Raw genomic sequence first — 72,089 nt, 5'->3', positions numbered from 1 at the left:
GTTGATTCTGGCTTTGCCTCTCATTTGACTTTGGCTTGGGTTTGGGTTGTATATTTATATGTACTGCAGATATCGAAGTTTTATTTCCTGTAAATAGTTCCAGATTTATCATTCAGTTTGACCTTCAACTTTTGTGATAGGGAAAGCATTGCCCTATTAGAATTAAATAGAGGTGGAAGACTAGACAAAATTTGGACAAAGGAAGTCATGAAAACAGCCAATAAGAAATTTGGGCTCAGTTCCTTACTTTCTTTTGCAAGGAATCTCAGAAGAGGAGGTAAACCAGAGAAAATACCAAATCCAGTCAAAGTACAGCACCTTCAGTGTAATAACCAGGAAGAAATTCTGGGAGAGTTGTGCAGTGTTGTTACAGAGCATCAGAGAAAGTAAGCTTTATGAAAATTTAATTCACTAAGTGCATAGAAAAATTATAAAAATGTACACCCTTCACATTATTGCTGCCAAACACATTTAGCAAACATTAAACAAAAGTTAGGGAGAAACAGGCAACACTATAATACTAATAAGAAACTTTAAGTATTTCATTTAGAGTTGCAGACAGATCAACCAGCCAGAAAATCAATAAGGGAACTGGATTTGAACAGTACTATGAACAACTAGAACTAACAAAAATTGACAGAATGCTCAAACAAATAGTAGAATACACCTTATTCTCAAGTGCATCTATAACATACTTTAGGATAAGAAAAATATCACAAAACAAATCTGAGACTTCTGAAATCATCCCAGACATTTTCCCAAGCACAATTTAGTGAAATTAGATATTAATAATAGGAGAAACCTAATTATCATGAACAGCCTTAAATTGCATATTCATAAATAAAAGGTAGGCAGAAGAAGAAAATCACAAAGAAACTGAAAAACACCTTGGGTAGCATGGCTAGTGTTGTAGTACAGCTAGAGAAACCACTGCCTGCATTGCCAGCATCCCAAACAGGTACTGGCTCCAGCCCTACAGGCACCAGTTGCATTCCAGTTTCCTGCTAATGGTTAGGCAAAAACAACAGAAGGTAGCCCAAGTACATGAGACCGTGCCAGCCATGAGAGATTCTAAAGATGGCTACTGACTTTGGATTTGCCCAGCTGCTTCTACTGTGGCCATCTAGGGAGTGAATTAGCCTGTAAAAGACCATCCTCACTTTCCACATAACTCAAAAAAACAAACAAACAAAAAAAGCTTTGAGACAAATGAAAGCAAAGACATCAAATACTGAGTTATAAAAGGTAACAAAAACAAAGGAAAGGGCCTGACGCCATGGTCTAGTGGCTAAAGTATTTACCTTGAACACTCCGGGATCCCATATGGGCGCCGGTTCTAATCCCGGCAGCCCCGCTTCCCTTCCAGCTCCCTGCCTGTGCCCGGGAAAGCAGTCCAGGACGGCCCAAAGCTTTGGGACCCTGCTCCCGCGTGGAAGACCTGGAGGAGGTTCCTGGCTTCGGATCGGCTTCCAATCAGCACAGCACCGGCCATTGTGCTCACTTGGGGAGTGAACCATCGACAGAAGATCTCCCTTTCTGTCTCTCCTCCTCTCTATAAATCTGGCTTTGTAATAAAAATAATAAAATAAATCATTTTAAAAAATCAAAGGAAAAAATAAATTTACATGTAGACATTATATGAATTAAGATCTTAAATCAACAACCTAAAATTACACCTCAAGGATTAAAATGAACAGACTAAATCATATCTCTAATTTAGTGAAGAAATACATTAATCATTATTGCAGACATTGAAAATAATCAAAATCAGAAGCAAAAGAGGATTTTTAATGCTACAAAAAAGGAAAACTTATATCAGACTACCAAGAACATGGCATGCCACAAAGTTGTATAACCTAGAAGAACAGCTAAATGAAGCATAGATCTAAAAGACTTCATTGTGAAAACTGAACAATCAGAGCCAATTTATAACCAATGATAAGCTTACAAAAACCAAGTTACAAAAACCTTGGGACAAAGAAAGCCTGAGATAAAATGAGCTCATTGGGTAGTTCCATAAAACTTTTAAAGAAAAAAAAAATCAAGAGAATTTTCTCAAAATTCTTCCAACAAACTAAACAGGAGGGGACACTAAAAATTTGCTTTATGATAATGGCATTCCCCTGATACAAAAGCCAGACAACAATGCTACAAAAAAACTGCAGACGAAGGTAGCTCATGATAGTTGTAAACATCCTGAGTCAGGTGTGGGCACTCTAGGACAGCAGGTTTTCATGTTGAAACTTGTGATGCCCACATTTCATATCAAGAGTGCCAGTCAAATTCTAACTTCAGACCCAAGTTCCTCCCAATGGTCCTGGAAGGCAGAAGAGGGTGGGCCAACTGTTTGGGTCCCTGCCATTCATTTGAGGAACCAAGTGTCTTGAGTCTTTGACTTGGCCTGGTAGTAACGAATACCTTGAATTTTTGCTTGCCTTGAAAAATTTTACTATCTCCTTTGGCGGACAGAGTATTCTTAACTGAGAGTTCATTTCCATTTATGCCCAGGAATGTATCCTGGCCTTTAAGGTTTCTGATGAAAAATTTGCTACTTAAATTTATGAGGGTTTACTTAAAAGCAACCTGTGTTTTTCTGTGGCAAATTTGAGAACCCTCTCACTGTGTGCTGTATCTCTGAGAGACTGACTGCAGTTCTTTGAGGCCAGGATCTGTTCTAACTGTGTGTGTTCAGGACCCTTGGGCCCTTCTATGCTTGAATGCCCATTATCTTGCTGTGAATTGCTGAGGTTTTCAGCTATTACGTCATCGAATACATGTTCTTTGCATTTTCACTTCTTCTGTCCTTTCTGCTACAGATTTCACGTGGGCATTTGTGACACATTTCTCTAAACACTTTAAATAATCCTGGGGAAAACTCGGCGGGACTCATGCTTCCATGCTTGACGTTGATCAGCACACCAACTCATAGATCACCCTGGAACACCCCACCTGACCTACGTGCCAGCACTCCTCCGGCAGGGCAGGGCTGTTCTTACTCTACCTATTGACTCAGAAGGCACCCCATGACTGACTCATGCATCATTGGACAGCCTCAGCATCTAGGCATTAAAAGAAACAGAAAATGTAGCCTTAAGATGCCAGGCATCACACAGCAGAAGATGGAAGAGTCACCAGAATTAAAATTCAGAGTTAATGAGGCAAAGGTACAGATTTCTGGAATCTATGTGGATACAAATCTAAATTAGGAGCCGATATTTAATTGATTCAGTCATGACTTAGGTAGAAAAGGTAACTCATCAGCTTATATAAATGAAGTATCTAGAAGTATGTTCATCACAGTCCACTAGCTCAAATACATTCACCATATTCACCCTTTCTTCTTCACTCTTTCTTCTCCCTTTCACTCCGCCTCCTCCTTCTTAGATCTATTTATATTTACCTATTTAGGTTTCTGTGTATTTATCTATCTATTTATTCTGCTAAGAGCAATGGCAAGATGGATATCTTCAAAGAAAACACATAAATCAAAAGCAACATTTCACTATTATTACATTTGAATAATAATTCAAAAACAGAGACAGATTCTCAAGTGTCTACATTCAGGGAAGGGAATCTGCCAGCCCAAATTGAGCATTGTATGTAAGTAGATCAACTGTATAATCAGCACCATGGGCTGAACTAAATTCCTTCCTTCCCACCTTCCTTCCTTCCTTCCTTCTTTCCTTCCTTCCTTCCTTCCTTCCTTCCTTCTCTTTTCCTCTTTCTTTCTTTCTCTCTCTCTCCCTTCCTTCTTTTCTTTCTTTCTTTCTCTCTCTGTAAAACTCAACTTGACCAAAGGAGAGGCAAACAAACATACAGAGATGAAAGAAAAAGGGAGAGAAGTCAGTCTTGTATCCACCGGTTCATGTCCCCAAACTGCCGTAAAAAAGCCAGGAGTCAAGAATTCATTCCTATCTCCACTTGCGTAGCAAAGGTCCAAGTACTTGAATTGTATTCTGTTGCGTTCCTAGGCACATTAGCAGGACAATGGATCAGAAGTCAAACATCCAGTTCTTGAACTGGCACACTGATATGGAACGGTGGTGTTGCTTAACCCTCTGCAGCACAGACTTGGTCCCTGAACTCTACAACTATGACTGGATGGGAAAAAAAAGAAATTACGTATATATACATATATATACATGCTTATGTGTGTATTCGTACATACGTAAATACAAATATGTATATGTGTACACACATGTATGTGTATGCATATATAAACTTCTGGCCACTATTGTCTTCAGTATGGGAATCCAGTCAATTTCCCTCATTACAGGAATGTCATTTATTGTCATTTATACATTCGTGACATATTCAATGCATGAAGAAGCACACACATACACAGAGAGTTGCTTTGTCACAAGCACGAGGGTAGGCTATACTCTGGAAAAGCTAACGTAAGAGTGCAGCGAACTTGTAGTATGTGCAGACTTGGCAACATTGTTCAAACGACTACACAAAACCAGGAAACTCAGACCTTTCTCATCTCCCTGCCCAACCAACAGCCTTGACAACTTCCATTTCACTTTCTATTGGATCGTCTACACTGTATTTTGTGAAGATCGCCGTGTCAACATTTAGGCAAGCAAAATGCCAATGCTACTGCAAATCGGTGAATAAATGTGTGATTTGGACATTTTTGTAATAATCACATTAGACAAAAAAATGCATTCCGGAGAGTTTTTAATGGATCTAATTGAGGCCCAGGGACTCAGGGGAGCAGAAGGCTATAGGCCAAAGAATTTCAACCACCAGAGAAGAAAACTAATGGCCCATTAAAGCATGCCCTGGAGTGCTTTATTGTTGTCATTGGAGTTAGAATATATGTCTTTGTTTTAAAATAAAATACTGATCTGATGACATTCTAACATGTAGCCTGCGTTTTCTCCACTGGGGATCAGTACCTTGAAAGTTCAAACAAAAATTAGGCTACAGGAGAAGCAAATTAAACCTTTGGTTTCACAAAGAATCTAAACACATGATGACAATTATTTTACAGGGCAATGAAGCTATTCTCTAATCTAATTATTTTACAAAGTAATTTTTGTTCAGTAGGCATTTGAATGCTAGGAGAAAATGGAAAGTTTAAGCAATCTGAACAAAATTGGTGGTTGGAATAACTTGTTATTGATTGACCTCAGATTCTCAATATATGTTCAAATTTCTCTTAAGTCCTTTCATTTCATGAAGATTTTAACATATAAATGGATTCATAAAACTTGTGTGTGAGAACATGTAGAAAATCATAAAGCTAGCAACTATTTTTTAAGGGAAATCGTGTTCATGAAAAATCAGTTGCTATCCTATCTATATAACCTTTGAAAAACAATTGTACCTCCCTCAGAATTTGGTAACTTTGAGATCCTCCTAAATTAAATCAGTTTCAGTAACATGTCTGCATATTAGCAGAGACAATTTTTTTCACGATAACACAATCAGATTTCATCATCAAACTCTGTGTAATATGTATTGATGGAAGACCCAGAAAGATCTAAGGACAGTGAAATGAATCCTGAAAAAGATAATTTAAAAACTGAGCTAATTGTAAAGTAACACTGAAACCTAATAATCTTTCTTTTTAAATATATATATTTTTAAATTTTATTGGAAAGGATGATTTACTGACACGTAAAGAGAAACATCTTTCATCAACTGGCTCACTCCCCAATTGGCCATGATGGCCAGAGCTGAATGGACCAGAAACCAGGAGACAGGAGACAGGAGGCTCCTCTGTGTGTGTCCAATGTGGGTGCAGGCCCCAAAGGCTTTGGGCCATCCTCCATGCCTTGCCCAACCGTAAGTAGGGAGCTAGATTGGATGTGGAACACCTGGGACTCAAGTTGGCACCAGTATGGGATCCCAGCATGTAAAGGGGGAGGCTAAGCCAATCAAACTATTTGTTCAGGACCAAGACTTAATAATCTTAAAGAGCGAGTTTATGTGTTATATGGTTTTATAATTGACTCTATGAAGAGATTGTTACACAGTCTACGGCCATTACATAAATACATTATCCAACAGAGATTTTCAATGCTCAGCAGCAAATAATAAATATAACTAAGATTTTAACCATAATAATATGTATATTTGTAAAAGATTGGTTTTATTTATTTTATAAGCAGAGCTACAGAGAAAGAAAAAAGCAGAGACAGAGAGGTCTTTCATGTGGTGACTCACTCTCCAAATGACCTTGGCACTGGACCGCACTGAAGCCAGGCCTTCTTCGGATCTCTCATGTAGGTACAATGCCACACATACGTGGGTTATCTGCCCCTCATTTCTAGGCATATCAGCAGGAAGCAGGATTAGAAGCAGAGCAGTCAGGATACCAACCAGTGCCAACGGGATGCCAAGGTCACAGGTAGCAGCTCAACCCAGTACCTCAAAACCCAGCCCTTTATATTACAAGTGTTAATTTGCCAAACAATAGGAAATATTGTGTGTTGGGAAGTAAATATAACACAGAGTAATTTTCATATTTAAGCCTCAGTGTGCTAACATGCATTTTTTTACTGACATATAAAGATGTGTATATGTGTGTTAAAATAAATAGGAGGCTCACCTCATCAATCATGAGTCAAATGCACATAAATATCCATGGATCCAAGCTTGAATGGTAGCTATGATTAGTTTATTTTAGCTGTGGCACATACTACTAAGCACAGGATCCATGGGAGCTAAATAGAGCTGCTGAGCTCTATTTAAGTATCCGTGTATATAGGTAACACAGCCTTGGTCAAGTGCATTTTCTAGTATGACACCCACTAAATATAAATGCTTAGTCACAAAAATTCAAAAAAAGAAAAACAAAAGGAAGTAACTCTATCACTTGGTTGAGCCAGTTGAATTTCTTCCCGGTATATACTTTTGAAAGCAACATCTTTCTTGGTTGCACTCCTCAGCTATATATTTTTGAGGGATTGTTTTGCTGAACTAAATGATTAATTCATTCATATGGCACTTTGGGTGAGCGAATACATTTATTTTGAACTTTTGGTCTCAGTTATGCATAGAGTATCTTAGGAAGCTATCTAAAGCTAAAATTGACAAAATAGGAAATTAACAAAGTACTACAACTATAGTAAAACTGGAAAAATCAATGGTTGATAACTGCAAATAACCATCTCTGATCTTTAGATAGCTCCAAATACTGTGATATTCCTTGGGCAAATGCTGTATATCTCAGAACAATGGTACTTTTACATTTGTATGCAATGTAGATTTAAATTATTCATATAATATGATCTAGTAATCACATAAAGGTAAACTGGCATTAAAAATATAATTTTGAGCAGCAGTGAATTAGAATATTTCAAAACACAAATTAATCAGATTCCATTTTATATTTAGACATTAGCAACTTTAGCAGCAGCCAAGTTTGTCCAAAATTATTTAATCTTACATCACCTCAACTTAGCAGGACAGATTGAGAATAAAGCCTTTTTTCAGAATTTTTTCAGTTACTTGTCACTCTGAATGTATTTTTCTTAGAAAACAGTCTGAAATTTATGCAAACAAGTAGTGAGCAAGGGAGAATTTAGGAAGCCTATAATAAAGATATATTAGTAAAATATATACAGTTCATGTAGCTTTCAACTGATAATTTATCTTTTAGTAGTTAAAAGTATTGGGATTTATTCAGTAAAAAAGTGGTGACTAAACTCATTTTTGTTTATTTCTAGTGACATACAAGAATGTAATTAAATGTAGATTCTCAAAAGCAATTCCTTGTAATTGGAGATTTGACATTATTAACTGTCCTTAGATGCAAAAGCAAGAGATTGCTTCTTCTTAAATGTCAATATCCTAAACTCTCTGCCAGGGCACAGCAAGTCCTGCTCTCTCTCGGCACAATTTTCAGAGTGACTACCATAAAGCAAATTTTCCTGAAACAGGTGAATTTGTGTAACCCCTGAAATTTTCTTTCAAATATGCCAAATCTATAGCTCCTGAAAAATCTCAAATTCACCAATTTCTAAAAAAAACAAACAAAAAAAATTCACAATTAATTATCTCTCAAGTCATAGATCTTTACACTACTTTGCTTTTGTTCATATGTCATATTTCAGTGTGATATTTATAATCTCAGCTCTTTTGGAATTTTTTTTTTTTGAAAACTGCTTATCCTCACTAACATGAACTTTGTGTCTGTTGATCAAAACTTGCCACCTTCATTCCACACGCCACCCTCTGTCCCTGTGAGTTCAACTTGTTCAGGTGGATGCAAAAGTGAGATGCCAGTTTGTCTTTCCATGCCTGGATTATGTAACTTTTTATAGTATCCTCTAAGTATGTGCACATTATTTCAAATAACACTAATTCCTTCTGTAAGCACATATATCGTGTGTGTGTGTGTGTTTCTATGTGTGAGTATGAGAAAAAGAGAGAAAGCATTTTAAGGTATGCATTTTTCAACCAAAACACTGTAACTCAGCTATTGTGTATCTGCTTCGGGAAACACAGACACACGTCTCTTCCAGGTAGTGATTTTATTCTTTAGAAATATAGCTGGGTTGTGTAAAACTTCTTCCTTCTCGTTTTGGACACTTCCATAATATTTTCATCCCACAACAAGAGTATAAAATATTATAAAATACCTACCTTTCCTGTACAGTTTTGCAAACATTTATATATTAGTGACTTAAATAGACATAAAAGGATAGCACAGGATGATTTTGATTAGTAGTTTCAAGATACTCCTTAGACATTTGCAGGTGTTTTTTTTGAAAAATGTTAATGCAGGATAAACATTTGGTTCAGCTCATCACGTTCCTCAGATCCTAACTTAGAGTGCTCGGTTTCAGCCTTGGCACCTTCATTCAAACCATCTTCCTGTTAACACAGATGATTCATCATAGGGCTGCCTGTCTCCTATGTGGGAAACCCAGAGTGATCGCCAAGTGAACCAGGAGCAGGTGGGAGATTCATTCCCACTGCTTTGTCTTTAAAATAAAATTAGTTTTTTTTTATTTAAATGTGTATTCTTTGCCCTTCAATTACAGTATTTGTTCTTATAAGGGGTTATTTGGGTTCTTAAATGTTTTGTGTATTCCTATTTTATCATCTAAGTAGTTTTACAAATATTTTCTATTATTTACTTTGTCTCTTCAATCTGAGCCAAAAAAAAAAAATCCCAGTTTCTATTTCACTCTTGTGTCTGTGTCTTTGAGGTTATTTTGAAAAATATTGTTGCCAGAACCAACCTTAAAGCCCTTAAAGCCCTTTTTTTATGTTTCCCCACAACATGTTTTATAGTGTGAGGTTTCATATTAATACCTTTAATCAATTTCTGAACTAACCTTTTATTATGGTGTATGATAATAGTTTAATGTAATTGTCCTGCACATTAAAATCCTATCTTCCAAACACCATTTTTTGAAGGAACTTTCCTTTATCATCTTTCCTGATAACTTTATCAAAGATCTTACACCTGGGAAATCAGTTCTGCCCCATTGGTCTACAGCTGCACTAGTTTTTTTTAACTGGCAGTAGCATGCAGTCTTGATTCCTTTAGTGTGTACTGATTCCTTCATTCCTTTAGAGCTGTATTTTTAAATAAGATAATGTGATATTCCCATCTTTGTCCCTTAGACTCAAGATTGAATTACTTCTTGAAGGGATCCTTTTGCGACTTCCTATAAAGTTTAAGATCTTTTAAAATTGATTTCTTCTAACCGAATCATTTGACTTTGGTTATGGATTACAATGTATTTGTAGATTTTGTTTTTGATAGTACAACAGTGTAGCTCTATGGAGTTTCCCAAGACATGGAATCTTTCCATTTATTTGTGTGTCTAATTTCTTTCATCCATATTGTATATTTTGCAATATACAGATATTTCTCCTCTTTGGTTAGACTTACTCACAAATATATAATAGAGCATCACTTTCAGTTAATTTGTTACTGTTTCTTTTCCTCAAAAGCTTGATATAAAAATCAGGAATAGAAGGCTACAATATGATCAGTTAATGAGCAATTCCTTTTGTTAAAAAGATTTATTTATCTTTTATTGGAAAAGCAGATCTACAAAGAGGAGGAGAAGCAGAGAAAGATCTTTGTGCACTGATTCACTTCGCAAGCACTGGAGCTGAACCAGGAGCCAAGAACTTCTTCCAGATCTCTCACATGGGTGCAGAGTCCCAAGCCTTTGGGCCATCCTCAGTTGCTTTCCCAGGCCACAAGCAGGAAGCTGGATGGGAAGCGGGGCTTCTGGGATTAGAACTGGTACTATATGGGATCCTGGTGTGCACAAGGTGAAGACTTTAGCCACAAGGCTGTCATTCTGGGTCCAATGAAGGACTGGCACTTAATAGATGCTAAATTGCCTCAGCTAATATTTCCTGAATCTATTATTTTAATCAGTCTTTATCCCTAGCTCATTATAGTCGATTAACAAATGCTTATGATCCAAATAAATACACCTATCATAAATGTGGTCTATTTACTCATTCCTTCAACAATTATTTGTTGCAAAGCTACTGTAGAAGAAATTTATTGCAGATAATGGAGTTACATTTCTAATAAAAAATGATGATCATCTAGAGCTTATTTTAGGGGACTTTAGCAATAATAATGAAATTAGAAGAATCAGATTCTAGTATTTTAAGTTCTCTGGAGAAGAATCAGGGCGAACAAGGTAAAGTGAACAGCGGTTGCGGAGAGGGATTTGGGAGCAACTGTGATAAATATTTTTAATGAAGGTCTCATTTAAAATGCTCAGGAAAGACTTTAAGGAGGTAACATTGCTACCTCAATCATGTAACTGCTAAAAAAAAATCTTACAGTTGAAGTAGTAATCATGCATTTAATTGTGCTGTATTCTCTAAACAAATCCATTTTGTTTTGGTATAGATTCAGTTGTGTGACATTTTCTTTTGTAAATTTTTCCTGCACAAGATTAGAGCAATCAAGACACATTAAATGGAAAGGGGAAATGTCAAATCATCTGTCAGTTCAGAACAAAAGTAGACTGAGTCACTCCTAGATGCATCACCTCCCGTTCGGTTACAGTGTGGAGGAGAACACTGAACATTGCTCAGTGTTACAGTGTGGAGGGAACATTGAAGCCTTCCGAGTCTGACCGTTAGTTACAATGTGGGAGATCATGCTCAGAGGGCACATCGAAGCACTCCATCTCAGAATGTCACTAGACTGATCAAATGAGCATCCCTCAGTCTGCGCTCATCCTAACACATCTGATACAGCCATAAAGGCCTGACAGGATCATTTGTAAAGTAATTGCTTCATTTCAGAACATCTTGGAATGAAAAGACCACAGATGTAGGCAGTATCAATCTGGTCACTAGGAAGGTTCATGCTGAGTGTCCCCTCAAATTCATTTTCTTCCTATGATTATCCATTGATCTGACATTCATAAACAGAAATCAGACCGATATAGCAAATTTTTGAAAGTTCTTGGCCTGTGCCTATTTCCCTAATGATGTAGACAACCTTCCAATGTTCAATTTAGGCTACTGTTCAGGTGCTTCACATGTTCTACTCAGCAACAAAACACACCACCATGGTTTCTTATTTATCATTTATGTCTCACTCTTTCACATTCCCTGTAGATTCTCTAAGCTTCATAATACTCAATTTAAATATCAATTCTAGAAGGAATTTCATTACTCTAAGTCAATCCAGGTATAACTAAATGTCCTTGTTTTATAATTCAATTTGATATTATCATATAGTTAGGTTTATATGTGAGTATAAAGAAAAAAAAAAAACCTCATTTTCAAATACTACACACCACGTTTTTTTCTGACAAAAATTGTGTGAGGGATTTTCCCACACTGATCAATTCTCTATTTTTTGGTGCTAGCAACTGTGCCTCCTACAGATTCACTCCCATCTGACACTGACAATCTTCAGTTAGTGCTAACCCCACCATTTAGAAGCTCCATACCACACGACCTCCTCCATGCCATTTTATATGACAATCATAAGTCCCAGGTTGTCATTTACACCTCTGTCCAAGCGTCTATGAACTTGCAATTCCCATAACTTCTGTTCAGGTTTGACAATTTCCAATAATGACAGATAGGACTCAGACAGTATTTCCTACAATCTACTGGTATATCGCAAAGGACACTGCAAGTAAAACAGATAGGCACACAGCAGTCAGATGACGAGATACACAACGTGATGTCCAGATCTCCTTGAAAATGAGCTGGCCACCTTCCTAGTAGGTGGAAATTTTCAACATCCTAGAAGCTCTCTGAATTCAATAGTCAAGGAAAACTGATGAAGGCTTTATCATGTAACCATGAAAAATGATGAACCTGGAATACTTCCCTCTGCTCATTGGAGGCTAGAGCTGAAAGATCCATCCTAATCATGGTTTGGTCTTTTAAGGGACCATTGCCATCCTGTAACTGTCTATTGACACACCAAATGTTGTCTCATTTGAACAAAAGAGAATGGTGTTGCTTATGCAATTCCAAGGGATGGAGCTGTTCTGTGTCAGGACCTAGAAATTTTTTTGAATTATTATATCACACTCATCTAGTAGTCCTAAAGTTGCATGATGGAAGCTCACATATCATAATTACTGAGCATATGGTATAATAGAAGTTAACATTGACAAAAGCTATAGATGCTAAATAACAGAATGCACTGTGAGTAGTTCTTCTCCAAGAATGCTATGCCTTCTAATTGCAAGAAGATACTATCCTCCATCCCAAACTTCTCCTAGGGACCTAGATTGTGGCACTAGAGGATAAACTGCCACTGCACATGAGGCTGTTGGTTCAAGCCCCATATACTCTACTTCTGGTACAGTTCCCTGCCAGTGTATGTGGAAATGCAGAAAAGTATATGTGATCCCCTGGCAGCTATATGGCAGACCTGGATGGGGACCAACCCCAGTCTTTGTACTCATGTGGGTAATGAACAAGTTCCTGGAACATCTTTGTCTCTGCCTCTCTGCTCCCAAACTAACTAGCTAACTAACGAAGTAAATAAATAAAATCCTTAGAGTAAACTCCCCTAAGGTAGGAACAGGAGAGCAAGTATTTATGAAGAAAGAAATATGAACATATCTATAAGTGTAAGACTAATTATGACATCGCAAATGTAATCAGACAGGAGAAATGCACAAGTGATAATTATTCCTGAATGAAGGAAAGATGTTCTAAATAGTGTTTTCAGTTGATTATTTCTTCTAATACTGCTTTTGTAAATTCTCCAAATTATTTGTTTGGCAGAGGCCATATGCAAAGAAAATATAATTATGGGTTATTATAAAGATATGAATAACTGACCGTCCCCTTTTTGTTAACCTAAATTTCTTAAAATGAGGAAGGTTACAAATTGTTCCAAGTTATGACATAAAAAAGCAAAATTCTCCACTTCTGATGTAACTTAATGCTAACGTGCCTGGAAAGCAGTGGAAGATGAGCCAACTGCTTCTGTCCCTGCTATTCACAAGGGAGACCAGAATAGAGTTCTGCAGTCCCTGGATTCAAACTGACCCTACCCCAGTGATTGCAGGCAGCTGGCGAGTGAACTGATGAATGGAAAATTTCTCTCACTTACTCTTTCATCTTAACTGTGCCTTTCAAATAAATAAAACTGAAACAAAAACAACAAACAAAAACCTTTCGAGACTTGAGCATGAGGTGCCTCTGACAGGTGCCTCTGACAGGTACCTGGCAGAAGAAGGAAGTGAAAGGGAGGTTTAAGTCATAAGTCACTGGGATTGGGATTGTCACTGGCGAAGTAAAGCAGGACATAAGGAAGGGAGGAACGCTTCAGGAGTGGTTGCTTTTTTTAATCTTAGTGGATTTGAGGATTTAAGGGTGATTTCTAGTTGTATGAAACTTGATCCTGAGCCTTTAGGGCAAAGAACCCATGACATTTAAGGTGTATAACACACAAGATCTGGCTCTCCATTGTTGCTGATTTTGAATAACAAAGGCTTGCTCCCACCTGGGTCCTCTTCTACCTACCCAGGAAAAACAGTCTTGCCAGAGTCAAAAAGGTATTACAAGATGTTACAACACAATTTCGTGAAATTTAGAATATATGGATATATTAGACACAGAGACAAACACACAGACATGCAAATGCCTACATATTCACAGCCAGACATTCTTCTTCCCGCACAAATGGATCTGTACTACAGCTAAGTGCCAAGTTTCTGACATTTGGTACAGATTCATTACCTGTTAGGAGAATTTCTCCTCAAATCCCTGAAAACACAGACTTTCGTAGAGAGCTTCTGAAACGAGGTCGATCAGGACGGCACCTGGTGCAGAAATGTTTAAGTTTAGAGTTTTAATGTGCCAGCTGGGGCAGCAGCTACACGGGAAGTTGCTGATAGACTACCACTCCTAGCTCCCAAAACAAAGACTGCTTTAATTTTTTAAAGTTGTTTAATATCATTTACATGGTTAAGTGGGATGCATATCCATATGGGTCTTCGATTAGGATGAGAAGTTTTAGGTACCAAGGAAGGTAAGTGGGACAAATGTTTATTTGTTTTGTTTTGTTTAGCTTGGTTTTCTCCCTCCTGTGTCCATAGGAAAGGACGGTGAGGAAGCCACTTCTTGCTGTCAAACTACATCCAGCACCCAGGCATGGGGAATGGTCATTTGATCACACTAGAAACCCTGATGTGGGGAAGAGTGGTCCAAAAGTATTACTTCAGTGGTTTTAATAGTTCTGAGAAGTTGTTGGTTTCATTGCTCTAAGGGGAGAAAATGTTTCCAAGCTCTGTTGATTAAGAAAGGCCACCTTTGTGCTTCCACAGACCCAAGGAACATGCTGCAAAGCTTAGCCAGGAGAATTATCCAACCTGTTCTGCTTTCCATCCTTTGTTGAGGCAGTTGGTATCCTCTACTGGCTGGGATGAGGTGGCCATCATGTCCCTCATGCACACTTAGGCCTACTGTCCATAACACAAGCATCAGTAACTGAGGAGGCCAAGTCTTGATGCGTGTACTCCAAGGTCGGACCACACATCTTATGAATTTCCCTGAGGCCAGGGGTTGAGTCAAGTGGTCTAGTTGAGGACTCCCCCAACAAACCTCAGCTGTGGAGATCTCAGATTTGACTCTTATGTGTGCCAGCAAGTTCAGGGTCAGGTGCAGTCTGTCACCTGAACCAGCCAGCACACATACCTGTGGATGGAAGCTGACTGGTCATTTTTGCGCCAGTCCCATATCTCACATGAACCAATGGGCCCTGCAACCCAAGCCAGCCACCCTGGCATGACCCAATCCTCAAGTATATCATCAGGTGCTGTGGCCCTGGAGGGGCAGCCCCTAAAAACCTTTCCCAGGCCAGTCCCCAGCTCCAATTTGTGTGCCTACCAGCCTCTGTTGTGGCCTAGGCTTGGCCAAACCTGTATCCCAACTTCCAGGAGTAACAATTGTAAATTTTAGGATCCTTTAACCACCTGTTAACACAAGACTCCTCTGTGCTGGGCAGCTCTCAGAAACTGAATGGGGCTAGAGTCACTGAGGATATTAAGATGGAATTACTCTTGTCTTCCTGCAGTGGGGTGACCTGAGTTACTTTTCTCTTCATCACATTTTCAGTCAAAGTAACAGATGCAGGTCAGGACAAATGCATGTGGGTTTTTATGGAGTGCAAAAAGAATGGCATTTCTGGTTCTATTTTCTCAACAGATTATGACTTGGTTAGTTGCATCTGGGGATAAGAAAACCAGTGCAGGAGTTTGCAGAAGAGAGGAAGGGGGTGAAGAAGTAATTCAGGAGAGTGGGATGACAAAATAATAGGAATGTCCAGTTGACTTATTGAGAAATACTATGTTCAGCATTTATAATAAAAATGAAATGTTATTCATCACAATCCTCTGTTTTTCTGCAGCGAAGCACACCTGCTACGTGTGATCATGAGGCTCATTCTAGCTGTGGATATTTACCAGATAAACATAATAGAGAAAGAGAGAGGCAAAGGGCTGAGCAACTCTGTAAAGGAGGAAACACGATGGTGACCTTAACGAGCTTCTTGCTTTTCTACTAACACTCCATTTGTTGTAATTTAAACTTGAAATAATCGGGTTGTGTGTGTGTGCATGTGCGCTTGTGTGTGTGTTAAGAATCATGCTCAAAGACTCAGATTACATTTCACCATCTCTTTGATTCACTTCCCATGCTTCGAGAAACCTGTGTTTTCCCTGTTACAACATTTATAGAAATAATTCATGCTAATGATCACATTATGGAGCTTTGTAATTAGTCAGTATCAATTATCATATTATAGAAGCAAAATGTTGACATTACATCCAAGATGTCTTTACTTGATGTTGTTGTTTCATTTTCATTGACTCCTCCCCCTTAACGTTAAAAACAAAACGTAAAGGCTGTCAATATTCAGATAGAATTGTTCGTGTCAACTTTACCAACAGCAACAATAACAACATGACAGGAGGTTATACAGTAAGAATTTTTTTACAATAAGAATTATTATGCATGATTGCATAATAGTAACTAACAGGGAAGACCCTGGCCAAACCATGCTACTAGAGACCACTAGCAACTTACACAAAAGTGCTTCAATGAGGACACCTGCCAGCAACTATCTCTTCAATCTCTGACTAATGTAACCCTGCTCTTTAAGCACTATAGCAAAAGTCGTTAGTTCAAAATATCAGAGGAAATCCCCCTCATTTGTGCCTTTAAAAGCATCCTTTTGTCTCAATCTAGTTTCTCATAACATGCATACTTCTACTGCAGTGCTCTGCTCTTCCCAAATAAATGTCATTATTACTTAGAGAAACTCTCTCCATTATTTAGTTAGACAGAATATAAACTCCACTGGCATCTGTGCGTTTTCTCATTCAGCCAGATGGTGTCTACCTCAGTCATTCGAGCTACTCAGAATATTTAGTAATATAGGGATTTATACGTGGTTATGTGAGGGATATTCTGGAAAGGATGGGTTTCTACCTAATCAGTTGTAGAATCTTTAGGCTGAGTAAGCAGTACATTATTTGGATGACAATAAAATATTGCCTGACCTATTGTAATCAAAGCTTGACATTAGGAATATGCATTAGAAAGGGTGGTGGTTCATTTTCTTGCTTACTCCATTTCCAATCTAGTTCTGCTTTTGTCCTGGAAAGTAGCAGAGATGGCTCAGCTCCCCTGCGCTCACATGGAAGGCCAGAAGAAGCTCCTGGCTCCTGGCTTCAGATCAGCTCAGCTCCAGCAGTTGCAGCCATTTTGGGAGCTAACCAGGGTTGGAAGACCTCTCTATCACTGCTTTTCTCTATATAAAATCTGATTTATAAATAAATAAACAAACAAATAAGTCATTAAACAAAAACAGGATATACCTTAGTTTGCTGCATAAATACTTGCTCAGTGTACCTTTTTTCCGTGTACCAATACTGATTTTTTGCTGCTTTTTATACAATGTACTAGTATACCTCAATTCATGCTATAGACTGCTATTTTTCTTGAAATAACATCATGGAATTGTCATTAATGTTCTATATTCCCAAGTACTATGCTTCCAGTTGTTCAGGAGTCAAGCTTGAAGTCCTACATATTTCCTTCAGGGAGATTTATTCTTGGTTTGCTAAAAACACTCAGGACAATTAGACCATTCCTTTATTTTCATGCTAACATTTTTAGAGTAAATTCTCTTTCACTTTATGTATGATTCAAGCTCTTGTCATTCTAGTCATTATCTTGACCAGTTAAGCATGCTTTATGGGCAGTGTGCAGAGTCAGAACAAAACAATGGAAAATACTGCACAGAGATCGAGAAATTACATACAAACTAAGCTCCTTTTAATAACCAGCCAACTTTCATCACTCTAAAAAGGCTTCGTCTATAAGTCATACTTCTCATTTGGTATATAAACTTCTCCATTAGGATTCCCCCTACTCCTTGGATTGGTGGGTAGCATGAAAGATGTTGCTTCTTACTGAGAAAAACCTGCAGTGGCATGAACCTTCACATTACCTAGAAGTGTCCTCATGGATAATTGTCTTAATTGTGCCGGGAAGTGCATTTCAACTGTTGGCTGTAACCACCTCTGAAGTCAGGTGCCTCTACTTCTAATCTGATAGCACAAATATCTTATAGGCAATGCCGAAAACCTCTATAAGCCTGATGCGAAATCTACGTGATGATGTGTATTTAATGAGGAGGTAAGAACTCTGCAAATGGGATGCTGATGTCTTCAAACCATCAACACTGAGATCAAGGGAGGAAACATTCTCTATGGAGGTGGACATTTTCATTGGAGAGAGATAAGCAATTAATGTGATGAGGATTCTGAGAAGCTTGTGATCCACTGAAGTTTTAAAATTATTTTTGCGGGTCCAAAATGGTAGTGAAGTGGCTAATGTCTTCACCTTGTTTGCACTGAGATCCCATATCAGTGCCAGTTCATGTCCTGGCTGTTCCATTTCCCTTCCAGCTCCCTGCTTGTGTCTTGGGAGAGCATTGAAGGATGGCCCAAAGCATTGGGAGCCTGCACCTTCATGGGAGAGCCGGAAGAGACTCCTGGCTCCTGGCTTCAGATCAGCTCAGCCCTGGCCACTGCAGCCACCTGGGAATCAACCAGCAGATGAAAGATCTTTCTCTGTATCTTCTCTCTGTAAATCCAACTTTACAGTAAAAATAATTAAATATTTTAAAACATTTTTCCCCATGACAATTTAAGGTTCAATTTAAAATGGTTATATATATTATTTGAACGCATATTATTTGTATCCTCATTTATTTCATTTTATCTTTCTCTTTTTCTGCTCTTTTGTTCTCCTCAAGGAGTCCATCGATCCTAATTCAACCAACTGCTTCATCAATTACAAAGTGTGGGAGTTGGAAAGTTATTTAATCTTCAAATTTGGTCTCTTTTTTCTTATGACAAGATTTTCTCAAGTATACACACGCATTCATTGAGAAGTTATCTTTAGCCCAGTTACTGTTAAGAAATTATTTTAAAGATTTGTTTACTTGAAAAAGTTACAGAGTGAAGATGTTCCATCCACTGTCCCTCTCTGTATATGGGCCAAGCTGGAATCAAGAGACCCGAACTCATTGGCCTCCCACCTGTGCTTCAGGGACCTGAGCAGATGCACCATCATATGCAACCTTCCAAGGGCAATAAAAGGAAGCAGGATCAGAAGCAAAGAGCCACACCTGGAACCCCCTTTCTGACAGGCAATGACGGGGCTGCGGGACATGCTTAACTCATTATTTCACAATACCTGCCTGATCATTATTAAATGCACACATGAATCATATATGTAAATTATATCAAATGCAATTAAATATGTTATATTAATATAAAGTCCCAAATAAGGAAATATACTCTGAGTTAGGTTCTTGGTTCATCAGCGGGCATAAAAGGCTGAAGAAGCCATGGTCTTTCTTTTAGTAAAACAAATGGAGCTGTGTAAGGTCAAACATTGCTTGATATGAATTCATCATGAATAAAATAATATTTTCTAGATTTTACAAGCTTTTTAATTTATTCAAGCTTCATTTAGCATATAGAAATAAAACGTATTTAATGGAGAATTCAGGAGAATTAAGCAATCCATTGCCCAAATCAAAACCCCTCCTATGCAGGCTTTGGCTGATGGAGGTTCATCTCAAAAACTGGGACCAGATAGAAATATCCAATATGGCTTCAGGAAACAGTCCCCGGGGGACCCTTATGTCACTCTATAGCATTAAAATAAGAATTACTATGCTCAGCACTCCCAATCCCATCCACATTTAATGCAATCACATTTCCAAAATTTTCCAGAAAGGGCTAAGAAATGAGTGACGCTCGATCATAACCCTTTCTCTACCTCTTTCAAAAATTCAGTGAAATCTCTCTCCAGAAATCAGTGTCTATCCCTCTGATTGTGGTAAAGAATGGCTCTGAATATCGCAGATTCCTGGTCACTGTTTCATGAGCTTGCTTGAATGCATTCCTGAGTGTATACTTTTGCTTTAAATAAATGTTAATTCTCTTTTCATATTTACCAGTATCTCTTCTGTGAACTATTTTTCTTGATGAGGCAGAAAACTGGATCAAACCAAGCCAGGAGCCACCACACAGCAATTGAGACAAAAAGATCCACACACAAAGAAATTGTGTAAAATCCCCAAGAAGGTATTGCAGATTGGAGGCAACCTACAAGGTGGTGATTAACATTCAGGATATTTACCAGGAAGTGATTTGAGTATTGACACTGTAGAAGAGAATGATCAGAAGCATGATCTAGCTGTTGCAACGCAAAGTCCGCAAATGTGTCCCCGAGTAGATAAACCCAGAGGGAACTCGGGCTGGGAGCTTGCTGCAGAATTGTGATGAGTTTGTATCCTTAAATTGATCTGTCATTCACAGCAGGCTGCCTCTTTAAAAAGGCCTATATTTGGGCAAAGAAGCATTTTTTTTTCATTTGATTAAGTCAATCTCTCAATAAGTACTGACAGCTGACAGAGATCTTCACCTAGTACTTATAGAAACTTCGAGAATAATTCTAAATTCCAGAGCCATCCCAGGAATTCTAAATCCCTGACTATCCTAATCAGGACAGAGAGGGAGGTTGCATAAAGCTGTATAGAAGAGGGGATGATTGATTGTAGTCTTAAACATCGACTTGATAAATTCTGAAATTATTGCTAACACACACAGACACAGATTCAACCTCCTCAAAAGTCTACATTTTATGTGGGCAATCTCCTATCACTTAATATGGAAGAAGGGAGAGTTCAGAGAGGAATTGCTGCATGTGAGTACTTTTTCTGTCCTGAAGAGGTAATTTCACCTGATAGAATGATAGCTTTCTATGACATATTTGTATTGCTTCCCTGACATTGTTTAGACTTTGCAAGTGTGAAGTATATTCTAAAGAAAATCACCATGAGTTCATTGACATATCCAGAGGTCACTGATAAATACAGAGTATAGCATTTTTTTTTTGAAAGAGTTGGTATAACAGTATATATTTTTACACAAGGGCAACTACAGAGATGTGCTTTTGTGTTGCCTTAACTGCTGTCTGATATCTTAATTTTTCTTCCAAATTACCTTGTAACAGATGATCTGGAAGTCCTATCAACCTGTGGTTTGCAGATCACCTTCCCTAAGTGCTTTCTTACACACATTCTCATCAAAAACCTCTCGGTGCAAACTATCAGGCCGAGTGAGCACGATGGCCCCTGCTCCGCGTGCAGTCACATTTCATGGAAGGCATCCCTCCAGCCTACCGCCTCAGTGTTATGCTGGACCACTTCACACCCCTTCTGGTTTCCCACAACACACTTATTTTATTAGCACATAGGTGATAAGACAGAACTACTTCATTAACCTGAGGTTAACCAACAGTCCTTTCACCTGGCACTAATGCACAGCAGAAACAGTTTCACTTCATTAGAAAAAAAAAAAAAAAGCTACACTTAACTGCAACTAGACCATAATTGTTTCTTAATGACACTGAAATATCTTGCTTGAGTCACTGGAAATGTTCATTCACCTAGGAGAACTCCGGACACAGACCTGATTAAGCAGAAAAGAAATGTTTAGAAGATTTGCCCTCTAAGAGAAAGACAATAGGATTAAACCGCTGCTTTAATCAACACAGATCAACTTCTATAAAAGTTGGTCTTAAGTTTTCTACACTTCAGTACATGATAACAATTCCTATGCCCACAGATGGGTACTCTGAAGCTGCCTCCAACTTGGGGAATGAAACCACAGAAGGAAGATCTCTCTCTCTCTCTCTGTCTTTTTTTCTCTCTCTGTAACTCTGTGTGTACAATAAAAAAAAATGTAACAATTATTTAGAAAAATAAATGAAGCCAGTTAAACAATGCCTTGCTGGCTTAAGGCCCCTTGGGCCAATCGTATATTTTTTATTCAATTGTCGAATGGTTTAGCAATTCTAGTGCCACTGTTACAGTTGGGAATTTGGAGAAAAGATGACTCCTTCTATAACTATTGATCTTCCAAGTGACGATATGTGTGAGAGCACGTGGGCAAGTGCTGGAGAAAAAGAAAGCAGATTAGATTTTTAAGCATATTTGTTGCCATCTCTTTGAAAGGAAGACTTAGACAGTCACAGGGAGAGACAGAGACAAAAGTTGTTTCCACGGGCTGTTCACTGCCCAAATGCCAGCAACACCTTGGGTCAGGAAGTTAAAGCCTGGAGGTCTTTCTGGGTCTCCCATACAAGAGACAGCGTGAGCCATCTTCTGCTCCCTCCCAGAACACCATTTGCAGAAAAAAGAAAACCTAAGACTTTGAGCCAGCATTCTGGTGTTAGATATATTCATCCTAGGTAGCAGTTCAACTCACTTCCCTATGACATGCACCTGGAAAGTGCTTTTTGAAAAAGGACTAAGTATGGATTCTGAAGTTCAATACATTTGGATTCTCCTCACTGTGAACTTGATATAGTATAGGCATCTAACAGCAACCATCTCTATCATTTGGGGAAAATCATGTCAATTTTACCAGTCTGTTTTTTTAAATACTGAGAAGAAGAAATATACTTAACCTACAGTTACTGTGAAATCAGACAAAAATCAAAACAAAGCATTTAGGAGGATGCCTTTCGTCTGATATTGTCCCATATTGAAGTACTTCTCTTTGATATCTGGCTTTGGGTCCTGACAGCAACACCCTTGGAGGGAGAGGCCATTTCCTCTGGTAAATGAGTCCGTGCTGTACCTATGGGACGCCTACATTAAGATCTCAGCTCTATTATTTAGCCCAGCCAAGTAGCAAATACAACATGCACCAGCAGGTGGGAGCTAGAACCCACCACCACATCCATGTGTGTGCCTCAAACACATATGTAAATAAATATTATTTTAACAATCAATTGCTTAACACTGACCCCTTAAAAATGTTCAATAAATACTTGTTAGGACTGCAAGTAGAACTGTTTCTAAAAGGGCAACAAAGTGGACCCTTTACCGACCACTATCCCTAAATATCCATATTAAGCTTCTGTTATACGTGTTGAACCAAACTTAAGCTTAATGTTTTCTTCCTTCCTGTCAAAATTCAGTACTGGCATTCAAAGCCAGGAAGATAAATTTGCTTAGAGTATCAGAAAACCAGGTGCTAGGGGGACCATTGACCCATCATATTTTCTTTGTGGCACTGCTGTTTATTTTGCAAGACAATGCTGTATTGGAAGCTGTGACATCTCATGAGCAAATGTGGCATTCCATCTTAGGTCAGAAAAGAAACATAATCCTATGGAAATTCCTTTGAGGTTGCTTTTTGGTACTATCTTACTGGAAATATCCCAGGTCTGAGAAATTGACTATCCCAGGTGGGCAGGCAGATAATTTGTTGAGAATCTTCTTTGTGTTGTTATTATGATCTACGGAGGCTGGGGGTGGGGAAGACATGAAAAGTGAATCATTTATAAAGAGCATGGATAAGTGTAGACTTTTGAAGAATTATGAACACAGCTAAAAGATAAGTATGACTGCATTAAGGTAATGAGTTAATTAATACATTAATTGGCAGGTTAGTGGAACGCCAATATGGATTTTATAAGTCTGCATGTAAATAACAGCAGAATAATAGATTTCATTACAAATTTTATCTAGATAATAAATTGGAAAAAAAAAATCATGGTTTGTTTTCTACCACGAAGAATTTCTGATTGAATATTTCCTTCCTTTCAAGCAATATTTTAAAAAGACTTGAATAAGAAAGCATAGAACACATCAAACATATGTGCTGATTCAAAGGTTTTTTTTTCAAGTAAGCTTGTCATTTGAGTTATGACATTGCCTTCTTATTTTTGTCACAAGAAATAAATGAAGATATTACATATGTCTTATTTTATCTTGCTGCATTTTCACCACTCTTTGTAAAGATTAATTTTACTTTTATGGGAAAGGCAGATAGACAAAGAGGAGGAGAGACAGGGAGGAAGATCTTCCATCCATTGATTCACTCCCCAAGCGGGTGCAATGGCCGAAGCCTGCGCCAATCTGAAACCAGGAGCCAGGAGCCTCCTCTGATTCTCCCAAGTGGGTTCAGAGTCCCAAGGCTTTGGGCCAACCTGCTTTCCCAGGCCACAAGCAGGGAGCTAGATGGGAAGTGGGGCCCCCAGGAATAGAACCCGCACCTGTATGGGATCCTGGCACGCACAAGGTGAGGACTTTAGCCACTTGGCTACCATGCTGGGTCCTGCACTACTCTTGATGCTGAAACATCTTCCCCTGAGTACACCACAAGGTTTCTGCAGACACAATAGAATGAATTCTCCATTTTTCAGTTTGTTTTCCAAAGATGGAATCTTTTAGTAAATAAATTTTGGGCCATGTGTTCAGATATTGACATCATGGTGCAAAGATCAGGATGACCACCATAATTCCAGAGCCTAATTTCCAACATTGCCTCCAACTGTAGAAATTAGAGTCCAATGCTTTCTTGAGCATTTCTCCAGCTAAAAATATGTGATTGCAATCTTTTTGGTAGGACTTTGTCCGTCATCACGGCCACTTGAAGTGAAAGATTCCTTTGATGCAAACACTTGATTTATGGGAAGTTGATATATCAATGAATGGGTTGGTTAATAGATTGGCTCAAGAGTTCCTTTTTAATATCACAGGAGTATCTTAGCTAGATACTCACATGATAAACATAGCTGACATATCTGTATGACTGTGTTGCTGATTATTTGCCCAAATTAGTTTGGGGTTATTCTGTATAACCCCAACTGGATCCACACGCCACATGCACAGATAGGTGGTGGAAGGAAGTAGATATATGGTGTTGCAAAGCACAGAGCAAGGAGCTGGGTATGAACTGCTTAATTCCTAGGCTCCTAGAGAAGGCAGGGGTAAAAGTTCTTACACACTGAAACGGGGGCTGAGAGGTGTGTGATCAGCTCACGTCCAAGTTTGTGATTGATCAGTAAAGTTTGTGATCCTTCTTTGACGGGGCAATGATGTGATGGTCTTTAAGGAATTCTCAAAGGTCAGGTGGGTTCCAGCCTATCTGAAGCCCTCTGATGCAATCCTACAGATGACACTGTCCATCAAGATCCCTCTCTAAGAAGGAGCAGGTGACTCTGTGATGAGAGCATCACAGGATTACTTGTGTTCGTCCCTCAATTTAATGGATTCCTTTTGTTGGAGGAAAGACAGGGACCTGGTAACAGGGAAAGGGCATATGGCTGGGCTTTGCTTTCACTCATGGGGGCTTTGTTTCAGTGACTTCCAACCTTGCGTTGGCAAGGAATTGAATGCATGCTTGTGTCTTCAGTGACATGGTAATACTCTAAGAAATGTGTATTCGGTGCATATCCCTAGTCCCTAGTACACAGCTACCAAAATACTTCTAATTTCTCCACTGAAGTACCTATTGTTATAACATCCAGTGTTTGCTGCTGGTTCCTGCCAGAAGAATTTCTAAAATCCTTAAATTTCCTGTGTTACAGAAGTGTTTTTTTTTTTTCTTGTTGATATAAACCTCATTCAACCGTAGTTAGTTTATGCTCTTGGCAAGCCTCTAGATAGCTTCAGGATGGGACTTGGTTGCCAGAGAAACCGACGATATGATTAGAAGGTTGGAACATTTTAGCTCTACTCCTCCCTGTCTCCACCTCTAGGGAGGGTAGAAAGTCTGAAGTTTGAGCTAATCACAACCACCCAATGATTTAATCAAGCATGCCTACATATTTGCACCTCTAAAAACTGCTAAATGAAAGGGTTCAGAAAGAATCTGTTAATGAATGCATCCAGATTCCCTAGAGTTGCTCTATGTTGAATTCATTGATTCAGAGATTTCTTGGCACTGTGTCCTTCATCAGCATCATCAGTAATATAATTTATAAAATATTGATAAATTTAGCCAAAGTATTTTTATGAGTTTTCCCAAATCATTGAACTTGAAGAGGCAATCATGAATTCCTACGACTTATAGCTTGCTAAGAAGCAGTGGCCTCCATGGCAAGATTGTCATGTGCAGTGAGTACTGCATTTTATATCTGAATCCTGAACTTATGGGATGTGGTGTTAATTCCGGGTATATAGTGTCAGGATTGAATTGAATTATAGGACACTAACTGGTAAGATAAAATTGACTGGTGGGAGGAAAAACCCACACTGCATTTGTTGTCAGAAGGTTTTTGTGGTCAGAAACATCACAGTAGTACTACCCCAAAATTCATAAGCGGTTATCACAGCTCTAATGTGACAGTATTTGGAGATGTGACTTGGAGTGATGGCAAAGAACTCATGAATTGAGTAAGCATTTCTAAAAAACATACAGGACAGTTAGCTATGACTTTTTCTGCTGTATTGAAAATAGACAATAAATTGACTTTCTATACCAAAACAAGATCCACTACAAGACATGACAACCTTGTTAGAACCTTGATCTTGGACATGCAAGTTTTCAGAACTGTGAGAAACAGAACACTGGGTCCAGCATGATAGCTTGTAAGTAAAGGGATCCCAAAACTCATATGTTGAATGCCTAAAGTATTTAGAGGTAGAAATTTTGGGATATAGCTCTGCTATGAAGTTGGCACCTTCACTAATGGAAGTAATATTCTTTTAAAAGTAGGCTCATATCGTGCCATGTAACAAGGTATTGATTGTCACCAAACCAGGAATGGAGATCTTACCAGACCCAGGATCTAATGGTTCCTCAATCTTAGATCCCTTAGTCCCCAGATCTGTGACAGACAGATGTTCATCTCTGATATTTTGTTAAAGTGCCTCGCAGTGACTAAGATGTTATCTTATGTTTCTTTTCTTCTAGTTGTTCATTTGTGTCCTACATAATAACATTTTTTAAGTGTAGCACTGTATTAAGTTCTGAGTCAATTTAATGAATGGGTTATTGGAAGTCCTGAATTCATAGCAGGTTGAGCAAGAGAACTACAGAAGAAACTTCTGGAGTCAGATATAACTTGGATCAGGACGTCCTTACCAACTGCATGCATTTTATTTTTATTGTTGATTTCAGTGTAATCAGCGATTTTCCCATGACTGTTTTTATCCTGTAACTCGACAATCAGCTTTTTAATAATATGTTATTTCAAGATTTCTTTGAAAACATCTTGCCATTTTTTATCAGAAGAAGTGAAAGGTACCAAAGTTCAAGAGTACACACCATGAAAATATGAAGAACAAAAGATATTCTTTCAGGATTTTGTACATGATTTTGTACATCCCAGAGATATTGTCACTGGTGCATCATGAGAGAGAACCAGCAGGATGGAAATGCCATTCCTGAATTTAGAAAATCAGCACATCATAGCATGAACATTGAAAGGCACACGACAGATCATGCAGACAGAAAGTGTTCCAGCACTGGTGCTTTCTCTCCCAAGCCCAAATGGAATGCTAAATATTCCCGGTAGGTTTTGTTTCTGTCTCCACTGAATTCCTCTCTAGGCCTTTCTGCCATTTCTCATCTCCTTTCAGGAGAAAGAAAAGATGAACTACTGGTGATGACACCAAAAATATCTTAAGTAAACTGGGCAAAATAAATGTTGTATTACTTTCAAGGTCGTATCTTCTGAGCAGTAAGCCCAGTTTCCTCAGCATCCGGGTCACCCTATGTCTTCTCACCCTGAATAAACTCCTGAAAATGGGAACCAAGAGGTTTGAAAATCTCTCTAGAAGTTATACCCAGGAAAATAAATTGTGAGGCAATCCTGCTAAAATCCTGCTAAAATAAAGAGAAGTGAGGCTAGCGCGCTCTGTGGGAGCTCTGTCACTTTGCTGTGCACTGAGATGCGGAGAGGCTCATGAATACTCACTTCCTTATGATGGGGGCAGCTGCCAGACTCCAAAGAGAGACCTCCCCTCTTAGTGCTCCTAGGTAAAGGCCATACAGGAGAGCTGGCCTTGTGAGCATGCCGGGCTTGTATCTCGAGGTGACCCTCCCAAGCACACATGGTCACTGTCAATGACAGCAAGTTCACTCCCTTCCACTACTGTTTTTAGTACTGATTTTCATTAAGTTGATTTTGATTCCTTCCACCTGATTCTACTGTATATTTATTAGCTGGTTTTACTATAGTTTGGAATGATGTGGGTTATTTCTAATTGCTCATTGAAAATCAGGTGAATTTTAATTATGTAAGTTCTGAAAATGTATTTCTTTGGGCCAACCAGCTCACTTTCCACTCCTCCTCGAGCTTGACCTCAACTGTCACAAATTATTAAGTAGTAACTTTTAGTGCATTCCAAAAAAGAAGTGTGATTTTAGTGAAGACTCATCTACTGAATAAGCAGTGATTCATCACTGGACCTGTTCAGAGAGCGGCTAAGAACACTCATGAGTGTATTGGGGAGTCCTCAGAAATAGAGATGGCTTGGCATCTGCTCTATTCCAATTTTAAGATAGATTCATTCCAAGACAAAACAGTTCAAAGTTTAAGAATTATAGAAAGTAGTCTGGTATGAAGGTGATTTTGACTGCTGCAAAATCTAGGAATCCATGGCTCATGTTTTTATCATCGTAAAACAGTTGATAGTAAGTGGAACTGGGTGCTGTGCAGATAAACAGAAACCTTATATAAGAGGCAGAATGTAGATTTCACTGCCTTCCAAGCATGACAGTTTTTGCTCATTGTCCTAACCGCATATAAGAAAAGTGTTTTCAATTGATGGGATTGCTCAGAAGAGGCAATTATGTGGAAATAAATACATTTAGACATAATGTGATATACTGTGACCCAGAAAATTCAATATTGCCTTCCACTGGCAAACTTACCCTCATACACCAAACATACCTGAAGAGGATCTGACAAACAGAAAAAAAAAAGGACAGGGATAAGATGTGTTGTATGTTCCTATTTTCACGTTTCATCATATCTAAGAAAATCCAGTTGTGCTGCATCTGCAAAGAAATTATCTGGAAAAGGGACTAACATGCTTGCAGTGCTTTGTCTTTCTCTCAAGATCTCACGCTCACTGTTAACCCAGAGCAGCCAGCCGTATGCTCCTTCACTAAGAGACTCTGATGCTCTCCTGCGGTACACACGTATGTATATCATGAAGCCACTGCTCAGCCTCCGTGCACAAAAGCAGTTCACACAAGCAGGTGTTGCTGCAGCCTCCTCCAACCCCCTTCATCCCTACGTAACCCCAGCAATGTTTTTCCTTCTGTACTCGGTTTGGTACTCCTTTGTCTCAGTCTCTCTTGTGAAGAAACCCCTCTGACCCAGAGAATCCTGAATTGTGTGTTGATCAGAACTTGCATCTTACACGTCTGGAGTTTGCCCCTCCAGCAGCAGGAACATCCAACACACTCCTACCTTGATAACTACCCAAACTCATTGTCTAAGCCTACAATAAATTTGAAAGAACAGCAGCACATCAAAAACAAATGTAAACTTCGAGACCTCACTCGACATTCTTTCTTGGAAATCCGATTTTCTATTCAATCCTGTTTTTGTTGAAGCTGCAAAAGCCTTTCTTGCTTTGTATTATAAACTTTATTCATTTATGTTTCAATGTTTTGGTTACCCATTATGCAGTGGGACAGAGGACACCAATATCCAAACATTGATAACCTAAGTTGTCAGCCTTCTTTCCCCTTTGCTGCTCTCAAATCCAAGCAGATTGACGCCATTGATAATCTGCATCAGCTGAGGGCACTTCCAAAATTTCATGGAAAACTGATTTAAGAAATAAGTCTTTTTCTATCAAAACTATTTTACTGAATTTCATGCATAGATTTCAAAACCCATATTGTCTATCAATCTTTTGAAATACTACTTATTTCCTTAATAATACTAAACTATTCTTTGCATTTTAACTTCTTTTGCCACAAAAAAGCAGAACGTTTATTGTACTTTCATATTGTTCCAGCAATCTTCACTGATTTTCAATAATACAAGTTAATCTCTCTGTTACCACACAGACCTGTGCACACTGACAGGAAAGCAGAGGGCATGTTGCAACACTCCTTTATCATAAACACACACACACACACACACACACACACACACACACACACACACACATCTCTGTCCTGACAATACCCACGAGTTGCTACTAATTGTGAAATAAGTTCAAACTTCTCTATAAGTGAAGACTAGAAATCCCCACACTATCCATCTAGCCATACATCTTGAGCATCCTAGAATCAAGTCTTTAAAATTTTGTATCTCTCTACTGAAATCATATATTGTAGGGGCCTGCACGGTAGCACAGCACATTGAACTGCTGCTTGTGGTACCAGCATCCGTGGGGGCACTGGTTCAAGTTTTAGCTGCATTTCTGATCCATCTCCCTGCTAATGTGCCTGGGAAGAGAGTAGAACAAACATGGAGAGACAAGAATAGAGAAAGAGAATGAAGCCGATGGAGCTCTCATTTATCAGTTCACTCCCCAAACGCCCGTGGCACTCCAGAGCTGCTGTTCTGTGTGGGCAGCAGGGTTAGCAGCCATCACCTGCTCCAAGAGGCACATTAGAAAAAAAGTTGGAATCAAGAGCAGAGCTAGGAGTTTGACACCTGCACCCATAGAGGAAATCCACACACTCCAATCCAGTGTCTCAACTATAAATGCTAAATACACACCTCTCCGATATTGAAAACTTTGCAACATTTTAAACTTACATTAAAATTGCCTTAAGTAGTCGTACAAAGAACTTCACTACATCGACTGTAACTTTCTATATCTGCCCTTCTCCAGTCCACACATCCTCACAAACACACTTGCATACACACACATAACCAAGATACACCAGGTACTGAGCAATAGATATCCTGACACTTCAGCTTTAAATCCTTCGGTAATTACATCTCAGAAACAAATGCATTCTTTTTCTTTGCCACCATAACATTACTCTACTTGGCATTCTACTTTGCAGGTCAGTTGCTATGACAATTGGTCATTCTTATTTACACTGAAAGTGTACCATATCACACACTCTGCCCTATTATCTCCCCCCTTTCACAATTGATCTTGCCAAATGCCCTTAGAAATAGAGGTCAGGTAGCAACTGCTGGAAGCTACTCACAGTGAAATATCTCAGCCCTTGTCTTTCACTCAACATTTCTGGTGCATATTCTGGGCAAAGCCCCACAGAACTTGCAAGGCAATTGATTGGCAGGTGTCTGCAGTCAATAGCTGAAAACTGCACCATTGCTTGCAGGGATATGTTTCCTTTCTCATTCTCTCGACTCCGCTTCTCTTCCCAGGAGCACCTGCAATACAAATTTGAATATACCAGTTGTCATCTCAGGATCTCACACTTTTTCCCCAGTCCAGGATCTCATCAAGGATCACCTATTCCCTTTGAGTAAGTTTTCAGCTAAAATAAACTTCTTCTGTATTAGGGTTGACTAAATTTAATCATTGCAATCGATTTTCTTGTTGAGTGTTTCACAATCTCATTGGTCTTGTTTTTCTCCTTGCAATTACTTTTAGGTTAATAAAAACACCTATAGATGCTAATGTTGTAAAATTTTTAATTATGTCAGGGATAATCTTCAAACTTTTATAGATTCAGACATATTTGACCTTTGTAATAGAGGTCACTGGTTCACTCCCCAAATGGGCTTTCCCAGGCCCTAAGCAGCGAGCTTGGATGGCAATGGAGCAGCAAAAACAAAACAAAACAGACTGGTGCCTGTAGGAGATGCCTGGAGGATTAGCTGGATAAACTACCGGTGATGGGGTCCAGATCAGGAAGGTTTCCTGCCACGTATTTTTTTGAAAAAACATACAAACTGCTTGATATGCATATGTAACTTAGCACTCTACCAGATTGGCTTAGGGCAATTTATAATTATGTCATATTCACATTTATAATGCCTCAAACAACTTTCCAGATCTTGCTGGCTTTTAGTTCATGTAGTGAAAATATGAATGGCCCCAATATATGTTTTTAGATGGCTTAACAACTCCCCTCCTCAGTATATTAATTACCGAGATATTCAGGTTTTTCTCCTTCAGATAATAATATAGAATTGCAAATACATAAGCTCACCACAGGTGGGGTCATCTCACCAAAGAAAGCTAAATAAATAAATAAACATAACGTTTGCTATACACTGATGCACAAAAACATATATATATATATTTCTACACATGCATATCCTTAGATAAATTTCTATAAATTTTTGATGCATGTTGAGAGTCAAGTAATCATTTTCAGAATGATGAAAAATGGTCTGTTATTTTAGTAATTGAGTTAAATTTTTGACATTTTTGTCGTTAGAAATATAGCCCATTTGCAATCAGTCATTTTCTTTAAATTTGGAAACTGTTCATTTTGTTGGTTAGTTTCTCCCGTTCAGGGCACACACACAATGCAAGTTATTGCACCGGGGTTTTTCTTTTAACCTATCACACAGAAAATTGAACCTGAAATCCATGTGGTGAAGAAAATAAATTCACCCTCTGTCCTTGCGTTTGCAGTGACAGGTTATCCTATTGATCTCCCACTCTGCTCACCTGCCCGGCCATTATGTCCTAACCAAACATTACCCGAATTCATGGTAGTTCCCCCCCACCAAATCCATAACAGCACCACAAAGCCTGTCGCTCATGATGTCTCTGTAAAAGCTTATCTATTTCAAGTTGTAAAATAGATTGAACGGGGAAACAAAAGGCAAGAGAGGGATTCTTTCATCAGAAATATTACTATTATAATATTTCCCCCATCAAGTATTTCATCCTGTTGCTACATGAGCTTTTTTTTTTAAAAGATTTATTTTTATTATTTTTTTTTTATTGGAAAGGCGGATATACAGAGAGGAGAGACAGAGAGAAAGATCTTCCGTCCGATGATTCACTTCCCAAGTGAGCGCAACATCCGGTGCTATGCCAATCCGAAGCCAGGAACCTCTTCCGGGTCTCCCACGCGGGTGCAGGGTCCCAAAGCTTTGGGCTGTCCTCGACTGCTTTCCCGGGCACAGGCAGGGAGCTGGAAGGGAAGCGGGGCTGCTGTGATAGAACCGGTGCCCATATGGGATCCCAGGCGTGCAAGGTGAGGACTTTAAGCACTTGCGCCACCTCGCCAGGCCCTACATGAGCTTTAAAAGGAATATTGTGGGCCCGGCATGATAGCCTAGTGCCTGAAGTCCTCGCCTTGCTTGTGCCAGGATCCCTTACAGGCGCCGGTTCAGGTCCCGGTTGCTCCACTTCTCTTCAAGCTCCCTGCTCATGGCCTAGGAAAGCAGTAGAGGACGGTTCAAAGCCTTGGGAAGCTGTACTTGCATGGGAGACGCAGAATAACCTCCTGACTTCAGGTTGGCTCAGCTCTGGCCATTGCAGCCACTTGGGGAGTGAACCAGCAAGCAGAAGATCTTTCTCTCTTCTTTCCTTCTCTTTGTAAATCTGATTGTCCAATAAGAATAACTAATTCTTTTATTTAAAAAAAAGAAATATTATTCACTGGTACTCTCCAAACTCCAGTCCTTCATAAATAAATGCAGCTGAACATAGCTTCATTAGGGTTGCTAACCTGTAAGGTCGGGAAGCAATAGCTCACACTCAAATCATGCATGCATTCATTCGTTAATACCTTCCTTATTACGTTAGAAATATGCTTGCTAAGTACTCACTGTATGAGGCTCTCATTTTGCTGAAAATTTAAAGAATATTATTGTATAGTGTTCAGAGTATTTGTATTGTCTTCTACATTCGGTCAAGATATACACGCTTCCCTGCTTTCATTGTTTTCACACTGAACAGTTTACGTCTCTGCTTTGGCCTCTCCCCCCCCCCCCCCCCCCGCTACATTTTGGAGGGTGGAACACCTCAAAATTTTACTTGGTAAACACATCCCTACTCAGACTCAGAAAAAAAAAATGATTCGGAAGGTGATGATGACAATGGAGAGGATAAGGATGAAGAAAAAGAAAACATAAAAACCAGACAACTGGGCTATGCTGAAAAGCTGCTTCTGCAGGAGGTAGCCATGCTCTTGTGTCTGGGATCTGTGTGCAGCATCTCCTGTGACGAAGGGTGGGGCATTTTGGAACCTGAAATGGAGAGATTTTCTAGGATTATCCCTGCAATCCCTACCTGCGGAAATATCCTTGTATCAAAGCAGCAAGGAAAAATGTGATATAGAAGAAGGTTTTGTGAAGACATAGTAGAGAAAGAACTCCAAGGTTGGGCCTGGCGCAGTAGCCTAGTGATTAAAATCCTCGCCTTGCATCTGCCAGGATACCATACGGTCGATGATTCATGTCCTGGATGCTCCACTTCCCATCTTGCTCCATGCTTATACCCTGGGAAAGCAGTAGAGGAAGGCCCAAAGTCTTTGGAACCTACACCCACCTGGGAGACCCAGAAGAAGCTCCTGCTTCCTGACTTTGGATCGGCTCAGCTCTGGCTATTGTGACCACTTGGGGAGTGAATCAGTGGAGAGAGGAAGATATTCCTCTCTCTTTCTTTCCTCCTTTCCTGTATATTTGACTTTCAAATAAAAAAAAAAAAAGCTCAAAGGTTAACCTGGAAAAATGCTGTGAAATAACTACAAACCAGGGAATGCTGAGAACCAGCCCTCCCTGTTTGGAACACATTTTCCCCAACAGCTTCGGGGAACCTGTGGGGTTTGGCTTCTGCCCACACAGTCATTTGTGTCCAGAGATGCCACGTTCAGATTCCTGCCAGCCAGACTTGTCAGAAAATAGCTTTGTGGTATGTAAGTGACAAATTCAAGAAAGTGTATTATAGCAGAATCAGGAATCCTGCGGTTCACTGGCAGAGAGAAAGGAAGGGGTTTGGTTAAGAGGCTTAAAGTGGTTTCCATGGGGAGGAACTAGGGAGGTGGGAAAAGCAGGTTTGGGAGTGGCTATTTTGAATAGTCTCAAAGGACACTGGGGTACAGACATTGTCACTGTGGCCTGGTAGCTGTTTCTGGATAACTACAAATGCAGGATATTCCCTGGGAAGGAAAGGCTGAGAGAGTAGATTGTAAGGAAATGACCAGCAAATAGGACAGCTTGTAGTTGACAAGTGTGGGGCCCCTGGTAAAAGGAGTGCCTGAGGATGGAGACGCAGGTGGATGAGGTAAAGTGAGGCAGGCCCGTTGTCAAGTGCTCCATATTGTTACGCTTTTTGAGCATGTATGTGTAGGGTAAATATTAAAACGCCAAATTCACAGAAGCTACAGATACGCTTATTATTACATACCAAAGATTATCAGTGCAAAAATGTGTAATAAAGAAAACCCTTGATTAAGTGAGCTCAAGGAAGGAAAAGTTGATTAAGAAATTTTAACCTAGCTAGAGATATCCAAGACAAATTGACAGTTAATGCCATGTCATTAGTGGAGAACTTCAGTTCTTTTTCCCATGATCATGAGCCTGACAGGGGCTTCTTCCTACTACTTACATTAAATGTTGTCGTGGATGCTCTAAAAAGTACAAGATGAGAAAGGAAAGTAAAAAGAATAAAAACTGCAAATCAAAATCCCAGGATGTTTTTATTGCAAAATTGTGAAACTGGGTGGTTGTGCTTCAGGACTTTGATTAACCGATGTTATGACATATTATACAGATAACAAGGACACCACGCTCCTGGCTTGAAGCTGGATGTGTGATGCAACAGAATAGAACCACAGGTTTACAGTTAATTGACTCTCAACAAAGGTGTTAAAGCAACTCATTGAAGTGTAATTGTTTCAGTAATGGCGCAGCATTTAGACCTTAATACGTAAGAATCAAATGTGAAAGTCACTTCTCTCTTCTATATCCCCAAAGTGATCAGAACCCTAGTGGTACAGTGCAACATAATATAATACTTCCCAAGAAAATGTGGCAGAAAATGTAAATGATATTAAATTAAGGGAAAACAATTTTTTTAAAGATCTATTTAATCAGGGCTGGTGAGGTGGTCTAGCAGGCTAATCCACAGTGTGCAGTGTTGACATCACAACTGGGCAATTGTTCTAGTCCTGACTGCCCCACTTCCCATCTAGCTCCCTACTTAGGATCTGCGAAGGCAGCAGAGGATGGACTGTCTCTTTTGGCCCCTGCAGGTTGGAAGACCCAGAGAAAGCTCCTGGATCCCATGTGCTGGCTCCTGGCTTCAGATCAGAGCAGCTCTGGCTGCTTTGGATATTTGAATTGAAACACTGGCTAGAAGAGCTGTCTCTCGCACGCACTCTCTCACTCCGTGTGTGTCCTCTCTGTAAATCTTTCCAATAAAAATATGTAAATATTAAATTTATTTGAGAGGCAGATGGGCAAGAGACAAAGAAATAGGTGGAGAGAGAAAAAGAGAGAGAGAGAGAGAGAGAGAGAGAGAGCGCTTTGCGCTGCTAATTGACTTTCCAGATGGCCTCAAAGGTCAGGGCTAAGACAAAGCAAGTAGAATAGGAGTCCACCCAGGTGTCCCACATCTGTGGCAGGCGCCTAGGACTGCAGCCGTCTCCCATTGCCTTCCAACGAGAGGCCGAATGGAAACAGAACAAGCAGGACTTGAACCAATGATCTGACGTGGGCTGCCAATGTCTCAAGCAGCAGCTTAAGTCACTGTGCTGGGGAAAACATTTTAAAATAAGTAAAACATGGTGTAATAAAAAAATGTTCCATTAGGCCTTGCCATAATAATAAGCTTTAGCTCCTCTAAAAACACAGTTAAAAAAAATGGAAAAGTAAATCACAAACAGAAAATAAGTACAAGACATATATCCAAAAAAGAACTGGTATCCAGAATTCAAATTCAATTAGTAAGAAAACATGTAGCTGTTTTTTTTTAAGTAAGAAGAGCAAAAACTACATAAATATATTTTACCAGAGAATAAGTTGACTGGCAAATGAATCCAATACAAACAGTAAAATATGGTTAGTCATTTGCAAAATGCAAATAAAGACTGCGATGAGACAGTAATGCATGCCCATTAGAAGGACTAAAAATAAATGCCTACAGTACTGAATTTTGGCAAAGCTGTAAAGCATCCGAACATCTTCTGAGAATAAAAAAAAACACAGAGCAACTTTGGAATACAGTTTTGTTGTTTGCTGTCCAGTTAGATATTCACTTAACTTATATGCAGCAACTCTGTACCTGGGTCATCACCCAAAAGGGGTAAAATTTCTTGAAGAATCAGTGTAGCCCTTCTGGTGTGGTCATTCAGGCATTGCCTACGACACCCACGTGCCATACTGGAACGCAGGAGTTCAAGTCCACACACAACTTCTGACTCCACTTCTGCCCAAGCACACTCTACATGGCACCGGGAGATGGGTCAAGTCCTGGGATCCCTGCCACTCATGGTGGAAGGCATCGACCCGGTTCAGCACACGCTTACTGTAGGCATTGGTGTATGATCCAGCCAGATTTATTTCTGTCTCGGTCTCTCATTCTGCATCTCTGTCTATTGGAAAGGCAGATATGCAGAGTGGAGGAGAGACAGAGAGGAAGGTCTTTTGTCTGATGGTTCTCTCCTAGAAGCTTTCTTGAATGGGTGAGAATGCATCAGTATATCAATACAGAAGTAATGTGACTTAGAAATAAAAACAAAATTATATAGAAATAAGAACCGCTGATATGTGCAAGTATACAGGGAATCACAAATGTATTAAACTCTATGGAAGAAAACAGGCATAAAAATATCACAAGCAGTATGAAGCCATGTATTCAGAACTCTGCAGGAGATAAAGCAGTGGCGATATGAATGACAGCGCTTCTCACATCACGGCGAGTGGTGGGAAGAACCGACTACAAATGAAGTGGATGCGATATACATTTGTCATCGTGATTACACCTTGCTATTCATGAATTTGCCAAAACTTCAGAGTACACTGAAACATGCTGGATTTTACATTCTCTGTCAATATCAACACAACATAGCAAACTGAAAGCAAATACTACCATGTCTAAGGCAGTGAGGTGTTTGCGCAGACAGATGGATTACGTACGTAACACAGAAGGAGTGCTTTGGACGTGGCATTTCATTGTTGCGCAGAGACACAGCTGAAATGCACAGGGACGGCTCCCTGAGGCCAGTTTCAAAGCACTTTCCTTCCAACTACGTGAAAAGGACTATGATTCCGCAAGACGTTTTCCACTGTGAGCGATTGCTTTTCATAGAAAGAAAAATCAATGCATGCAACACAAATGCTTCAGACATTTGTTGATCTGAGGTTACTTGGCCAAATATTAATCTTCATTTTCGTTAAAGATTTGATGTTGGCATTGGCATTGCCAATAAATCTAATGGATTAAATTATGTGGAAGAAATCACAAGATATTGATTGTCATTCCAAGGCTAAGATAGAAATGACTTATATTGAGACCTGAAAGACTGTACAAAAGTCATTGACTTTAGACAAAACATGGGGGAAACATTCATATTAAATGTACAAACAATTTTCTTTGGGTAATTAGGAGACTGCAGTCAAAAACCTTTATTTTCAATAGCGTGTTTTAGATCTCATAACAAGAAAAATTGCCCTGAAAGTCAATGAAGCACAACAAAATAAAAAGTGACAAAGCATATTTTGATATCATGACACAGAATCCTCCTTGAAACTTTCAACATTGGCTTCTTAATCTGCATCCCTTTATTTTTTGAATTAATTCTTTTAGCAATTCTAGAAATAGTAATTAATTCTCTGAGCAGAGGAAGTAGACTAATAGAAAAAGTCACAATTCTTCATTTGCAATTGATGAATGAAATCCACTCTCTGGACAGCCTCTCTGAATAAGGGTCATTTCATCAAAAGCAACTCTGTGAAGTTATACTGGAAAATGATCTCTCCTCATTTGCAGTTCTTTCAGAGGTGACTCCATCATCATTGTCTGAAAGACAGCTGCCCCCAGTAACAAATGATTACAGCTAAATGAATCCCAGGGGTTCGTCACTAATGTCCAACAAAGGGCGAGAACAGAGCAGTGATTCAGGACCTATTTTTCATCGCTGCATAATGTTTTGCTTCACTGATCTAGCACTAAACAACAGATGCTGTGCGCAAGGAGTGGCAAACACCTCCATTAGCCACTGGGACTCTGGGCTTGTCTCAGGTGCTGAACAAAGTCACAGATGGAGCCAGAGGGACAGGTGCGTTGGAGCTACCAGAACCTTCTGCAAAAAGGGGTTACTGGGGCTTCCCACATCAGCATGGTGCTCTGTTGGATTCCATTCTCACTGTTATAGAGGCAGTTCCTGTCTTAAAGATTCACTTGAGGGATAACATTTTTTTAAGTATTCCTTACTTTGTCTACAGCATTTTAAATTATTATTATTATTACCATTATCATTATCATTACCATTTCTTCTCCCCTTTTTGTCTCATGCCCTTGTACCCTGGCCCATTTCTCTCCACTATAACCCTCCCTTGCCCCCACAGCATTGTCAAAAATCTGCTTACAAAGTAGATTTTAGTTTCACCTCTGCTCCTCTAATTACTGAGAATCTCGGTTTCCATTTCCAGATGTTGGAAAATGACCTTCACATCAGTTTTCTCTGTGCAATTACTGCGAACAACTAGAATGTTAGGGAGAAAAAGATTTTTCAAAACTAGTTAATTAAGAATCATAAAGAAAATAAGTACTTGTTTTTTCAAAAGAGGTTAAAAAAACTATATTTTTAAGAGAGGAAAAAGGCATCAAAAAAAAGTAGAGAATAACATTTTGATTGCAGTGTATATGATCATTATTTGAAATGAGCATTCCCAGGTTAATTTCTTGTTATTAATTGCATTTCTGGATTGATTATTAATTCAAAGAAAAAAAACATATGCTATTTAAAAAGTTTAGGATACTGTTGTAAAAACCCATTTTGGTGAGGAGACAACCCTTCAATTTAGGAACAGGAAAAAATTAGACCTGTAATCTGAAATAATTATTAAAATGTAAGTGTACAATAGTTTACTTATACATGATGACAGAATGATATAGAATTAAGTTTCATTGAAAGCGACGGCCGTAACGAAAAGGTACTTATTATTCCATATTGTCCCTCTCTTTTTCTTAATGGTCGAAATCCATCATTTACATCCTGAACACATTGAAAACGGTTAAAATGCCATAGGGCCATCTACTCTTGAGAGCAAAAGAGATAACCTCACAACCGGAAAACTTTCCTTTTAAATTTTGTTTACTCAAAGCAGAGAAAGGGAGAAGCAGAGAGCAGGACTTCATAAACACTGTCAACAACTGAGGGCAAAGGTGGGAGTGCTGAGCTCCATCCAAGCCTCCCACATGTGGCAGGTACCGATCTGCTTCATATGTCACTGCTACACGGGCGTTAGCCGGAAGCTGGAGAGGGCTGTTGATGTGAAATCGAGATACGCCAATACAAGAGGCTGGCACCTTTGTAGGGTGCAAGAGACTGTTCCTTACAAAACTTTCCTTGCTAGAAAGAAACACTTCTCTGATGCTCTTGCCATTCATCCACAACCCCGTAGAGCCACCTACACCAGTACTGAAGAAAATCATGAGGACATGTGTCCAGGAAAAATAATAACTATTTCAAAACATATTTACATCAAGGTAAACATCTTTTTCTAGCAATCAAAGAAAGATTTTGAGTTAAAGTACCATTTGAATTGAGCTTTGAAGAATTAAAAAAAATATATTTTCTAATTGAGCCACATGAGAAAATTTTAGACACAAGGAAGAATATTAAAATTGGGTGGAAAGGTAGATCTAAGTTTGCTTAGTTACCAGGAAATGATCTTGCATTTTCTGGATATTGACATTTGAGGCAGCGTCTAGGTTAATATGGTGAGACTGGAAGAATAGCTTGGGAGAAGATTATGAAGAATTTCATGATTTTGGGGGGACAGAAAAGGAATTTCTATCCCTTCAAATCCGATATACTGCTATTGAAGTTTTCCTATAAATACACTTTAAAATTTTTGAATTAAAATCTAGACTATGTAAAGGTAATCTACCTGATATATATGGTCAAATTATATAGCCTAACTATTTAGGGTAATATTGATGTATTTTATATGACAATTTAGATACTCTCAGGATGATTTGGAGGAGTATACTAGAATTATCATGAATTTTTCATTAAAATTAAACATTTTCATTTCATTATCATGCATTTGCCAATCTCAGTTGAAAAACATCTATCAAGGAAAAAATGCTTCCAAAAGCATTCACTCCTAATGGTTCAGTCATTCACAGTCTTTCCCACTCTCTCCTGTACCTTAAACCTTTGGCAGAAAAAACTCCCACCCTCTTTTTACCTCTTTACCCTTTCAACATAGCAATTCCTATTCGTAAATGATGAACTCGAATGATAATAGCACAAAGGAAATGAATGCATAAGACTGACAAACAAAATTTCTTACCATCAGAGGAGTTTTGCATATAAAAGTGCTTTGTGTGTTTTTCAGATAAATGAGATAATATATTCGAAAGCACCCAGCATAATGCTTTGAATGGTGTTAATGTATGTAAAAGCAACTCACACTTTTCTCAGACACATAACACATGGTGATGGTGATTCACACCTCTGTGTCTAGGATAGCTAAATGTCAACGTGAGGACAAAGAATGAGAAAAACACTCTGTTAGGCAGTGCTTCCCATCTGGTGTCACATTGCATGGTGTGTTATGACTTTATCTTCTTTATCTTGAATAGGAAGTTTTTTAGGTGGAGCTGGTATTAGAAATTGTGATCAAGAAGAAGGAAATGGGATTTCAAGGCTGGCTTATATATTTATTCTCATGAATATATAATACATTCTTAGGTGGCAATCTAATCAAGGCAGCTATGTATGTTGGCAGTTGTTTGCGTTCCTGGATATAGCATCAGTAGGCTGCATTATTATGAGTGTCATCTGAACATGCCAGAAATGTCACAGTATATAGATCTTTTACACTAAGACTGCAGGAATGGCTGCACAGTGAGGTACTAGGTTCTGTCTAATCTTCTCAATGCTACACACAAACACAAGTATGCCATAATTGAACTCCAATAAGACTGTGTCAATATCTCAATTACCTGCAAATTTTTTTAGATAAGAGAGGATTAAGAAGTTCTTGATGGCCTATATATAGTGTTACTATAATGTAGATTCCTCAATTAAAAAATTGGAAGGTAACATTTTGCATCGTTTCCCTAGATAGAAATGTTAAGGAGCTGCATGGTGACATAGCTGTTCAAGTCACCACCTGTGGCATCAACACCTCATATGAACATTGGCTTCACTTCTGATCCACCTCGGTGTTTTTGTGTGTGGGAGAGCAGCTGAAGATGACCCAATTACTTCTGCCCCTGTAATTATGTGGGAGACCCAGATGAATGTTCTGGTTGCTGGATCCAAGCAGGCGCAAGCCTGCCTGTTGCAGCCATCTGGGAAGTGAAACAGCAGATGGAAGACACCTCTCTCTCTCTCAAAAACTCTGCTTTTCAAATAAATAAATCTTTAAGGAAATGTTAAATGTAGGAAACGATAGTTGTCATAATGATGTTTGCCTATTACACAATGAACACATTAAAAAAACCATCAACAATTTTTTAAAGGCTCGTAAAAATAAAATACATATTTTTGAAAAGATCTTAGTTACTGACGTCAGATATGAAAACCTTTGCTTAAGAATAAAAAAAAGATTGATTGTATTGAAATGGATGCTCCAGGAAGAAAGAGAACTACTCTGATTTCAGAGCTACAAAAGCCATAGGACTGGCATCTGAGATGAGGTTTCCTGGTCTCTAACTGAGACACTGGGTAGATCGTGACTTTACTTTCATGATTTTCTTAGGTAAGGAACAACTATGCTGATCAGGTTATTCTGATCAGATTTGACAGAGATTAGCTTCCACATGCCATGGTGAGAAAAAAAAAAAATTCCACCATGAGATTCAGCTCTGTATTTCTCATGGAAAAAGATAGCAATTTACATAAAAACTGAAAGATGACCTAATAAAAATTGAAAGGAATCTTGTGCCTACCTGATACTTTCAGTTGGAATTACTCATGGAAACGCATACTGGTCGTAGCAATGAATTATCCTAAAGTCACGTAAAGAAAACAAGTTGGAAAGTTTGGTGGGACCTACCGACTCAACAAAGAAGATAAAAATGTGTGGAAATGAAGTCAGTGTCTTAAAAAATACATAGTCCTGGCAATAATGACTTCTTTACTTCATAAGAGACTAATCATAAGGAGACAGGTTCTGGTCCTAAGACACTTCATTTTCAGATTATTTTACGTTAACTTATTCCTTGAGAATTGATTTTGCACAGCAGCTAGTTAATTAATGAGTCCGAAGACATGGGTGGGAAGACGTTGGCCTTACAGCAGTCTCTGTTTAATAGAAAATACATTTAGATGTTCAGTGTGCTTGATTAGACTCCCCAGTCAGAAAATTCTGTCTCAAACCACATGTGGAGAGGTTTAAATAATTTTTTTCCAGCCCTTGGGGGTTTGATATTTTTAATGACTGATTGTTTTCGGAAAAAGAAAAGAAAATGAAATGATCTCCAGTAGGAAGTATAGTTTAGGTGACAATTGCAAATCTAATTTGGAGACCTAAAGTAAACATAAGCTTTTGCTTAATTCATTCAGCAATAATGTGACAAAGGCTGGTTTTGCATATAATTCTGTAGGAAACTGGAGAGATATGCCTCCTATGGTCATTTCTTTCAAACATTTTCCATTACATTAATGAGATATGCTCAAGAAAAAAATATTCATATGTTTGTACTCATTATAAAGTAATACAAAAGAAAACTTTTATAAAAACAAGAGCATATTTATGTTTGGAAAGTGGCAAAAAAATTTGAGCCATATTTAGAAGAGTCCCTGGAGGATTTGAGGGACACAGGACATTTTTTTTAATAGGCCAAAAATGTTCATTAAAATATGAAAAAATGATACTCTTTTTCTTTCAGGAAATCAGAATTCTATTTGCTGATCGACAAATCTTGCTAATTATTCTGGGATTGAGCCACAGTTTGTTGATTCCTAAAAATAGGCTTGGAAATATGACTGTTATTAAAATAGAGTACAATAAATTTATGGAGAAATATTGAGTACACAGAATTTCATGATTACTGAAACTGGCTTGGGATTCACAATCCTTTTTGTGGAGTTATTTGGCCCAATTCGTGTGACCTCCTTCTTTTGAGTTGTTCCTTTACCAACTGTGCATTCAGTTTTGTTTCTATTTTTATAGTTTGAACCCTTCATAATAAGTTCAATATATGTAGGATAAGATGTAAGCAGACTTATAAAGACAACCATAAAATAACTTAAAGAAGTTAGAAAGAATTCACTTGGGAAATTTTTCATTACAAGTCTTTTTGAGTTAGTATACATTTATGGTTGCTTTCACAAAACCTGAGCATGGATGGTTCCACACAGAGCAAGTTCAGAAAAAAAGGTGCTATGTTTAATTCAGCCAATGTTGGGAAGTAAACAGGGAAGTCATAATTAATCACACCGTGGACAGGTGTTCAAGGATCTCTCATCACATTAGAGAGTACATTACAATGGAAAGCTTTATTCAGAGCCCCGAGTGCTGGTGTGCAGCCTTACCAATCAGCACTAAATTCAAAACGAGTGAAAAAGTGGCTAATAATGGGAACTTTGATTACAAATGTTGGAAAATAAAAGTCACCAGCAGAGGTATGTTAAATATAAGAGACTTTAATACTCAATGTTAGCTCACAGGGAAAAAGAGAATATAAACTATAATGTAATGAGATGATCAAATAAAGGATATTTGGCCATACTGTCCTAACAATTTTTTAACTAAAAAACTTAACCAGTGTGGTATCTCTGAGATGTTCATGATATTTTGTGTAGATACAAAGAACGATTTGCACTCCCTACTTAGTACATAGTCCACCCTGCATTACTTCATGCAAAAACTAACAAAGAAAATGGTAACCAAAATGATTAAAGTAAATACAATTTTGGAACATATAAGTTTAACTGTAACCAATAACTCGAATATATAATAATTTATTCCTTTGCCATAATTAAAGATGTGTTAATACACAGAAAATTCAAGTATCTAAAGAGTAACAGGAGAATTAAATAATGTTATTTATAAAACTGTTTTCATAATTAGCTATATCATAATGAATTGAAGGTACAAAAGTTACTCTTAATCATGAGAATTTATGTCCAACTGCCTGAATGCAAAATAATTTTGGATATCACTATGGCTTCATCTCCTTCCAGAACTTAAATCATCATGGCACACAGATAACAAACAGTAATTTGAAATTTGGAGCCATTCCTTAAGCATTACTAATGATTATTAATCATGGTTATCTACAAGGAAATAGTATTCAGCAATCAAAAAGTAAGAGCCTTTTAATTTGTGACAAAATAAATGGAAATACAGAAATTATGTTGAGCAAAATAAGTGAGGCACAGAAATACAAACAGCTCACGTACTCCGAAGAAGTTACGAATCTGGTTTCCCAGAAAAGGAGAGTAGAGAAATGAGCACTAGAGACTACGAGCTGGGAGGTGAAGGAAGGCCGAATGAGGCACACCAATGCACAACTGGACAGGAGGAGGATGCTCCAGTGGTCCATGGCACACGGCATGATGAATGTTCCTAACAACTTCACATTTTATGAAAACTCAGAAGAGCTACAGGCTGCAAACGGAGAAGCAGTCAATGTTTAAGGAAAAGAAATGATAATTGTGTTATAATAATAAACGTGGTGCATATCAAATCACAATGCTGTGCCCCATAAGTCTCTATAATTGTTATACGTGAATTAAAATGTATTCTAAAAGAAATGTTCCTGTTTGAATGGAATGCTTGCAAGTAAGCTGAGGCATATTCTTAATCAACTTTGTCATTGTGGCTTTCTTTATCTTGATTTACACATTATAATTCAGGTTCTGAATTTATCCCAGTGTCCTTGTTGCAGAGCTTGGCGTAGCATGGAACTTGATGCAAATCTGAATTCTATGGGATGTTTTCTTTTTCATGGATAGCTATAAATAAACTGGTGTTTTAATGAGGTTTACAAATTGACAATTTCTAGATTTTATTGAGTAATATGACAGAACTTTATTTTAGACAATATTTGGTGTAAAAGTAAGTAGTTTGTAGTTATATCACTTCCTTCAGTTAATAGATGGCAATAGCAGGAAAAGTTGCCAATGTTTACAAGCTTCAATATTATGTAGGTAGGAGATGATGGATTTATGAGAAATATTCAAGCATATGATTTCCAAGACCTACTTCTCCCCCTGAGGCTGCACAGATAGAGCCACCATGCTGCTGTTCTTTCTGAAATGTTTCATGTCTTATCCTGGATTTACCCATAATTTTAAAGGTTGAATGCAGAGCACACAACTTCTTAGATCTGAATCTCTGAACTAGATCATCATATATATATATTTAAATATATAGATGTTCAATTTGAAAGGCAGATTTACAGAGAGGAGAAACAGAGAGCGAGAAAGAGAGAAAGAAAGAATCTTCTCTCCACTGGCTTATTCCTCTACTGGCAGCAACAGTGAGGAGCCGAGCCAATCTGAAGCCAGGAGGCAGGAGCTACCTCCAGGTCTCCCACATGAGAGCTGTAGCCCTAAGGCTTGCTCCATCCTTTGCCTCTTTCCCAGGCCATAAGCAGGGCAGTAGACTGGACTTGGAGCACCTGGGACACAAACTAGTGCCATATGAGATACCAGTACCACAGATGGATGATTAGCCTACTATGTCATCATGCAAAATCTTAACTTTTCCTATAATGAATGAATTATTAATACATTTGAAGATATTCTTTGAACATTCCAACTAAGTGTATTTGTCACACAAAAGATTTCATTAAGTTAGAAATGGTTGGGGTAACTTAACTACATAGTTGGTTAATCCAGTGTCAAGGTTTTACTTGGTTTTATTTTCTCCTGTGATCACTGCTGTTATATTGAACCACTAGTAGAGTTCTACTAGCCATAATGGTATAGATTAATGCTGCCTTGAGAAAAAAGAAAAAGCCAAAGATTCTTTTTGGGAAGCTGGGGTATGGTTGGCTACAAAACTGAATGTGGATATTTGGTACTAGGAGTTGAGCCAGTATGTGTGGTATATCAAAAGAAACTCTAAAAATGTACTCTGCAGATTTGAAAATTCCTTATACATTTTACTTAATGCATCCAATCCCTATAGTAAACAGCATGGAGTTATGAATCACTTAATTGAACATTAAAACAAAAGATGATTCACAAAACTGGAAGCACTAAGGTTTAGCCATGCAGCGGCCAACTTGATTAAAAATCTGTTCACACAAGCACTGGGATGCTGCCGGTCCAGCAGGAACCCTCTCTCATCAGTCAGTAACTGAGCACAAGCTCGTTCCAGATTAAAGACCACACTATTGCCGGCAGAGAATGAGAAATCAGGGAAAGCAAAATGACTTCATAATTTCACCTTGTTTGACCATTTGCTACTTCCCCTCCCTTCTCAGTCCTTAAATGAGGCAATAGTCCTTAATTATTTATTTTTGTGAGAAATGGAAAAAGGACATAATGCCCTAAAAGACCACAGTAAGACTTGGTGAGGGTTGGGTTGCTTTTTGATAAAACAAAGATAATTATAGCGGCTTAATGATTTGTTCAATTGCAAATGTGGGGGATGCACTTTGGTGACCTTGCTATTTTATTTTGGATTTATGAATAATGAATAATTTGTTTTAGGGTGTTCAAAGGGTTTAAATGTCACACATCTAAGACTTTGACCTTGTCATTTTTAAGTGCCTGATTAGATAGAATAATCACTGGAAAGGCCAATGAGTGCTTTCTTTAAATTAAAAGGTTTTTAGAGTAGGCTTGAGCTTGATAATTATTTTTGAAAATATTTTAAAGAATTATTTCTTTAGTACGTGTTAAAGATAAAACTAAAATGTGTACTATTATGCAAATGAACCCTGTGTTAAACTTTGTCTTACAAATGTCACATTTAATGGAGTCTCCTGTGGAAGATTATGTACTTTAAAGATTACATAAATTTTCTAGCTGCAGAGGTAGTCATTTGTCCATTTGTTTCATCGCATCGGAAACATTTTCTTTTTTAAAAAATATTATTTATTAGTTATTCAGTCTACTTACAGAACAGATTTGTAATAACTTGCAACAAAAGAAACAAATGTAAAATCATGCCATCAAAATAATGTTAAAAAGACTAGAGAGAATAATGATAGCGAATTTTGGATATTTAAGTGGCTGCATCTAAGAAATTGTTTTAAAGTTCATGGCCACCCAGGCAATATATTCCAATCTGTTCTTTTTTCTAAAGATTATTTATTTATTTATTTACTTACTTACTTATTTATTCATTCATTCATTTATTGGAAAAGCAGATTTACAAAGCGAAGGAGACATAGAGAGAAAAATCTTCCCTCCCCTGGTTCACTCCCCAAGTGGGCACAGTGGCGGGAGCTGAACCAATCTGAATCCAGGAGTCTCTTTGGGTCTCTCACATGGCTCAGGGACCCAAGGTTTTGGGCTGTCCTCCACTGCTTTCCCAGCTCTCCAGTAGGGAGTCAGACTGGAAGTGGAGCAGCTGTGACACACACAAACCAGTGTTGCTATAGGATCCAGTGTGTGCAAAGCAAGGATCTAGCAACTATTTTTCCCCCTCCCTAATCATTTAAGACCAGACTACAGGGCTGGGCACGATGACTCACTGGCTTAATCCCAGCCTTGCATGCACCATTGGGACCCCACTTTGGAACCAGTTCTCAAGTCCTGGCTGCTTTACTTCCCATACAGCTCCCTGGTGTGTTCTAGGAGAGCAATAGAGGATGGCCTAAAACCTTGGGACCCTACATGCACATGAGGCTCCTGGCTTCAGATCAGCTCAGCTCCTGCTGTTGTGACCACTTGGGGAGTGAACCAGCAGACGGAACATCTTTCTGTCTGCATCTCTTCTTTCTGTAACTCTTTCTGTCCAATAATAACTAAATAAATCTTTAAAAAAGAGGACAAGACTATAGAATGAGTTGTATCCATATGCTGATATTTGCAAGCAGTTTTCCAGACAGATTCTTATTCAAGTCAAATAACAACCAGTGTCAACACCCCCTTGGAACTCTCCTGCTAGTCCAGGGTGCTAGTCCAGGTCACTCTTTTCCTAATGCTCTTCTCCGGAGGAAATAATATCAATTCAGAATGTTTAAAGGACTTGGAATAAAATACAACACTTGATCTTATTTCTAATTCTTCCGTAGATTAACTATACTTTACATTTAATTATGTATCTATCATCTATCATCCATCTATCTGCTGGTTTATTTATCTTTGTGTAGGTCCAAGATTCATTTCTGTCATTGTTTTTGATTTATACAAGAGGAAACTCAATCTGAACAGAGTTTCAGTGGGAGCAAGAAAGAAATTAGGGATTCCGATCAGAAAACACACAGAAGAAGCCTTGAGCTGGGTTCAACCTTAGGACTCATGGCCGTGTGGCTCAGTACAACTCTGCAGATCTCATTTTCTCCATCATAGAAAGAGGTAATAATGATAATAATACCTATCTACATGGATTGTAATGCAGATTGAAAATCACATTGCTGGAGTTACTCATTAAGTGAATTATAAAATGGTTGGTTAATAAATGTTATCTCAGTCATTCCCACAAGCATTTCCTCTTCACAGAAACACCTGTAATACTAAAGAGTATGGGGATCATTACAGAAAAAAAAGTGGTTTTGAAACTGGTTTTGAAATGAAAACCTGTGTTTCAACAGAAAATATTATCACTGAGAAAAAGGGAGGAGGTGGTTGTGTGTGTGTGTGTGTGTGTGTGTGTGTGTGTGTGATTAGACAGTATAGATTTAATTTTCACCCATACTTGTTGGTATATGTTTACAAAGTCCCAAGAACTCCCAATCTGATAATAGTGTCTCTTGTATGCTATTGAGACCACTTGTTGTTGGGGTTCCCTGGACAGCTTCAGGAGTGGGCTGGTCACTGCAAAGATCAAAGTATGATTACTGGGCTGAGTCTATCAACTTGACCTGCAGATCTCCGTTGAGAAGGGTTAAAGACTAAGCAGATCAACAATGGTAAAACATTTCATTAGTCTTGAGTAACTAAATAGCGAAGCCTCCATAAAAATCCAGAAAGACTAATTTCACAAAGTTCCTAAGATTTTTTTTTTAAAAGAATGTAGCCACCTGTTAGGAGGATGGTAACACCAACTTTATGTCGAAGAAAGCCTCCTTCCTCAACCTTATGTTCTTTATGATATCATTTGTCATAATTGGGAAGTATGAAGAGGTTCCTGGAGTTCTGTGATACTCTTGCAAATCAATGGAACCCAAGGGGCCTTGTGGGAGATTTACAGCAGGTCACTCTGTAGTTGAGAAAACTTGAATGTGTGGTTGGCACTTGCTGTGTCGGGGGATTTGCAAAGTCCAAGCTCTCAAACTATGAAATCTGTCCCTAGCCAGATAGGGTAAAAATTGATTTGACTTAGAGGATACCAGGTGCTGCTTGCTGTAAAATTGCTTGCTTTCTTGGTGTCTGGGGGAAAGCTCTCCTATATTTGGTAACAAAAGCATTCTGTGACAAGAGTGTACAGTAGGAGCAGTTTTGAATCATCTGTTCAATATGTTTACATTTCGCACGCATGTGTGTGTGATAGAGGAAGGGACATTGGATAAAGGGAAGAAATGGGAAGATTTCCTTTATGAGTTGTTTGTTTAGTGAGACAGCTTGTAACCTCTTTGTTCAACAAATTAACCTGTTTATATATGATTCTAAGTGTCATGGCTATGCTGAAAGGAAATTAACTAGCTAGATTTCATTGAAAAAGACAGCGACCGAATGGTCTTAAGTTTAAACTCCACGACTGTGCAAGAATATTGCTGAGGGCACAAAGTACTTTATAATCTCAACAATGGCTTGTGAAGAACTCCAAAAAATAATGAGTTAACCACTTTTCAAAGTTTATTTCATGATATGACTTGAAAACTCCAAGGACAGCACCATTGTACAGTATGCTAAGCTTCACCTGTAGCACTAACATCCCATATGAGCCCTGATTCATGTCCCTGCTCTTCCACTTGAGATCCCCTCCCTCCTGCAGACCAGGAAGGCAGCAGAGATCAGTTCAGGTCCTTGGCCCCTGTACCCATATGGAAAACTTTGGAAGAAGCTCCTGGATTGGCTGAGCTCCATTTGTTCCAGCCATTTGGACAGTGAAGCAGCAGATGGAAGAGCCCTTTTTCACTCTCTTTCTGTCTCTTCTCTCTGTAAATCTGGCTATAGAAAGGAAGAAAGGAAGGAAGGAAGGAAGGGAGAGAAAGACAGAAAGACAAAAAGACAGAAAGACAAAAAGAAAGAAGGAAGGAAGGAAGGAAGGAAGGAAGGAAGGAAGGAAGGAAGGTTGGTTGGTTTATAGCTTGGAATAAAAACTATATTATAGTCAATTTTAGAATTATAGTAATATAAGACAATCCCCTCATTATATGGCTAAGATCCTTGAAACATTGTGAGTTCCACATAAGAAGTATAGTCTGGTTCATATCCATTTCAATATGAAATTCAGGAACAGTGTGCTGAAGTGAGATTTCTTGGAGAGTAAAACCTGAAGGGAAGGAAATGAGTAAATCCCTGGTACCTCAGTCATGGAGAAATGTTAGAAATACGTGACCGAGTGTACTTACAAAGGATGCTGACTTCCCTTGCTGAGATTTGAAAACTTATTAACTAGCTACTTACACTCTTTCAAGTTCCTCCTTCCTAATAACCTTCCATTTGCTGACCTAGCGCATGCTTTACATCCATTGTCCTCAAAATTGTGATGCCTTGCAGATGTTCACTGCATCAGTACTGGTGAGTGGAGAAGTCTTCACTGTGAGCCCAGGGATTCAGTCCCAGGAAGTTGAATACCTCTAGTGGAGCAGACAGGGCTACTTAGTGAAGAGCAAAGCTTTGGGTCCTCTGGTTAGAGACCGTGATGTATCAACATACAAAGAGTTGACATACCCGTGATGAATGAGTCTTTTCAGGGATAAAGGAAGGACATGTCAAAGGCATTCAGATTATCGCCACTCACCAAAGGCTGAAACTAAATGACTTAGTCCTTTTCACTTTTAGCATTGGGAGCTCAACAGTAAAGCTAGTCCATTAGCTGCCAGTTAGCCAGGTCCTGTCACCTCAGTGTTCAGAAGCAGGTGCATTTCAGGATCGCCAGCGCATACCAGGATAGAACCAAACTCTGAGCACTCACAATTTTTATTTTTCCTCACCAATTGCTGCTACCTGGTGCTTGTTTTCAATTCATGCTTGTTCCAAGCCCTAGTATTAGGTTTATTTGAGGTTAAGTAATCTATTCCTATAAGTTTATCAATTAACCAATCAAGCTACTAAGGAACGAATGGGCATTGACATGTGTACTGAAGCTAGAGAATGAAATGGCTTAAGAAAACAGAAGATTTCTTCATTCTGCTCAGAACTGGGCATAATTTAAAATTTGTGTTTATTTCTGTAATTCTCCATTTGATGTTTTCACATCACCGTCACAAATCATCCAAACTATATAAAACTCTGGATAAGGAGGGACTGCTATATATTTTTTTTCAGACCCACATGATCCTGTCTGCTATCTTGTCCACATAGATGTGCTTCTAGCTCTGTGACAGGCTGGCTCTGTCAGCTTAGACTCATCCACTAGTTCTGTTCACTCTCTCGTATGAAAAATACTGAGTTTTGACTTGCTCATCGCAGCTAAGTGAAGTCAATTAAACCTGTGCTTAAGTGTTTAAAAAAAAAACCCATTTGACTTTGTTTGCAAAAACAGGAAGTCTATTTCAAGGTTATTTTCTGTCCTTGCCCATCTGTGAAGTCTTTCCAACTATTTCAGAAAGAAAAATACAAAGCAATTCAATCTAGCATGCCTTTTCTTAGGACCCCCATATGAGAGTTTAATTATATTTATACTAGAGTTTTCAGATTTATTTCAGCCTTTTAATACGCCCGCAAACTGGGGGTCCTCAGAGCATAATCTCTTAAATGTTTGCTGCAAGGTGCATTCTTTGGTATTTGCATCTTACAAAACTGTGTAAAGTAGAAAAATGAGATCAGATAACTAAACTTTCCCATGCCTCATTTCCCCCATCTTCTAAATTGAATTAATGGATTCTGTCACGTTTCTTTCTGTCTCTGACCTTCAGGAGTTCTAAATAGAATTGACCTAGAGAAAAGTTCTTATAATTCACATATTCAGGTACTGTTTCAAATAGGAAAGTGAAGTCTTCTCTCTTTTTTAAAGAAAGGTATTATTGCCTTAGCAAAACTTTCTCTCTCTTTTTTTTTAAGATTTATTTATTTTTATTGGAAAGGCAGCTCTGCAGAGAGGAGGAGAGATGGAGAGGAAGATCTTCCATCTGATGATGGAAGTGGCCGCAATGGCCAGTGGCCAAGTGGCCACAAGGGAGCTGAGTGCATCCAAAGCCAGAAGCCAAGGAGTTCTTCCGGGTCTCCCCCATAGGAGCAGGGTCCCAAGGTTTTAGGCTGTCCTTGACTGCTCAGGCCACAAGCAGGGAGCTGGATGGGAAGAGGGGCTGCCATGACACGAACCAGTGCCCATATGGGATCCCAGTGCAAGCAAGGCGAGGATTTGAGCCACTAGGCTATCGCACCGGGCCCCAAAACGTTCTTTAATATTTATGAAATCCTGAATTATTGTTCAGACAGCTTTCTATTAGAATACTTTTATTGGGGAAATTGTGGGAGAGAACAGTTTCACGCATACTCCAATCTCATAATCATTAAAGGAAGAATATATATAAGAAATTAGATTATACCCTGACTCTTCCAGTCAATTCCGTGTGTCAGAAATTTGAAGTGCGTTCAAAAATGAAAACTAAAAGAAAAAGCAGAATTTCACATCAGTCTTTTAAGGTTTTTTTTTTCTTTTTTGCCTAGTTGTAACACCTCTTCAGTTAGAATTGAGACAGCAAAGCTGCCTTCTGCAAACACCTACGGATAACAATATCATTGCGAATCTGAAATGTTGAAAATCCTTATGTCTACTCTGTGTGCCAAATAACCTAAAATATTGCTTTTACAGTAAAGTTCCTAATATTAATGTATTAGGGATGTATCTATCTTCCTTCTAGTGGGATGAGTGACATACAGGTTGTTGTTCAAAATAACCACACGTTTTTGCTCATTAGCTTTTAGCTTAGGTGTCAAGACATGTCCTCGAAGGACAAAACGGTGACAAAGAAGGCAGCAGGTAACAGGACTATTTTCATCACTTGGATAAACTCTAGGCCACCTGGGACTCTGCACACATTTTGTGAAAATCCTTACTGTCTCCTTTGGGCTCTTGGAGAATCCACAAATTGAGCTTCGTGGTTGTTGGTTTTAAAAACTAGAGTGTAAATAATATTAAAGAGCTATGTTGGTAATTTTCATTTTGTGCACTTCCTTTCCTGGAGATCAAGGAAAAATATGAAAGAGAAGAATGAGCTGAGACCTGAAACTGAGATAAAAAGCATATATATATATATATATATATATATATGCACACACATACATGCTGGACTCAATTGATATAATTTTGTATGATCGTAATTCAGAACATGTTGCCGGGCAAATAAATGTTCCATTGAGGCAGGAAGTATGATTCCTAGTAAGAAAATATTTTTAAAGTAATGCACTGAAACTTTTTTTTAAAAAGATACATTTATCTCTATTTGAAAGCCAAAGCTATACAGAGAGAAGGATAGATGAGAGAGAGCACAGTGATGAGAGAGACTGAGAGAAATATCTTCCATCTGCTGATTCACTCCATCAATGACTGAAATGGCTGAAACAGCACGGACACCAAGAGCCAGTGGCTGCCTCCAGATCTGCTGCATGACACAAGGGCAAGGCCTGAGGCATCCTCTGCTGCTCTCCCAGATCTTGGCAGGTAGTTGGATCAGACGTAGAACAACCAGGACAAGAACTGGTGCCACTTGGGAAGTTGCTACCACATTTGAAGTCTTTAACGTACTATACTATGGCACTAGCTTATTCCCTAACTGAAACTCTGGAAATAAGGGTACAACTGTGTTCATTTTTAAAATATGGAGGAATAAAATTATTAATCTAAGTTTTTGGCTTATACTGTTCTCTCTGTACTTTTGCTTCTAGATCTACATTCTATTCAATATTCAAGACTACTGTGTCGTGCAAGGGTTATGCAAAGAGTTATGTTTCCCAAAGTATTTCAACTTAACAACTGCTATGTTCCAAGAAGTCAGGATTATAGAAACCCAGCGTTTTCCAAGCATATTAGACTTTTCACTTTCTTTACAATTTATCAGCTGGTAAGTTAGGAAAAAAATGATATGTGCTAGAGATAATATAGAAGGTCTATACTTTCAATTTTTTTTAATCTAACAGGCAGTTATAAAAGTTGGTCTAATTACTTTTATTTATTTAAAAATTCCCAAACCTGTTGGAATTTTGTTAAGTGATTCAAATTTTATTATAAGCCCCATAGAAGCACGCAAGGGTGGTTAGCCATGTGCTTGAGCTGTCTGCTTAACTGAGTGATTACAGAATTTTCTAAAGCAACAATAGTCCACGTAGCAGTCGTACTGCATTCAAAGACAATTTTTAACGTGTTTGTATTTCAGGATCAAATTTAAACCAGTAATGGCATGTATGCTCTGAGAAATGTGTTAACTGTTGGTACAGCTGGGTGTGGACAGTGTCTGGTGGTCACAGACAGAGTTAGGACTCTGGCTCAGTCACCTACAAGCTGTACAAGTAAGTAAAAATCTCTCATTGCCTCCATTCCTTCTTCTGGCAGACGTGACAAAGCTGACTAATTTGCAAGTAAATTAGAATGTGTTGAGGGCCAACTAACTACAAAAGGACAATTATACTTGGCAAAGCAATGGAGCTTCTTTATTCTGTTGTTATAATGAAATTGATTCTCAAAGTGACATGATTCTGAACTTGTATACCTTAATTTCAATTCCAGCATTCTTCACAAAAAAAAATTTTTTTGATATTAATCAGGTCTGAAAGTAACTTGCTAGTACCCCCTGCGTCCTGATTGCTTCAGCATTCCTTGGGCTTACTCAATAAATAAGTACATGATTGTTTGTTTAGAACACAGATTAAGAACACAAGTTGATGACTTTCAAGTGGTGTTACTGCTCTTGTTTATTTCTTTTCTAAATCAAATCTAGCCATGGGATTTGTGAGTTTGTGTGTGTGAGTGTGTGTGTAAGACAGGGGCAAGAGAAAATGGTTTAATTTTTAACAGTACACCTCTTTAATCCCTAGTTAGCTATGTCGTGATGTTCACCCAGTCCACAAACGCAGTTAGTACAGTGTCAGTGTCCAGGACTGTTTCTCTTCTTAGAACTGCAAACAATTCTAACAGAATTGGTAAGTTGCAGTGAATAATCAGGTAATGCTGAAGTCCGACTCGGAAGTTACCTTACAAATAGAATGAATGCAAATAGTCCTGTTTGGCTCCTCTCCCTGTAGAGATATGATAATATAGTTTACAAATACCAAGATGTGACTCCAATCAGCAGGTCACTGATGGCAGAAACAAACAGTTCTAAATCCACAGGCCTTGCATCCAGATATCCACTGATCTAGCAACCCAGATTGTTCACTCTCTTCCTGTTTCTTTGGAAGGAGTATCAATTTCAAAGTGTGCTGTAGTTAACGACATGGCATTTAAGTACAGGCTAAGGATTATGTGCTAATTCTAAGAATTCTAATCTCTTTTCCCCCAAACAGACTATTTAACTTGGACAGTTGCTTGTGCAATGCTGGCTTCCCTTGTTTACCGGAATTGATTTCATATGTAGGCAACAGTCTCTTCAGACAGGCAAAGCAGTTGAAGCTCTCAGCTGGGGCTCTGCCTCTTATCCAGGCTGCAGGTGGCTAAGGTTCTCACCTGGAGAGCACTCAGGTGAACATCTGCCGTGCCATGTTATAACAGAGGGGTGCACATCTCCCACTGTTCTCATTCCAACAAAATCGTGTGAGATGAAACAGCATATTTTATACCTACATGAGATGAATATTTACTGTACTGAGCCACCAGCACAATACTGTTTTTTCCCATTTTAACTGACTGACTTTTTATAAATATACTTGGTCTTTCTGGGAGGGCTTGTAGGGTTCTCTTTATGTTAATCGAAAAACATGGTGTCCTTAATGAGCCTGTAACAGGGAAACCTCTAGGGTTCAAATCTCAGTAGGCCGTGTGCCGGATAAAGAAAAAGGAACAAGTTGTCCAATCTGTCTCTTTTCCTATTAAAAAAGAAAGAAGTTCAAGTTTCCACCTACCGCAAAGACCTGCGATGGGTTCCCGATAACATTTTTCATTCATCCATTTAAGAATTAATCCTACAATACATGCTGTCAGGAGAGTCACTAGCTTGTCAAAATAGAATAGTATAAGGATTTTTCCCAAAGCATATTATATACATATGTTATACATGTATAATATATATTCTACATATAATATATATAATCTTTTTAAAAGTTTTTCTTCACCAAATCAGAGTTTACAAGCAAATGGACACTTCCTTAGCACATAAGCAAATGCTTTACAGCTTAACAAATACAATAAATATGCAAAGTTATGTTCCTACAGCATTTTAATATCTAGAAATGTTTTTTACACAAAAGGCAATTTGAAGGCTGTTAACACCTTTCTCTCTTTTTAGCTACAGTGTCTATCATCTTTCTAATTCTGGTAACGAATAATGCTGGATAAGCTTTTTATGTTAACCCTACCTCTTCTGTGAGAGAAAGGCAGGCCGTTTCCATCTGGTTGGCAGCCCCTGAGCCGTGCCCAGAGTGACAACTAGGAGAAAGGAGTAGGATTTCATTTCAAATGAGTTTAAAACACAGGGAACAATTAAGAAAGTTGATTTCTGCAGAAAGCAAACCACCCAGATAGAGCAGGCAACAATAGAGGCGACATGCTAGCAACACCTAAGATCCAATACAGACCACACGTGCAGAAACTGTGAGTGCAGCAAGGATTAGAAAGCAGCCAGGACACCGTATAGAAATCAGCAAATAGCAGTAGCAGCTCTTTAACTGGACACCACAACTTGTTCTCACATTCGGAGCGCACAGCATTGGAGAGCCTCAATAACACAACGCCTGTTATGAAGTGTCTTGCGGAAACCCTTAACGCTATAGCTGCAGCATCTTTAGAAATACATTTTTGTTCTATTTGCATCTTCCTTGTTTTTTTTTCTCCACATGCAATAATTTTTAATGCGTATTCTGTTTTTTTTTTCTCTAGCAGACTATAATCTATTCTCTAATTTTTTTGCTTCCTCACCCACATCCCCAAGAGAGAAGTATATTTGTCCAGTTCTCCAACATTGGGATGAATCAAACAAAACTGCTTCTTCTGTTGGAATGAAAGTAGAAGTAAGGTTTGTGCTGATTTCAGGGAAGTGGTGCATATTCTTTCAATGCTGGGGCTTCCTTTGGTCCTTAAAGAAAGCACCGTGCCTTGGAGTGGCTGCTGATCTCCGGAATGTACAGAAGTACAGTAAGGAACTCCATCAGCTGCCTCAATCAGAGGCCTGGTTTATTCTCAAACTGCATTCGAGAAGTAAGTGCTTCTCACTGAGACTCCAACTGCTTGCTATGCAAGAAGAGCTGACAGTTACTTATACAAACTCAAACATTTAAAGTCACACTTCCTCATCATTGACAAAAACCAAGTCAGAACAAAACATGTTTTTTTTAAAAAAAATCTGCATTTCCTTAGCAACACACTTTGTAAAAGGAAAGAAAACGAAATTCGAGGATGTCAGATTTCAAAACCTGAGTTTTCCTCTAATCAGTTCTCTTGGCTAAATCTCCCCATTTCAAATATTAAGGTCTATGTTTCTTTCTGAATGGATGTATACTGTGGTTGTGTCCATACTGCAGAAATAGAATTCACAGTAATAGACCACTGAGGGAAGACACATTACACAAGATAAAGCTGCATCTCTCAGCCTTCACTAGGTTCTTCCTTTACTTTCTCCTTTTTCTCCATGATGAACCAACACTGGTGTCCCTGCTGGGCACTGAGTTTTTAAAAGGCAATTTTGATTTTGATTTTGTTGCACGGCTATTCATTTAAGGGAATGTATAGCAACTGTGTAATAGAAATTATCATATCCAGATATAAAGATACAATGAAGCATGCATCTTTATTTCAAACCGAAAATGGACTCCCAATGAAACTGCTAAACATATCTTGAAAGCAGGATGCTGAACTGCCTGCCATTGTCCATACTCACAATGACAGGATACACTTAAATAGCAGAATGAGAGATTTACGACTGCTTATGGAGAACAATGCTATTATTAAAATATGCAGGAAGTCAGTGTGGGAAGGGAGTTTGGGGAAGGAACAAGGGAAACCCCGGAGCTTATGGGGTTGTATCATAAAATAAAACATAAAAGTAAAAAAGGTAATTTTGAATATCCTTAGGTATGCTGATGATCATGACAGGAGGTGATGGGCCTGAATGAGCTGCACCGTGGGGAGAGGAGGGCTCCAAGGGGGAGGAGACTATTTTGGCCTTGTCTGTGTGAGTTCAAAGTGTGCCTCGAGCAGAGTCTGACCTCTCCCTGTCATCAAGAGATACAGTTGAGAAATATTTCTACTTCCCCTGACAAAATCTGCTAACTAGGTTTAGAGATCTTTGAAGCAAAAATAGCTGCAGACCAGGACGATGGTCTCCTGCCAAGAAACTCATTTTGATATGAAGGAGTTTCTTTGGAGGGTTTGAAGAAGATGGCAGTCAATCTTTCTTGGAGACAGCCATGTCCCTTTTCTTGTGGAAGATCACCCCTGATCTCTACCTGCTTGGCTTACATGGAAGGCCACAGGGACACAGCACAGCATGTCCCTGGGGAATTCCCTCAATGATCTTGGCTCACCTTAATCTGGCCTGATCACTGGCCAGGTGAGAGTGGTGGGCTGTACCCCAGTTTCTCTTCTCTGTTCTTGGACTAGCTGTGCTGAGATTTCCTTGATAAGCAACTATGAGAAGTCAAATGTGGCCCAAGGCCTGCCTGCCAGCCACATGTGGTAAACATGACCTGAGGCATACCTGGCAGCTGTCTTTGTTGTATGTGACCTGTGACTTGATTGGAGGGATCAGAGAGATAGACATGCCTTCAAGCCAATCACAGTGCTGTTGGGAGACACCCTTCTGCCTCTCCCTTTCCTTAGTCTATAGAAGTTTGTGCTTGACATACAAGAAACAGTATGCTCCATCAGCCTCTCTCTGGTGCTTCTGGCTGCTGCTGAACACTGCTGCCTCAAGCCCTCATTGGTTTTGGGGACCTGCTGGTCAGAAATCCTCCAAAACTCTTATCCTAGGTTCTGGCTGGTTCATAAATAAGACTGGAACATAAAACCAACTGTTACACTCATGGGCAGATAGGCAAACATGAGTAAGATCAAAAGGAACCAAAAATCCTTCCTCTGAGACAAGTTGTGTTTCTTATATTCTTTTGACTATAATCGGCTTGCATATTTATGTATATCTGTATTATACACATGTACAAATGTAGTGGTATGATTGTAAATTGCATACACACTTATCAACACATGGAGCTAACGGTCTGCATTCCTACCATGTAGCATTCACTCCCAGTTACTTACAGAAATCATTCATCTTCACTCAACATGCGTACTCATTGGTAAAATGGTAAGAGACACCGATTTTGCCTTTAACTCCCAGTTGTGGATCAAGTGAGTAATCACAGGAGAAGGTGCTTTGAAAAATACAAAGTGACATGCACATGTGAAAAATATACTGCAGTTGTTGAGTCTGTCAAAATGTCTATCAGCGCTTCTTTATAGATAGCTATGTAAATTTTAAGAGTTTTGATTACATTGCAACCTGACAGAACTCCGTGCGAGGCAATCTGTTGCATTCTTCAGTGTATCATAAAATAAATGCTGAAAAGTGTGTGTCAGCACCAAACATGTGCCATCGTGAGTGTCCCGTAAGGCATTCCTCAGAATTCTTTCAATGCTGCTGAAGAGAACACCTAGGCACAGTTAGATTTCTCTGGAAGGCAGTGAGCAGATTTTCCGTGAGATTTCTAATATGTTAAGACAGCATTCAGCACTTTGCACCATCAACATTTCTTATACATGTTCTGATTTACTCCCTAGATAATATCAACTTCCCTTGGAGACAGACTGAGACAGAGGTTGTAGGCATGACCTTTGATTCAAGAGTATATTTTCAATTATTTACAGATGGAAGGAAAAAGTTTAAGAAGTTGGGTTGAAATGCCACATTAGAAAAGCTCTCCAACCCCGCGGCGTGGCCTAGTGGCTTACGTCCTCGCCTTGAACGCGCCTGGATCCCATATGGGCGCCGGTTCTAATCACGGCAGCTCCACTTCCCATCCAGCTCCCTGCTTGATGCCTGGGAAAGCAGTCGAGGATGGCTCAAAGCCTTGGGATCCTGCACCCATGTGGGAGACCCGGATGAAGCTCCTGGCTCCTGACTGGCTCAGCTCCAGCTGTTGTGGCTGCTTGGGGAGTGAATCATCATATAGAAGATCTTCCTCTCTGTATATCTGACTTTGTAATAAAAATAAATCTTTAAAATAAAAAAAAGCCCTCAAGCTAAGTCAAAGAAGGAAATTCTTAAAGCTGAACTGGCCCCAGAATTATCCTAAGTGTGGGAAAGGGTGCAAGGGCTTGATCCAATTCATCTCACCAGAAATTGATGAGTGAGAAGGATTCTGGGGAGGAGCCCTAGCTTTGGGAAGATGGTAGAAAATTGGCTAATTTGGGCTTCCTCTGCTGGGAGCAGTCTTCAGAGGAAACCCAGGCAAAAAGCCATCAGTGGCAACACTGTCATGAGCAGCTACAATGAATGCTTCAGGGAGAAGAGCTAAACATCAAAGTGCCTGTTACTATTCCAAAAATATTTTCAGGTTTATGCCACAAGAAAGTTGTTCTTAAATATCCAAGCAGCAAAGGTACTGCTGTGTCTTAGAAAGAAAAATCACACATCAACTTTAATATTTACACACTCACCAGCATCAGGGCTGAGAAACTATTTACATCTTAGAATGTCAAAGAATTTCAGTTAGTTAATTATGCTGCAGGTGAGCAGATGTATCCAGGAGTAGATATTTGCAGATGCAAATTGTGAATTTGGCATGCGTAAAGGTAAATAGCTAGAGTGATTATTAAAGCACAGTGAAAAACGAAATGATATGTAAAATGCAAATGTGCAGTGACAAACCCAGAGAGGCACTTTGCCCGTGAACTTTGGCCTCAACAAGCAGATTGTCTCTGTGCTTAGGTCCTTGCTCTGTTATTTGCCATAATGAGACACAGTTTCAAAGTGCAGCCTAGATGCCCCGCAAATGACATTCACTTACTCGGGTCTCAAGGTTCATGTCTTATAAATTGCCACTTCAAAGCGGGAACCACCATCTATGTGCGAAAAGACTGAGGTGAGTATCATGGGATACCGACCCTACCATTTTCTTATTGTCCCATGTCTGATTTTGTCAAACAAATCTGACTTTTTCCATAAGGTCAAAGTTCTTATTAAAGATGGGAAATATATTCACTAAAAATCAAGGGTTTTTTTATTATTATTATTTTTACAACCAAAGGCCTTTCTTTGATTATCTAAAACCTAAAGTATTATTTTTAGAGGACACTTCAATATACTCAATATCTGCGCGTGTCTTCCACTGTTTCAACTTTGCTTACTGGCTTACAGATTTTGCATATGCGCATCCTGTCCCTACATATTTTTATACACAAACCAGTCTGTTCCTCTACCAGTTCCCCTCACTCTTGCTCCCACACCGAATGTCTTTGCTTCTTCCTCTTAATGAATACCATCATTTATTCGCTGACTCATTTATTCATCTAAATTTATCATTGCGTGTGTATGTACCTTGTCAAAGATACTATATTGAATATTAAATTATAGAAATGACTCAAGTATGATTCCCATTTTCAAATTCAGTGGGAGATAGCTTCCTATCAACTAAGAAGATGCCTAAACCAGATTGGGAGTTGGAGTAAAAGATACCTGCATGATGGATGTCTGGGAGTGGGGATTTCAGCAGAGGGAAGAACACATATTATGTCTTCATGGCATTAAAAACGTAACAATCTCCAGAGACTCACAGAAGTTCTGTGTCCCAGCAGCAATGAGTCCAAGGCAGGGCAGAACGTGGCAATGAGGAGGCAGGTGGGACTCAAAGCATGGCATATTTACTATAGCAATCTTTGCTGGCTTTTATGGAAACATAGCAACATGTCAAGCTTTCAGTTCCCTTTCTCATTGGTGTGTTTTTATGGCACTAGTTATATACATTTTATATAAAGGTAGAATATGGTGCTCAAATTGGATTTATATTTTGCTTAGTTTATGGACCATGAGTGTTACTTCCTAATTTTTTTCAAAACACAAGGACATATTACATATAAACACATTACATGATCATTATCTAAATTCTCAAAAGCTAAAATAGCTTCACAGGTTGAGGAAGATTCTGCAGTGTCAAGGCTGCTGTGTTCAGTGTCTAATGTATGAGGAGACATCAGAACCTGCACAGAGAAGGTATAGGCGGAAAGCAAAATGCATTGACCTGTAGATGCTCATTTCACATTTTAAAAATACTGTTTGGACTGATTCTTCTACATGTAGGGGACATGGACTAGAGACTGGCTCTTTCAAGAGTATTTGGAACTTGAGACATCACAAAGGACTCCTCCTAGTTGGCCTTTACATTCATTGCTAACAACACAATAATTGTCCTTAAAATGTTCAATCCAGTGTTTTAAAAAAAAATCTTTAAAAACAAACAAACAAAAAATCTGACCACTATTTTAAAGATTTATTTACTGACTTACTCACTTACTTTATTGGAAAGACAGATATACAGAGAGAAGGAGACACAGAGAGAAAGTTGTTTAATCCACCAATTCACCCTCCAAGAGGTCCCATTGGCTGGAGCTAATACAAAGCCAGGAGCCAGAAAATTCCTCTGGGTCCCCAAGCAGGGCATGGTCCCAAGACTTTGGGCCACCTTCCACTGCCCTCCCAGGCCACAAAGAGCCGGATGGGAAGTGGAGCAGCTAGAACATGAACCGGTGTGAATATGGGATCCTGGTGTATGCAAGGTGAGGATTAAGCCACTAGGTCATCACGCTGGACCCTGACCACTACTTTGAAGATTATAACACTGAAATCTAGGAAGTAAAATAAAACTCTTGGGAGAATCACACGGTTTTGCATTAATTGTAATTAGAACTCCATATGTTTTTGTGCCTTTGATGAGTGAGTGTGCCTACCTCTGAGGGTTTGTGTATGTAAGAAGTTGGAGTCAGGAGCTGGAGTTGAAAATTGAAACCAGTCACACATTTGTGTAATTCAGGCATGTTAGTCTCTTCCTGTCTGTGTTCTAGGAAATCATTCCAGCAGCATAGTGGCAGGAAGGGTAGGAGTAATATGGGTTAGATAGACAGCTAGCCTGTTTGGTTTCACAAGTTGGAAGCCACATCTTCTCCTGCCATGTGAAACCTTATCTGACTATCTGTCAATGAAACAATCTCTTCCCCAGGAAATGCTTCCTCCAGCTTGGGATCTAGGGACAGGAATCTGGTAGCCATTCCTTTTTCAAGCTCATTTGCAGCCTGGAAGAGGGAAGCACAATGCTCTCTTTCTTCCTGAAACAGATGGAAGGTAGATCTCCCTCTCCACTGCTTTTCCTTCCTGGCCTACACTGTTGCTGAGCATGGTCTGTGTGTATGTGAATTTTTCCCATTTTAAATAAACTTTATCACTTTGCAAGTTGTATTGGTGTCTGTACTGAAAAATGCTTCCTAAATGAGAGGTAAGAATCCAGGAAATACATCTTAGGCCCAAACTTATCACAATTGGAGGCTGGGGATGAACAGTCATTACAGATCACCACCCACCCGGGCTTGTCAGCTTTGACGGTAGGGAGCAGGATGGGGCACTACTGCGTGCCGTGCCTTAAGTCTAGGCAGCTTGGTGAGTCCCTGATAGGCTAAGAGCTGTTGCAAATCATTTTGACCAGATCTGTGGTTCAACAGTGTATTTATTTTGCATTTTTAGACCTTCCCCAGAGACAGGTTTAACACCGAGGGAATCTGACTCAACACAAAATGTACTGCCGAATTTACTTTCTCTTGGATTTATAAGAAATTGAGTTAGTAAGCAACATGCCATATATTGCAATTTAAATTTGAACAGAAAACAGATTTTTTTTTAAATGTTACTTATCCCTGAAATGGAATATATCAAATTTCAAATAACAAATAATATTTTGTTACAGTTTCTTTCCTTGGAAATGTTGTGGTCTATATATTTGTCATCCCTATAATTAGTCTTTCATCTTAAACAGAGTGATAATTCATTGCAAGACATTCAGTCAGAAGTTTTGTTGTTGTTGATAAGGCAAAGCTTATCGAAAGGAAAAGAGGGTAAAAGTCTAATTTGCTAGAAGAGAACAGAATATAAAAATAACATTATCCATTCAGTCGGATTGAAATCTTGGCAGCTGCTCTTCAAAAAATGTTGCTGACATGGTTTATATTATATTAAAATTCAGAATTACTGCATTTTCATCATTTTCTCTGTCTGCAGCTGGCATATCATGTTGTCAGCATCTTGGGATTTACAAGCCTGTGCACATTATAAGAATGTTTCTTTAAATGGACAATTTTCTAAACATACTTGCTAATTGATATGGTAAGGTATTTTAAAGTATAAACATATGCTATGGAAGTCATCACTTCACAATGTAAATGAAATACAATAGTTGGGTCGCTTTATGTCTAATTTCATAAGTTTTGCTTAAAAGCATGAGAATTTCTCTAGAATGATTTTAATATGTCTTAATTTTCAAATGCATTGATTATTTCCAGGAAATATATTGTTAAATGATAAATCTTAAAAGATACATCCAAAAACCTAAATTATTTTAAAATGAGTATACAGAATTTGTGATATTCAGAAGAATGCGATTTAAAACACATTTGCAATTTACAGCACTAAAAATAACATATGACATCATTTTAATAGAATGATTAGCCTTGCATATTAAGTGCATAGCTGCTACTGATATCATATTAGGCAATAAGCTCAGCTGGGAAGTTTGGTTTAAATGCATTGTTCGTATATTTTTCCTGTGAATAATTTAGAGTTCTTTGGAAACCATAATCAAGTCTAGGAACTCAACAATTTTATGAGGCTTCCAATAATGTTAAAATATGTATGCTTACACATGGATCCTGCAGATATTTATAAGCACTTATGTGGTTATGATGATAAAGCTAAATTAACATATTCATATCAATTTTAGAGAATCCTAAAAAATTGGATTTGAGATTAAACAGAACTGAATTTTTTTGTAGATTGAAAACGCTTAAAGGAACTTTGTACTTGAAGAACATAGCTGATGCATTTTTGGATTTGTAAATAATAGCTTCAATTTTCCATACTATCCATCTGAAACGCACATGGGGAAGATCCATAAATAGTCGAGAACCACACATCATCTCTCATGAGAGGCCCAGAGTGGACACAGCCACAAATCTCACTGCGGATTCTATAAGGAACCACCTGACTCTGCTGCTTTGTCTGTTTTGTTTTTGGGCCAAAGCTGGCTGCCTCCTAGCTAAAACACAAAAACACAGTCATACACACAATCATGCATTATTTGGTCCCATTTGCACAACTGCCCAGGGACATGCTATTAAATTGTCCTCTTAATTTGTTATATAACCACTAACTGCCTAACTTTTCATTATAACTTCAGGAATAACCCATTAATATGTCTGCCACCAATGAGCAAAACTAATGATGAACTGAAAGTCCAGGTGTGCAATTATGATAGCTCAAAGTCCATTTTCAGCATGAATACAAATAGCTTTGTGGATTAAGATGTTGATTGAAACTTTGCTAATAGAAATTCTTTCTTTTCTTTTTTTCTACCCTCGGTGAGACTGTAATAATTGCATTTCAATAACATTGATATCATTAATTTATAATTATTTCATTCTTTAGTTAGAAATATGATTGTGAAAGTTTTGGCCAAAATACAATCTCAGGAGACAAATTAAGGCTCTTGATAATCAATAACAGTAGGGCATTCTGCCTCTCTTCTAGGTTTTCATTAGCGGGAAGGAGAACACATTTAAAGGAATGCTAACAAGTATTGATGTTTAAATTTGATTTATCAATGCTAGTTAAACGTATATCTGCACTGTGCTGAGTTTATTTTTCTACATTAAAGATTATTCAGTGATATCTCCAGGGTCAAGACAACTTCTAACCAAGACAAAGCACCATGAGAATTCATTTATTTCAGAGAAACAAGAAAACGTAATTTGTATCTTCTTTTCATTAAGTTATCGTTTAGTATATTGATTTAACAGGAACAACAACAACAACAAAAAAACCTATTTAGCCAAAGGAACAAACACAGAGACAGCACTCTGTCATCTCGCCATTCGTCTTTTTTGGAACAAATGAAGTATCCGTCTGGGCGCGTCTGTGCCGTGCCCTGTGTCTGCATGGCTGTCCCTGGGATTGTCTGCACTGTTCTAACAGTAAAGCACTGTTCAGTTTCCCTTTCACAACAGACCAAACGCAATCACTTAATGCTTGCGACCTGGCTCTATTCACTTTTGATTGCACTCCACGTAAACAATAAAATTATTATGATTATGTCATGAAATCAAATATTGCAGATCAAGTAGCCATTTGCAAGTCAAACAAGTACCAATGCCCTGGCAGACCACCTGAGTGTTCAAATAACAGCAATTTTCCCAACCCAGTTTAAATCAACTAGGCTAAGCGAGACAGGGGAGTATTTTTAAATTGAGACAAACTTCTATATTGAGGGAACTGTGTTTGTATATGCCTATGTATATTAATTTATTTGTGCCAAAAAATATGTAATTGTTATTTTCTGAGGAAACGTTAAGTGTTTTGAACCTAAGTAGGTGAATGGTTATTAAATTTTGTCTCCTAAGAACACTTAGAACATAGTGTTAGCCCAGAAACTAAGCTTGTGTAAGCAATCATTCCATGTTGAAAAACTGGCCCCTGTAATTTACCTGTAGTATTACACATAGAGCTCCAGTTACAGTAAAATCCAATTTTCCATAGCCTACACACTAGGCAGGTTTGCTGAACATTAGATTTAATGAGATTTATGACCGTATTCATAATTTATTCTTTAAGTTGGGAAATTTTTGGTTAAAGTCCAAAAATACAAATCTATTCCAAGCTTTTCTGGGAGAAAAGTTTATGTAGATGGATGTAAAACTTTGGGAGGAAGGGTTGAATGTTGAGATAGGTAATTTTAATATGGCTTGTATGTGTTTGTATAGAGGGTGATTTAGGTGTGGGGTAGTGAAGTGTGGGGTTTGTTGTTGATCTTAATTTAGAGGTGTAGGTGGTGGTGTGATGGATTATGGTAGGAATGGTTGTTGTAATCAATGGTATAATTTATTGGAGGTAGGAGTTGATAAAGGGTGTGAGTTTTTTAAAGGAGGGAGGGGTTTTCTATGGCTATGTTTTTAAGGTTCTTTGTGAGTTATTGTTTAGGATGGAAATGAGTTGGTTGTGATTTGGTAAAATGTGATTATATATGTTTATGGTAGGAAATAGTGGGTGAAATTGTTGTGTTTAAATGTTAATTTGTCAATTTGAAGGAAGGTGGTTGTGAATAGTGTTTTAGGTGGTGGTAATGTAAGATAAGGTTGTTTATTTTGATTGGTAGTTGTTAGGGTTTGTAGGGTTTTATAATTGAATGGGAGAATTTAGGTTGGGTTGGTGAAAGGAGGTGGGGAGTGTGTATGTAGTAGGTTTTGAGATTGAGTCTGTATGCATGGATTGTGATGATTGAGGGTTGTAGGAGGTAAAGAGGGGTGATTTGATAATGTATTAATTGGGAAATTGATATGTTTGTGAAGGGATGGAGTATGGGAGATATTTTATTGTTGTAAGGAATATATTTTTATTATGAAGTGGGGGTTGAATTAGTTGGGGTGATATGTTAAATGAGATGGGGAGGTGGATGGGGGGAAATGGTAGGAGAGGGGAAGTAATTAAGTAATGAATGACTTATGAATGAGGAAGGAAGGAATGAAGTGAATGAATTATATATAGATGGAGAGAGTTAGTGATAGTGTGTTTGTTTGGGGAGGGTTATTGGGTAAAGAATTTTTATTGTGTGTGTGTGTGTGTGTTTAAATGGTGAGAATGAAAGAAGTGGCTGCAATGATGGCATAAAGCACAAAAGCCAGAGCCTGACTTGTTCTGGGTCTCCCATTGAGTGCAATCCCTAGGTTTTTGGGCATCCTGCAATATTTCCCTGCCATAGCAAAAAAGACAGGTACCCCACCAAAAAAAAAAAAAGAGCCGCCCCCTTTTGGGAAAGGGAAAAAAATAAAAGTGGGTAATAATAAAAATAGGATGCACATAATAAGCCCCCAGATAAAATTTATAACCAAGGCAAGGACTTTAGCCACTACAGCACCAGGCCCCTGTTCTACTTTCTTTAAGATTATTTATTTGAAAGGCAGAGATGCACAGAAGATAGAGGAAGAAGAGAAGAAAGAAGGAGAAGAAAAAAGCGAGAGCGATCAAGAGATCTTCTATCCACTGGTTCACTCACCAAAGGATGTAACTGTCAGGGTTGAGGTAAGCCAAAGTCAGGAGACTGGAATTCCTTCCAGGTCTCCCATGTGGCAAATAGGAACCCAGTCACTTGGGCCACCTTTCACTATTTTCCCAGGTACATCAATCAGGAGCTATGTCAGAAGTAGAGTAAGTAGGACTCAAACCTATGCCCACATGGGTTGCTTAGTCTGTTGCACCACAGGACCACCCCCTACTGTTCTATCATTATTATTTTTTTAAATGACTGTTTGTTTACTTGAGAGAGCAAGGTTGTGATTTCATTCACTAATCACTTCCAACATGGCTACAACAGCTGGGGCTTGGCAAGACCTGAAGCCAGGAGTCAGGGTGCTACCGAGCTGCACATGGCTGTAAACTAAGAAAGTGTTTGCCCCCCATGGTCTACAATTCAGAAATACAGAATGAGGAGACCCAGAACAAGCTCCTGGATCCTGTCTTGTGATTAGATAACCTCCTGTTAAACACTTTCTTAGTTTACAGCCGTGTACAGCTCGGTAGCACCCTGATTCCTGGCTTCAGGTCTTGCCAAGCCCCAGAAAGTTTCTGGAGGGCCTGGAGCAGTGGGCTAGCAGCTAGAGTCCTCACCTGGTATGCACTGGGATCCCATATGGTTGCTGGTTCTAATCCTGGCGGCCCCACTTCCTATCCAGCTCCCTGCTTATGGCCTGGGAAAACAGTTGAGGATGGCCCAAAGTCTTGGGATCTGCAATGGCTGGAGGTTATCTGATCACAAGACAGGATCCAGGAGCTTGTTCTGGGTCTCCCATGTGGGTCGAAGGGTCCAAGAGTCTTTAGTCTGCCAGTTAAGAAACAGTTTAACCCTCCAGAATTCACATCACAGTGCCTAGCTTCCATAAGAGGGTTAAACTTTCTGAAAACACCTCATATATGCAGACTTCTTTGCAAGAACCGCATGCTGTCCAGTTACAAACCACAGCAGATAAGGCAATGACTTTTTGACTCCAAATCTAGTGCTTTTTGGACAAAGCCACCCTGCTACTTGACTTGCACCTCCTCTCCAAGTGCAGAATCCAATGGATGCCTCTGCTGGTATCTAGTACTAACACATATTGGTGAAACAAGCCAAGTGCAAAAATGTTGGCTGCTACACATCCAATGTCTTTAATGCATGTCATTATATGACATAATTAAAATCAACCCGAATTTATAAATGAAGATATTCGAGATAAAATGAGTGAGGTGAAATAGCTAGGCTATTACAGGTAGCAAAACCAGAGACAGTATTGGAGCACAGAGCTGAGGGTCCCCTAAAAATGTGAAATCCTCGTGGAATTATTATATTTCATGGAGAATGATGCTCCACTTTTTCTGAAATGACAATCATACTGGACAATCTTGCTTTTCCTATTACCTTGGAGTTCTCCCGCGTTCTATAAAGAAGCTTACCACATAGTGAGAACCTTTTAAATGTAATAGTTTCATGAGCAATAAGCAAGGCTGGTCCACTAGAAGAGTTGAAATGTATACAACATTATCTGTGTATGTTTGTATGCAGGTGTGTGCATACAAATAATACATACATATAATGGTAACTTCATTATATAGATACTGCAGGGGTGCAATCCTTAGGTTCAGGGAGCACACATTAACGAGTATGATTTTATTGAAATTTTCGTGAAGTAATGATGACTGCTACAGCATTAGTCGGAAAAAGAAAAGCAGTAGGGTTGTCCAGTGCCCTGATGCCATTTGGGAAAGCCCCACAAAGGGAGTGACATTATGTCTGCCTCTTAATTTCAGAGTCGGCAAAACTCGAATAAAGCTTATCCCCTTCAGAGAAAACAACATATGCAAAATCATGACATATGACAGAGTCTGGTGTGTTTGGGGAATGGTAAGAAATAGTCTGTGGCTATAGCAGAGGGTGTGTGTGGGACGTGCATAAAAATGAAAGAAAACTTAAGAGTTTTATCAATAATGTACTTTAAGTTAAAAATAATTCCTCCTGCAAAAGTGTCAGTGAGATACTTTCCCCCTTCCCGCTGGCTGTTAAGTAGCAGGAAAGCAACTCAAAAAAGATGCTGCAAATTCTGCATGCATAGGTTAACGTCATTCTACAGTTTTGGGAGTTGCTAATACGGCAACATTTTAGAACGTCTTAAAAGATTTTTTAAAATTTATTTTTCATATGTAAGGGATTGACATTTCTCCCCTTTCTTTACTTTCTGCTTCTTACTTTGTCAGTATTTACTCAGCTCACTTACAGATCTGAGGAATCCGTTTACATATGCCCAAGAAGGAAGACAAAGATTTGGAAACTTTTTGAGAGACAGCATGATGAAACCCTCCCCTTCTGCAGAAGATGCACAGTTCTTTGAAGGGCTGAATTCCTCTGTATGCTAGAAGAGATCACCACATCTGAACCCCCAACTCAGGCACTGCCCTTGATTCATCCAAGTTTTGAAATAAACCTGCTGTGTAATGAAATAGCCATTCTCACTTTTAAGTTCCAGAGCGAGTTGCAACACCATGTTACAGGATTGTAGGAGTTCCTGGGGTGATCCTC

This window comes from Ochotona curzoniae, unplaced genomic scaffold, assembly GCF_017591425.1.
Source record: "Ochotona curzoniae isolate NIBS_2020 unplaced genomic scaffold, NIBS_Ocur_1.0 contig_3622, whole genome shotgun sequence".
NCBI lineage: Eukaryota > Metazoa > Chordata > Mammalia > Lagomorpha > Ochotonidae > Ochotona > Ochotona curzoniae.
Note: the sequence above shows the minus strand (reverse complement) of the source record.